This window comes from Oncorhynchus masou, chromosome 15, assembly GCF_036934945.1.
Source record: "Oncorhynchus masou masou isolate Uvic2021 chromosome 15, UVic_Omas_1.1, whole genome shotgun sequence".
NCBI lineage: Eukaryota > Metazoa > Chordata > Actinopteri > Salmoniformes > Salmonidae > Oncorhynchus > Oncorhynchus masou.
Window position 1 is genome coordinate 74,740,826 of NC_088226.1, and position 71,734 is coordinate 74,812,559.

Here is a 71,734-nt window from a genome sequence, read left to right on the forward strand (position 1 = left end):
CTCAGTCTGGACAGTGTTATATAGTTCTCAGTCTGGACAGTGTTGTATAGTTCTCAGTCTGGACAGTGTTATATAGTTCTCAGTCTGGACAGTGTTATATAGTTCTCAGTCTGGACAGTGTTATATAGTTCTCAGTCTGGACAGTGTTATATAGTTCTCAGTCTGGACAGTGTTATATAGTTCTCAGTCTGGACAGTGTTATATAGTTCTCAGTCTGGACAGTGTTATATAGTTCTCAGTCTGGACAGTGTTGTATTGTTCTCAGTCTGGACAGTGTTATATAGTTCTCAGTCTGGACAGTGTTGTATAGTTCTCAGTCTGGACAGTGTTATATAGTTCTCAGTCTTGACAGTGTTATATAGTTCTCAGTCTGGACAGTGTTATATAGTTCTCAGTCTGGACAGTGTTATATAGTTCTCAGTCTGGACAGTGTTGTATTGTTCTCAGTCTGGACAGTGTTATATAGTTCTCAGTCTGGACAGTGTTGTATAGTTCTCAGTCTGGACAGTGTTATATAGTTCTCAGTCTTGACAGTGTTATATAGTTCTCAGTCTGGACATAGTTCTCAGTCTGGACAGTGTTATATAGTTCTCAGTCTTGACAGTGTTATATAGTTCTCAGTCTGGACAGTGTTGTATAGTTCTCAGTCTGGACAGTGTTATATAGTTCTCAGTCTGGACAGGGAAACTATTATTCACAGGGACGGGAAGTGACTATTACTGCGCTGTTCTGTCTGTCTGTCTGTCTGTCTGTCTGTCTGTCTGTCTGTCTGGAGCTGCTCAGTCTCTTATTAAGAACTCTATGGCCCAGCTGTAAGTACAGGGTGGCTATGATGTGACCATAATGTGGTGATGCCCTTCTCTCTCCAGACCATCAGACTTCCCTACAGTAGGCCACCCGGACATCAGTGGCCCTCAGCCCGATCCTAACCCCTAGTAGTGCTCAGCCCTGCGCCCGCTCTTCATCCCCCTATTGTTTGAACTGTGGTTTTTCTTTCCACAACGTTTGGAGTGGATGGCTGGAAAGGTCGGTCAAAGAGAACAGATCTGGTCTGGAGCGGATGGTCAGAGAGAACACAATTATAGCGTTCTTAGCCTGGACACCATCATTAAGAGGGATGGAGAAGGAAAGGACTGTGACCAGAGAAACAGCCAAACTGGTTAGAGGGACAGCCAAAGGGGACAAAACAGATGTCATGGTCACTGGTCAGATCTGACCTGAGAATCTGGCCATCACGGCTCTCAGCTCCAGCCCTTGCTCTCTCAGCCTGTCCCCTTGCCCTCTCAGCCTGTCCCCTTGCCCTCTCAGCCTGTCCCCTTGCCCTCTCAGCCTGTCCCCTTGCCCTCTCAGCCTGTCCCCTTGCTCTCTCAGCCTGTCCCCTTGCCCTCTCAGCCTGTCCCCTTGCCCTCTCAGCCTGTCCCCTTGCCCTCTCAGCCTGTCCCCTTGCCTTCCCAGCCTGTCCCCTTGCCTTCCCAGCCTGTCCCCTTGCCCTCTCAGCCTGTCCCCTTGCCTTCCCAGCCTGTCCCCTTGCCCTCTCAGCCTGTCCCCTTGCCCTCTCAGCCTGTCCCCTTGCCCTCTCAGCCTGTCCCCTTGCCCTCTCAGCCTGTCCCCTTGCCCTCTCAGCCTGTCCCCTTGCCCTCTCAGCCTGTCCCCTTGCCCTCTCAGCCTGTCCCCTTGCCCTCTCAGCCTGTCCCCTTGCCCTCTCAGCCTGTCCCCTTGCCCTCTCAGCCTGTCCCCTTGCCCTCTCAGCCTGTCCCCTTGCCCTCTCAGCCTGTCCCCTTGCCCTCTCAGCCTGTCCCCTTGCCTTCCCAGCCTGTCCCCTTGCCCTCTCAGCCTGTCCCCTTGCCCTCTCAGCCTGTCCCCTTGCCCTCTCAGCCTGTCCCCTTGCCCTCTCAGCCTGTCCCCTTGCCCTCTCAGCCTGTCCCCTTGCCCTCTCAGCCTGTCCCCTTGCCCTCTCAGCCTGTCCCCTTGCCCTCTCAGCCTGTCCCCTTGCCCTCTCAGCCTGTCCCCTTGCCCTCTCAGCCTGTCCCCTTGCCCTCTCAGCCTGTCCCATTGCCCTCTCAGCCTGTCCCCTTGCCCTCTCAGCCTGTCCCCTTGCCCTCTCAGCCTGTCTCCTTGCCCTCTCAGCCTGTCCCCTTGCCCTCTCAGCCTGTCCCCTTGACCTCTCAGCCTGTCCCCTTGCCCTCTCAGCCTGTCCCCTTGCCCTCTCAGCCTGTCCCCTTGCCCTCTCAGCCTGTCCCCTTGCCCTCTCAGCCTGTCCCCTTGCCCTCTCAGCCTGTCCCCTTGCCCTCTCAGCCTGTCCCCTTGCCCTCTCAGCCTGTCCCCTTGCCCTCTCAGCCTGTCCCCTTGCCCTCTCAGCCTGTCCCCTTGCCTTCCTAGCCTGTCCCCTTGCCCTCTCAGCCTGTCCCCTTGCCCTCTCAGCCTGTCCCCTTGCCTTCCTAGCCTGTCCCCTTGCTCTCTCAGCCTGTCCCCTTGCCCTCTCAGCCTGTCCCCTTGCCTTCCTAGCCTGTCCCCTTGCCCTCTGAGCCTGTCCCCTTGCCCTCTCAGCCTGTCCCCTTGCCCTCTCAGCCTGTCCCCTTGCCCTCTCAGCCTGTCCCCTTGCCCTCTCAGCCTGTCCCCTTGCCCTCTCAGCCTGTCCCCTTGCCCTCTCAGCCTGTCCCCTTGCCCTCTCAGCCTGTCCCCTTGCCCTCTCAGCCTGTCCCCTTGCCCTCTCAGCCTGTCCCCTTGCCCTCTCAGCCTGTCCCCTTGCCCTCTCAGCCTGTCCCCTTGCCCTCTCAGCCTGTCCCCTTGCCCTCTCAGCCTGTCCCCTTGCCCTCTCAGCCCGTCCCCTTGCCCTCTCAGCCTGTCCCCTTGCCCTCTCAGCCTGTCCCCTTGCCCTCTCAGCCTGTCCCCTTGCCCTCTCAGCCTGTCCCCTTGCCCTCTCAGCCTGTCCCCTTGCCCTCTCAGCCTGTCCCCTTGCCCTCTCAGCCTGTCCCCTTGCCCTCTCAGCCTGTCCCCTTGCCCTCTCAGCCTGTCCCCTTGCCCTCTCAGCCTGTCCCCTTGCCCTCTCAGCCTGTCCCCTTGACCTCTCAGCCTGTCCCCTTGACCTCTCAGCCTGTCCCCTTGCCCTCTCAGCCTGTCCCCTTGCCCTCTCAGCCTGTCCCCTTGCCCTCTCAGCCTGTCCCCTTGCCCTCTCAGCCTGTCCCCTTGCCCTCTCAGCCTGTCCCCTTGCCCTCTCAGCCTGTCCCCTTGCCCTCTCAGCCTGTCCCCTTGCCCTCTCAGCCTGTCCCCTTGCCCTCTCAGCCTGTCCCCTTGCCCTCTCAGCCTGTCCCCTTGCCCTCTCAGCCTGTCCCCTTGCCTTCCTAGCCTGTCCCCTTGCCCTCTCAGCCTGTCCCCTTGCCCTCTCAGCCTGTCTCCTTGCCTTCCCAGCCTGTCCCCTTGCCCTCTCAGCCTGTCCCCTTGCCCTCTCAGCCTGTCCCCTTGCCCTCTCAGCCTGTCCCCTTGCCCTCTCAGCCTGTCCCCTTGCCCTCTCAGCCTGTCCCCTTGCCCTCTCAGCCTGTCCCCTTGCCCTCTCAGCCTGTCCCCTTGCCCTCTCAGCCTGTCCCCTTGCCCTCTCAGCCTGTCCCCTTGCCCTCTCAGCCTGTCCCCTTGCCCTCTCAGCCTGTCCCCTTGCCTTCCCAGCCTGTCCCCTTGCCCTCTCAGCCTGTCCCCTTGCCCTCTCAGCCTGTCCCCTTGCCCTCTCAGCCTGTCCCCTTGCCCTCTCAGCCTGTCCCCTTGCCCTCTCAGCCTGTCCCCTTGCCCTCTCAGCCTGTCCCCTTGCATTCTCAGCCTGTCCCCTTGCCCTCTCAGCCTGTCCCCTTGCCCTCTCAGCCTGTCCCCATGCCCTCTCAGCCAGTCCCCTTGCCCTCTCAGCCTGTCCCCTTGCCCTCTCAGCCTGTCCCCTTGCCCTCTCAGCCTGTCCCCTTGCCCTCTCAGCCTGTCCCCTTGCCCTCTCAGCCTGTCCCCTTGCCCTCTCAGCCTGTCCCCTTGCCCTCTCAGCCTGTCCCCTTGCCCTCTCAGCCTGTCCCCTTGCCCTCTCAGCCTGTCCCCTTGCCCTCTCAGCCTGTCCCCTTGCCTTCCCAGCCTGTCCCCTTGCCTTCCCAGCCTGTCCCCTTGCCCTCTCAGCCTGTCCCCTTGCCCTCTCAGCCTGTCCCCTTGCCCTCTCAGCCTGTCCCCTTGCCCTCTCAGCCTGTCCCCTTGCCCTCTCAGCCTGTCCCCTTGCCCTCTCAGCCTGTCCCCTTGCCCTCTCAGCCTGTCCCCTTGCCCTCTCAGCCTGTCCCCTTGCCCTCTCAGCCTGTCCCCTTGCCCTCTCAGCCTGTCCCCTTGCCCTCTCAGCCTGTCCCCTTGCCCTCTCAGCCTGTCCCCTTGCCCTCTCAGCCTGTCCCCTTGCCCTCTCAGCCTGTCCCCTTGCCCTCTCAGCCTGTCCCCTTGCCTTCCCAGCCTGTCCCCTTGCCTTCCCAGCCTGTCCCCTTGCCCTCTCAGCCTGTCCCCTTGCCCTCTCAGCCTGTCCCCTTGCCCTCTCAGCCTGTCCCCTTGCCCTCTCAGCCTGTCCCCTTGCCCTCTCAGCCTGTCCCCTTGCCCTCTCAGCCTGTCCCCTTGCCCTCTCAGCCTGTCCCCTTGCCCTCTCAGCCTGTCCCCTTGCCCTCTCAGCCTGTCCCCTTGCCCTCTCAGCCTGTCCCCTTGCCTTCCCAGCCTGTCCCCTTGCCCTCTCAGCCTGTCCCCTTGCCTTCCCAGCCTGTCCCCTTGCCCTCTCAGCCTGTCCCCTTGCCCTCTCAGCCTGTCCCCTTGCCCTCTCAGCCTGTCCCCTTGCCCTCTCAGCCTGTCCCCTTGCCCTCTCAGCCTGTCCCCTTGCCCTCTCAGCCTGTCCCCTTGCCCTCTCAGCCTGTCCCCTTGCCCTCTCAGCCTGTCCCCTTGCCCTCTCAGCCTGTCCCCTTGCCCTCTCAGCCTGTCCCCTTGCCCTCTCAGCCTGTCCCCTTGCCCTCTCAGCCTGTCCCCTTGCCCTCTCAGCCTGTCCCCTTGCCCTCTCAGCCTGTCCCCTTGCCCTCTCAGCCTGTCCCCTTGCCCTCTCAGCCTGTCCCCTTGCCCTCTCAGCCTGTCCCCTTGCCTTCCTAGCCTGTCCCCTTGCCCTCTCAGCCTGTCCCCTTGCCCTCTCAGCCTGTCCCCTTGCTCTCTCAGCCTGTCCCCTTGCCCTCTCAGCCTGTCCCCTTGCCCTCTCAGCCTGTCCCCTTGCCCTCTCAGCCTGTCCCCTTGCCCTCTCAGCCTGTCCCCTTGCCCTCTCAGCCTGTCCCCTTGCCCTCTCAGCCTGTCCCCTTGCCCTCTCAGCCTGTCCCCTTGCCCTCTCAGCCTGTCCCCTTGCCCTCTCAGCCTGTCCCCTTGCCCTCTCAGCCTGTCCCCTTGCCCTCTCAGCCTGTCCCCTTGCCCTCTCAGCCTGTCCCCTTGCCCTCTCAGCCTGTCCCCTTGCCCTCTCAGCCTGTCCCCTTGCCCTCTCAGCCTGTCCCCTTGCCCTCTCAGCCTGTCCCCTTGCCCTCTCAGCCTGTCCCCTTGCCCTCTCAGCCTGTCCCCTTGCCCTCTCAGCCTGTCCCCTTGCCCTCTCAGCCTGTCCCCTTGCCCTCTCAGCCTGTCCCCTTGCCCTCTCAGCCTGTCCCCTTGCCCTCTCAGCCTGTCTCCTTGCCTTCCCAGCCTGTCCCCTTGCCCTCTCAGCCTGTCCCCTTGCCCTCTCAGCCTGTCCCCTTGCCCTCTCAGCCTGTCCCCTTGCCCTCTCAGCCTGTCCCCTTGCCCTCTCAGCCTGTCCCCTTGCCCTCTCAGCCAGTCCCCTTGCCCTCTCAGCCTGTCCCCTTGCCCTCTCAGCCTGTCCCCTTGCCCTCTCAGCCTGTCCCCTTGCCCTCTCAGCCTGTCCCCTTGCCCTCTCAGCCTGTCCCCTTGCCTTCCCAGCCTGTCCCCTTGCCCTCTCAGCCTGTCCCCTTGCCCTCTCAGCCTGTCCCCATGCCCTCTCAGCCAGTCCCCTTGCCCTCTCAGCCTGTCCCCTTGCCCTCTCAGCCTGTCCCCTTGCCCTCTCAGCCTGTCCCCTTGCCCTCTCAGCCTGTCCCCTTGCCCTCTCAGCCTGTCCCCTTGCCCTCTCAGCCTGTCCCCTTGCCCTCTCAGCCTGTCCCCTTGCCCTCTCAGCCTGTCCCCTTGCCCTCTCAGCCTGTCCCCTTGCCCTCTCAGCCTGTCCCCTTGCCCTCTCAGCCTGTCCCCTTGCCCTCTCAGCCTGTCCCCTTGCCTTCCCAGCCTGTCCCCTTGCCGTCCCAGCCTGTCCCCTTGCCCTCTCAGCCTGTCCCCTTGCCCTCTCAGCCTGTCCCCTTGCCCTCTCAGCCTGTCCCCTTGCCCTCTCAGCCTGTCCCCTTGCCCTCTCAGCCTGTCCCCTTGCCCTCTCAGCCTGTCCCCTTGCCCTCTCAGCCTGTCCCCTTGCCCTCTCAGCCTGTCCCCTTGCCCTCTCAGCCTGTCCCCTTGCCCTCTCAGCCTGTCCCCTTGCCCTCTCAGCCTGTCCCCTTGCCCTCTCAGCCTGTCCCCTTGCCCTCTCAGCCTGTCCCCTTGCCCTCTCAGCCTGTCCCCTTGCCCTCTCAGCCTGTCCCCTTGCCTTCCCAGCCTGTCCCCTTGCCCTCTCAGCCTGTCCCCTTGCCCTCTCAGCCTGTCCCCTTGCCCTCTCAGCCTGTCCCCTTGCCCTCTCAGCCTGTCCCCTTGCCCTCTCAGCCTGTCCCCTTGCCCTCTCAGCCTGTCCCCTTGCCCTCTCAGCCTGTCCCCTTGCCCTCTCAGCCTGTCCCCTTGCCCTCTCAGCCTGTCCCCTTGCCCTCTCAGCCTGTCCCCTTGCCTTCCCAGCCTGTCCCCTTGCCCTCTCAGCCTGTCCCCTTGCCTTCCCAGCCTGTCCCCTTGCCCTCTCAGCCTGTCCCCTTGCCCTCTCAGCCTGTCCCCTTGCCCTCTCAGCCTGTCCCCTTGCCCTCTCAGCCTGTCCCCTTGCCCTCTCAGCCTGTCCCCTTGCCCTCTCAGCCTGTCCCCTTGCCCTCTCAGCCTGTCCCCTTGCCCTCTCAGCCTGTCCCCTTGCCCTCTCAGCCTGTCCCCTTGCCCTCTCAGCCTGTCCCGTTGCCCTCTCAGCCAGTCCCCTTGCCCTCTCAGCCTGTCCCCTTGCCTTCCCAGCCTGTCCCCTTGCCCTCTCAGCCTGTCCCCTTGCCCTCTCAGCCTGTCCCCTTGCCCTCTCAGCCTGTCCCCTTGCCCTCTCAGCCTGTCCCCTTGCCTTCCCAGCCTGTCCCCTTGCCCTCTCAGCCTGTCCCCTTGCCCTCTCAGCCTGTCCCCTTGCCCTCTCAGCCTGTCCCCTTGCCCTCTCAGCCTGTCCCCTTGCCTTCCCAGCCTGTCCCCTTGCCCTCTCAGCCTGTCCCCTTGCCTTCCCAGCCTGTCCCCTTGCCCTCTCAGCCTGTCCCCTTGCCCTCTCAGCCTGTCCCCTTGCCCTCTCAGCCTGTCCCCTTGCCCTCTCAGCCTGTCCCCTTGCCCTCTCAGCCTGTCCCCTTGCCCTCTCAGCCTGTCCCCTTGCCCTCTCAGCCTGTCCCCTTGCCCTCTCAGCCTGTCCCCTTGCCCTCTCAGCCAGTCCCCTTGCCCTCTCAGCCTGTCCCCTTGCCTTCCCAGCCTGTCCCCTTGCCCTCTCAGCCTGTCCCCTTGCCCTCTCAGCCTGTCCCCTTGCCCTCTCAGCCTGTCCCCTTGCCCTCTCAGCCTGTCCCCTTGCCTTCCCAGCCTGTCCCCTTGCCCTCTCAGCCTGTCCCCTTGCCCTCTCAGCCTGTCCCCTTGCCTTCCTAGCCTGTCCCCTTGCCCTCTCAGCCTGTCCCCTTGCCCTCTCAGCCTGTCCCCTTGCCCTCTCAGCCAGTCCCCTTGCCTTCTAGCAGCACCTCTGCTGGGCATGCTGAATCATAGAGATGCATGACGTTACTGTTTAATATTAGGGGACAGTGGGGTAGGTTGAGACACTTTTTTATTCAGTATCACTCCATCAAGGGTAAGGATATGGAGTACAGGGTAAGGATATGGAGCACAGGGTAAGGATATGGAGCACAGGGTAAGGATATGGAGCACAGGGTAAGGATATGGAGTACAGGGTAAGGATATGGAGCACAGGGTAAGGATATGGAGCACAGGGTAAGGATATGGAGCACAGGGTAAGGATATGGAGTACAGGGTAAGTATATGGAGTACAGGATAAGGATATGGAGTGCAGGGTAAGGATATGGAGTACAGGGTAAGGATATGGAGGACAGGGTAAGTATATGGAGTACAGGGTAAGGATATGGAGTACAGGGTAAGGATATGGAGTACAGGGTAAGGATATGGAGTGCAGGGTAAGGATATGGAGTACAGGGTAAGTATATGGAGTACAGGGTAAGGATATGGAGCACAGGGTAAGGATATGGAGTACAGGGTAAGTATATGGAGTACAGGGTAAGGATATGGAGTGCAGGGTAAGGATATGGAGTACGTTGAGCTGGTGGACAGGGGAAGGATATGGAGTACAGGGTAAGGATATGGAGTACAGGGTAAGGATATGGAGTGCAGGGTAAGGATATGGAGCGCAGGGTAAGGATATGGAGCGCAGGGTAAGGATATGGAGCGCAGGGTAAGGATATGGAGCGCAGGGTAAGGATACGGAGTGCAGGGTAAGGATACGGAGTGCAGGGTAAGGATACGGAGTGCAGGGTAAGGATACGGAGTGCAGGGTAAGGATACGGAGTGCAGGGTAAGGATATGGAGTACAGGGTAAGGATATGGAGTACGTTGAGCTGGTGGACAGGGTAAGGATATGGAGTACAGGGTAAGGATATGGAGCACAGGGTAAGGATATGGAGTACAGGGTAAGGATACGGAGTGCAGGGTAAGGATACGGAGTGCAGGGTACGGATACGGAGTGCAGGGTAAGGATATGGAGTACAGGGTAAGGATATGGAGTACGTTGAGCTGGTGGACAGGGTAAGGTTATGGAGTACAGGGTAAGGATATGGAGCACAGGGTAAGGATATGGAGTACAGGGTAAGGATATGGAGTACAGGGTAAGGATATGGAGTACAGGGTAAGGATATGGAGTACAGGGTAAGGATATGGAGTACAGGGTAAGGATATGGAGTACAGGGTAAGGATATGGAGCACAGGGTAAGGATATGGAGTACAGTGTAAGGATATGGAGCGCAGGGTAAGGATATGGAGCGCAGGGTAAGTATATGGAGTACAGGGTAAGTATATGGAGTACAGGGTAAGTATATGGAGTACAGGGTAAGGATATGGAGTACAGGGTAAGGATATGGAGTACAGGGTAAGGATATGGAGTACAGGGTAAGGATATGGAGCACAGGGTAAGGATATGGAGCACAGGGTAAGGATATGGAGTACAGGGTAAGGATATGGAGTACGTTGAGCTGGTGGACAGGGTAAGGATATGGAGTACAGGGTAAGTATATGGAGCACAGGGTAAGGATATGGAGCACAGGGTAAGGATATGGAGCGCAGGGTAAGGATATGGAGCGCAGGGTAAGGATATGAAGCGCAGGGTAAGGATATGGAGCGCAGGGTAAGGATATGGAGCGCAGGGTAAGGATATGGAGCGCAGGGTAAGGATATGGAGCGCAGGGTAAGGATATGGAGTACAGGGTAAGGATATGGAGTACAGGGTAAGGATATGGAGCACAGGGTAAGGATATGGAGCACAGGGTAAGGATATGGAGCACAGGGTAAGGATATGGAGCACAGGGTAAGGATATGGAGCACAGGGTAAGGATATGGAGCACAGGGTAAGGATATGGAGCACAGGGTAAGGATATGGAGCACAGGGTAAGGATATGGAGTACAGGGTAAGGATATGGCGTACAGGGTAAGGATACGGAGTACAGGGTAAGTATATGGAGTACAGGGTAAGGATACGGAGTACAGGGTAAGGATATGGAGTACAGGGTAAGTATATGGAGTACAGGGTAAGGATATGGAGTACAGGGTAAGGATATGGAGTACAGGGTAAGTATATGGAGTACAGGGTAAGGATATGGAGTACAGGGTAAGGATATGGAGTACAGGGTAAGGATATGGAGTACAGGGTAAGGATATGGAGTACAGGGTAAGGATATGGAGTACAGGGTAAGGATATGGAGTACAGGGTAAGGATATGGAGTACAGGGTAAGGATATGGAGTACAGGGTAAGGATATGGAGTACAGGGTAAGGATATGGAGTACAGGGTAAGGATATGGAGTACAGGGTAAGGATATGGAGTACAGTGTAAGGATATGGAGTACAGGGTAAGGATATGGAGCACAGGGTAAGGATATGGAGTACGTTGAGCCACAGGACAGGGTAAGTTAAGCCACCTACACATTTCTGTACTGAATTAAATATTACCACTATCTTTTTAAAACCATGTCTATCTTTATTTTGCAAACACAATCCCAATTGCTTTTTGTTTTTTAATTATTATAAGCAGCTATTAACACAGGCTTAACAAACACTTTTTAAAACGTTTTTAACTTAGGCCAGGCCCTGTTGTTAACTCATATCCCAGAGATAATGCCTTTCAATTTGCTCAACTTGCCATTGGCTCAACTGTTGGCTCAACATACCCCATGGCCATTGGCTGAAATGTTTGACTATATTAGCCCACATTTAGATTATATTAGCCCACACAGCTTCAAGGATGAACATTCATGCTAGGATTAGGACCTCATAGTGAAGCTTAAGGAGACCCTAACTGGTTTAGGACCTCATAGTGAAGCTTAAGGAGACCCTAACTGGTTTAGGACCTCATATTGAAGCTTATGGAGTCTCTAACTGGTTTAGGACCTCCTATTGAAGCTTAAGGAGACCCTAACTGGTTTAGGACCTCATAGTGAAGCTTATGGAGTCTCTAGCTGGTTTAGGACCTCATAGTGAAGCTTAAGGAGTCTCTAACTGGTTTAGGACCTCCTATTGAAGCTTAAGGAGACCCTAACTGGTTTAGGACCTCATAGTGAAGCTTAAGGAGTCTCTAACTGGTTTAGGACCTCCTATTGAAGCTTAAGGAGACCCTAACTGGTTTAGGACCTCATAGTGAAGCTTAAGGAGACCCTAACTGGTTTAGGACCTCATAGTGAAGCTTAAGGAGACCCTAACTGGTTTAGGACCTCCTATTGAAGCTTAAGGAGACCCTAACTGGGTTAGGACCTCATATTGAAGCTTATGGAGTCCCTAACTGGTTTAGGACCTCATATTGAAGCTTATGGAGTCTCTAACTGGTTTAGGACCTCATAGTGAAGCTTAAGGAGACCCTAACTGGTTTAGGACCTCATAGTGAAGCTTATGGAGTCTCTAGCTGGTTTAGGACCTCATAGTGAAGCTTAAGGAGTCTCTAACTGGTTTAGGACCTCATAGTGAAGCTTAAGGAGACCCTAACTGGTTTAGGACCTCCTATTGAAGCTTAAGGAGACCCTAACTGGTTTAGGACCTCCTATTGAAGCTTAAGGAGACCCTAACTGGTTTAGGACCTCATAATGACGCTTAAGGAGACCCTAACTGGTTTAGGACCTCATAATGACGCTTATGGAGTCCCTAACTGGTGTGTAGAACCATCTTAAAAGTGTCTACTTTGGTTTAGATACAAGCATCATGAAACCTCTAACAAGCATTTCGCTACAACAAGCATTTTGCCACACCTGCAATAACATCTGCTAAATATGTGTATGTGACCAACACAATTAGATTTGAATACAATCAAATCATTTGACTTGGTGAAAATATATACTATATATATATATATATATATATATATATATATATATATATATATATATATATATATATGTGTATGTGTGTGTATATATATGTATATATATATATATATATATATATATATATATATATGTATGTGTGTGTATGTGTGTGTGTGTGTGGACACCCCTTCAAATGAGTGGATTCGGCTATTTCAGCCACATCCTTTGCTGACAGGTGTATACAATCGAGCACACCGCCATGCAATCTCCATAGACAAACATTGGCAGTAGAATGACTTTACTGAAGAGCTCAGTGACTTTCAACTTGGCATTGTCATAGGAATGCCACCTTTCCAACAAGTCAGTCTGTCCTACTAGAGCTGCCCAGTTCAACTGTAAGTGCTGTTATTGTGAAGTGGAAACGTTCTAGGAGCAACAACGGCTCAGCCACGAACTGGTAGACCACACAAGCTCATAGAACGGGACTGCCGAGTGCTGAAGCGCAGAGCGTCTAAGTTGCGCAGAGCGTCACTGTCTAAGTTGATTCTGTGCTTCCAACTTTGTGGCAACAGTTTGGGGAAGGCCCTTTCCTGTTTCAGCATGACAATTCCCCCGTGCACAAAGCGAGGTCCATACAGAAATGGTTTGTCGAGCAAGATATGGGAGAACTTGACTGGACTGAATAGAGCCCTGATCTCAACCCTATCGAACACCTTTGCGATGAATTGGAACGCCGACTGTGAGCCAGGCCTTATCGCTCAACATCAGAGCATGACCTCACTAATGCTCTTGTGGCTGAATGGAAGCAAAGTTCCAAAATCTAGTGGAACACCTTCCCAGAAGAGTGGAGGCTGTTGCAGTGTTATAATCTCAACCCGGCACAGCCTGAAAAGGACTGCCCCCCCCTCAGAGCCTGGTTCCTCTCTAGGTTTCTTCCTAGGTTCCTGCCTTTCTAGGGAGTTTTTCCTAGCCACCGTGCTTCTAAATCTGCATTGCTTGCTGTTTGGAGGTTGTAGGCTGGGTTTCTGTACAGCACTTTGAGATATCGGTTGATGTAAAAAAAAAAAATACATTTGATTGACATGTTTTAGTTTAAATTTTATTGAAAGGAGGGACCAACTCCAATTTAATGCCTGTGATTTTGGAATGAGATATTTGACGAGCAGTTATCCACATACTTTTGGTCATGTAGTGTTTTTTTGGGGGACCTAAGCTTACCACTATTTCCATGTGGTTTCTTCCTTCCCGGACTCCATGAAATTATGACATCTTCCTAAATATTCAAATTATACATTTTGTGTATGATATCCCAGAAACAAGGGTTGCTCATCTCCCCCCTTTGGCTCAACTTCCCCCCTTTGGCTCAACTTCCCCCCTTTGGCTCAACTTCCCCCCTTTGGCTCAACTTCCCCCTTTTGGCTCAACTTCCCCCTTTTGGCTCAACTTCCCCCTTTTGGCTCAACTTCCCCCTTTTGGCTCAACCTCCCCCTTTTGGCTCAACTTCCCCCTTTTGGCTCAACTTCCCCCTTTTGGCTCAACCTTCCCCCTTTTGGCTCAACCTTCCCCCTTTTGGCTCAACTTCCCCCTTTTGGCTCAACCTTCCCCCACTCTCCCCTGTTGTTTTATTGGAAGCACTGGCTGCCTAGAAGCTTCACATGGCATTGTTACTGTGTGAGAGAATCTCTGAGCCATGTTCTGGTTAGTTGACCTTAGAATCTCAATTTAACACCCTGGTCTCCACAGCTAGCCTAGCTTGGCCTCTGTCTGCTGAGAACCTCTAGCCCTAGAACTAGACCGCTTCACATGGCATTGTTACTGTGTGAGAGAATCTCTGAGCCATGTTCTGGTTAGTTGACCTTAGAATCTCAATTTAACACCCTGGTCTCCACAGCTAGCCTAGCTTGGCCTCTGTCTGCTGAGAACCTCTAGCCCTAGAACTAGACCGCTTCACATGGCATTGTTACTGTGTGAGAGAATCTCTGAGCCATGTTCTGGTTAGTTGACCTTAGAATCTCAATTTAACACCCTGGTCTCCACAGCTAGCCTAGCTTGGCCTCTGTCTGCTGAGAACCTCTAGCCCTAGAACTAGACCGCTTCACATGGCATTGTTACTGTGTGAGAGAATCTCTGAGCCATGTTCTGGTTAGTTGACCTTAGAATCTCAATTTAACACCCTGGTCTCCACAGCTAGCCTAGCTTGGCCTCTGTCTGCTGAGAACCTCTAGTCCTAGAACTAGACCGCTTCACATGGCACTGTCACTGTCTCAGAATCTCGACACGCTTTGTGTCGGGCGGGTGAACTATGACGGGGACTGTACCCTCAGCTGTACCCTCTCTGCCTGCCCCGTTGTAATAACACACCCCATGCCTTCCTGTCCCCTCTTCACTCGGAACTCAAAGGATTCTCAAGTTCCAAAGTTCTGTCAGCCTTGGTCTGTCAACAACAAATGAAAAAGGGAGTTTAACTGGCAGGAGAGAAATACTGAAGGCGGATGTCCAAAGCGTGAGAGCTGCTGCATGCACCCTTCTTGACATTCCAAATGACAGCCTATCCCCTATGGGATCTGGTCAAAATAAGTGCACTATAAAGGGAACAGGGTGCTACTTGAGACACAGACTCCTTCATCCTCTGATCTAAATATACCCATCGTGCAATGTGTTTATAATGTTCCCTTTCATACAACCAGTAATATATTCTATGTCAGAGGGTCAAAACCAGGAAGTGAATGATTTACACTGTAAATTCTGTGTAGTGTAGTCGGCCTTTGTGGGATGAGGAGGTGAACTGATGGTTCATTTTCAGGACTGTGTGCTGGTTCCTCAGGTTTCTTCACATGTTGAGGACAGGAGGTCTGTACGATATGGGTACGGACGGTACGATGTGAGGACGGTCGGTACGATGTGAGGACGGTCGGTACGATGTGAGGACGGTCGGTACGATGTGAGGACGGTCGGTACGATGTGAGGACGGTCGGTACGATGTGAGGACGGTCGGTACGATGTGAGGACGGTCGGTACGATGTGAGGACGGTCGGTACGATGTGAGGACGGTCGGTACGATGTGAGGATGGTCGGTACGATGTGAGGACGGTATCATCAGCTATACTCTGGACACTTTCTGGCCCTCTTTCTCTCCATAGTTGAACACAGCAGCGTCCTTCCTCTTGTCCTGGTCCGATCCAGATCTGAAGACAAATAGCAACATGTTATAATGTACACCTACTATTTATAGTTATGCTGTTCTGGCAAATGTTAAAATATACAAACACCATTAACTGGCAAAACAAAGACATCTGGGACAGAGATAGGTGTTCTGTGATGATCAGCCAGCCTTTCTCTGCTTTCCCACAGACTTCACATGGTTTGGGTAGTGGTGGGTGGTGGTGTGGGTGGTGTGGGTGGTGGTGTGGGTAGTGGTGGGTAGTGGTGTGGGTGGTGGTGTGGGTAGTGTGGGTGGTGGTGTGGGTAGTGGTGGGTAGTGGTGTGGGTGGTGGTGTGGGTAGTGTGGGTAGTGGTGTGGGTGGTGGTGTGGGTAGTGGTGGGTAGTGGTGTGGGTGGTGGTGTGGGTAGTGTGGGTAGTGGTGTGGGTGGTGGTGTGGGTAGTGGTGGGTAGTGGTGTGGGTGGTGGTGTGGGTAGTGGTGGGTGGTGGTGTGGGTGGTGGTGTGGGTAGTGGTGGGTAGTGGTGTGGGTGGTGGTGTGGGTAGTGGTGGGTGGTGGTGTGGGTAGTGTGGGTGGTGGTGTGGGTGGTGGTGTGGGTAGTGGTGTGGGTAGTGTGGGTAGTGGTGTGGGTGGTGGTGTGGGTAGTGTGGGTAGTGGTGTGGGGGGTGGTTTGGGTAGTGGTGTGGGTAGTGGTGGGTAGTGGTGTGGGTAGTGGTGGGTAGTGGTGTGGGTAGTGGTGGGTAGTGGTTTGGGTGGTGGTGGGTAGTGGTGTTGGTAGTGGTGTGGGTAGTGGTGGGTAGTGGTGTGGGTAGTGCTGGGTAGTGGTGGGGGTGGTGGTGGGGGTAGTGGTGGGTGGTGGTGGGTAGTGGTGTGGGTAGTGATGGGTGGTAGGGGTAGTGGTGTGGGTAATGGTGTGGGTAGTGATGGGTAGTGGTGGGTAGTGGTGTGGGTAGTGGTGTGGGTAGTGGTTTGGGTGGTGGTGGGTAGTGGTGTTGGTAGTGGTGTGGGTAGTGGTGTTGGTAGTGGTGTGGGTAGTGGTGGGTAGTGGTGTGGGTAGTGCTGGGTGGTGTGGGTAGTGGTGTGGGTAGTGGTGTGGGTAGTGGTGGGTAGTGGTGTGGGTAGTGGTGTGGGTAGTGGTGTGGGTAGTGGTGGGTAGTGGTGTGGGTAGTGCTGGGTGGTGTGGGTAGTGGTGTGGGTAGTGGTGTGGGTAGTGGTGGGTAGTGGTGTGGGTAGTGGTGTGGGTAGTGGTTTGGGTGGTGTGGGTAGTGGTGTGGGTAGTGTTGTGGGTAGTGGTTGGTGGTGGTGGGTAGTGGTGTGGGTAGTGCTGGGTGGTGTGGGTAGTGGTGTGGGTAGTGGTGTGGGTAGTGGTGGGTAGTGGTGTGGGTAGTGGTTTGGGTGGTGTGGGTAGTGGTTTGGGTAGTGTTGTGGGTAGTGATGGGTAGTGGTGGGTAGTGGTGTGGGTAGTGGTGTGGGTAGTGGTTTGGGTGGTGTGGGTAGTGGTGTGGGTAGTGGTGTGGGTAGTGGTGTGGGTAGTGGTGTGGGTAGTGGTGTGGGTAGTGGTTTGGGTGGTGGTGGGTAGTGGTGTTGGTAGTGGTGTGGGTAGTGGTGGGTGGTGGTGGGTAGTGGTGTGGGTAGTGCTGGGTGGTGTGGGTAGTGGTGTGGGTAGTGGTGGGTAGTGGTGTGGGTAGTGGTGTGGGTAGTGGTGGGTAGTGGTGTGGGTAGTGGTTTGGGTGGTGTGGGTAGTGGTTTGGGTAGTGTTGTGGGTAGTGGTTTGGGTAGTGCTGGGTGGTGTGGGTAGTGGTGTGGGTAGTGTGGGTAGTGGTGGGTAGTGGTGAGGGTAGTGGTTTGGGTGGTGTGGGTAGTGGTGTGGGTAGTGTTGTGGGTAGTGGTTTGGGTAGTCAGTGTCCTAAAGGTGACCTGTATGATAACACTGACCTGAGTGTGCTTCAACTGTTCCTCAGCACACACAGCATTGCTACAGGTCAAACTAGACTAATCCAAACCCCAGGATGAATGCTATCTGTTCTGGAGTAATTATTGTTTCTGTGAACCCCTTTTAATATGACATCTGCTCCTGGCAATGCAGTCTCATCACACAACTCTAGTATGACATCACCAAGCCCTAATTAAAGCTCCCAGTTTACAGCAGCATAACTGAGCACCACAAATTAAAGCTCCCAGTTTACAGCAGCATGACTGAGCACCACAAATTAAAGCTCCCAGTTTACAGCAGCATAACTGAGCACCACAAACTAAAGCTCCCAGTTTACAGCAGCATAACTGAGCACCACAAATTAAAGCTCCCAGTTTACAGCAGCATAACTGAGCACCACAAACTAAAGCTCCCAGTTTACAGCAGCATAACTGAGCACCACAAACTAAAGCTCCCAGTTTACAGCAGCATAACTGAGCACCACAAACTAAAGCTCCCAGTTTACAGCAGCATAACTGAGCACCACAAATTAAGGCTCCCAGTTTACAGCAGCATAACTGAGCACCACAAATTAAAGCTCCCAGTTTACAGCAGCACCACAAACTAAAGAGACCATCTCTATATCCCCTTCGTGCTTCAAAAGTCAGGAAACTATATACTATAAACTATATACTATACTACTATACTATATATATTTACTGTATAGTGATTCTGGTTTTGTTAAAAATAGATTATTTTTTAATTCAATTCAATAGAATTGTATTAATCCCAGAGGGGTATTTAGAGATGCATCTGTGTGTGGTGATAACAATTCAAATATTTATCTAGTTTCACAAAACTGCCCTATTTGAATTGTATCCAATAATCTAGTCCCCTAAAGAACAGAAGATGCCCGGGTTACATAACCATCCTAAAATGAGTCACAGAACTCTAGTGTGCTGGAAGCAGAGAGCCCTTCTCATTTGGACTTTTGGTGGGGTTGTCCGTTGTTGTGAATCTCAGTGATAGGGGTGTCTAACCGCATTGTGTATGATGGGGGTGTCTAACCCCATTGTGTATGATGGGGTGTCTAAATTCAGCCACTGAGGACACAGCGTCCGATATTGTATTATTAATAAATCTGACTTTCTGACCACATACCTGGTTCTAAATCATGGTGATGCAGTGAGTTACAGCAGCAACAGGACCAGCCGTCTTCCTCAACTCTTAGTAACATACATAATTAGCCTACGCTTTACATGTATATTTGAGTCATTTAGTAAGGTGCTCTTATCCAAAGCGACTTAGTGTATTTTAATCTTATAGTGATGCTCTGGAAAGGTTGTGTAATGCCAGTTTAGAAAGTGGTGCTCAGGATCCATCCAATAGTGTACTAAGCCATCCAATAGTGTACTAAGCCATCCAATAGTGTACTACGCCATCCAATAGTGTACTACGCCATCCAATAGTGTACTACGCCATCCAATAGTGTACTAGCCCATCCAATAGTGTACTAAGCCATCCAATAGTGTACTACGCCATCCAATAGTGTACTACGCCATCCAATAGTGTACTACGCCATCCAATAGTGTACTACGCCATCCAATAGTGTACTAAGCCATCCAACAGTGTACTACGCCATCCAATAGTGTACTACGCCATCCAATAGTGTACTACGCCATCCAATAGTGTACTACGCCATCCAATAGTGTACTACGCCATCCAATAGCGTACTAAGCCATCCAATAGTGTACTACGCCATCCAATAGTGTACTAAGCCATCCAATAGTGTACTAAGCCATCCAATAGTGTACTACGCCATCCAATAGTGTACTACGCCATCCAATAGTGTACTACGCCATCCAATAGTGTACTACGCCATCCAATAGCGTACTAAGCCATCCAATAGCGTACTAAGCCATCCAATAGTGTACTACGCCATCCAATAGTGTACTACGCCATCCAATAGTGTACTACGCCATCCAATAGTGTACTACGCCATCCAATAGTGTACTAAGCCATCCAATAGTGTACTAAGCCATCCAATAGTGTACTACGCCATCCAATAGTGTACTACGCCATCCAATAGTGTACTACGACCATCCAATAGTGTACTACGCCATCCAATAGTGTACTACGCCATCCAATAGTGTACTACACCATCCAATAGTGTACTACGCCATCCAATAGTGTACTACGCCATCCAATAGTGTACTACGCCATCCAATAGTGTACTACAGCCATCCAATAGTGTACTACAGCCATCCAATAGTGTACTACGCCATCCAATAGTGTACTACGCCATCCAATAGCGTACTACGCCATCCAATAGTGTACTACGCCATCCAATAGTGTACTACGCCATCCAATAGTGTACTACGCCATCCAATAGTGTACTACGCCATCCAATAGTGTACTACGCCATCCAATAGTGTACTAAGCCATCCAATAGTGTACTACGCCATCCAATAGTGTACTACGCCATCCAATAGTGTACTACAGCCATCCAATAGTGTACTACAGCCATCCAATAGTGTACTACGCCATCCAATAGTGTACTACGCCATCCAATAGTGTACTACTCCATCCAATAGTGTACTACGCCATCCAATAGTGTACTACGACCATCCAATAGTGTACTAAGCCGTCCAATAGTGTACTACGCCATCCAATAGTGTACTACGCCATCCAATAGTGTACTACGCCATCCAATAGTGTACTACGCCATCCAATAGTGTACTAAGCCATCCAATAGTGTACTACGCCATCCAATAGTGTACTATGCCATCCAATAGTGTACTAAGCCATCCAATAGTGTACTACGCCATCCAATAGTGTACTACGCCATCCAATAGTGTACTACGCCATCCAATAGTGTACTACGACCATCCAATAGTGTACTAAGCCATCCAATAGTGTACTACGCCATCCAATAGTGTACTACGCCATCCAATAGTGTACTACGCCATCCAATAGTGTACTACGCCATCCAATAGTGTACTAAGCCATCCAATAGTGTACTAAGCCATCCAATAGTGTACTACGCCATCCAATAGTGTACTACGCCATCCAATAGTGTACTACGCCATCCAATAGTGTACTACGCCATCCAATAGTGTACTAAGCCATCCAATAGTGTACTAAGCCATCCAATAGTGTACTAAGCCATCCATTTTGTTTGATACATTATGAACGTAATTCGTCCAATATGTTACAAATTTGTTGTGCTTAAGATCCCAGACTGCCTCTTTAAAATAGTATGTGAGACAACCACATGTCACAGTTATAGTAAGAAGATTTGTCCTCTTCAATAGAGGTTATCAGTAAAGTCAGTAGGAAATGTGTAAAACAATTTAAATGTTATGTCTACTTCCTCAACTCACTTTAGACATCTTAACAGACAGCAGAGCAGAGACAGGATGGCAACCAGTCCTGACGCCATCAGGATGGACAGCAGCACACCTGCAGGGAGGAAACACCAGCACCACTTCACCACAGCATACACACAACGTGGCCAGTTAGACCATTACATTGGAGAGAGGGTGCTTGAGGGTGCTTGACAACCCACCAGTTAGCTAATGTCACGTCCTAACCATAGAAAGCCTGTATTTTCTATGGTAGAGTAGGTCAGGGAGTGACTAAGGGGGTTAGTCTAGTTTATATTTTCTATGTGGGGTTCTAGGTTTGATTTTCTATGTTGGTGATTGGTATGATTCCCAATGAGAGGCAGCTGGTTATCGTTGTCTCTAATTGGGGATCATACTGAAGTAGTATTTTTCCACCTGTGGGTTATGGGGTGTTTGGAGTTAGTGCACATAGCACCTCAGTAGTCACGGTTTGTTTGTTTTTTGTTTTGTTAAGTTTCACTAATAATTAAGGGTGTGGAACTCATATCGCGCTGCGTCTTGGTCTGACCATTATTACGAACATCGCGACAGCTAAACAGAAGCATGGCATGGTTACTTGTATGTTTTGTTTATTTCATGTGTAACTGTGTTGTTGTATGTGTCAAACTGCTTTGCTTTATCTTGTCCAGGTCGCAGTTGTAATTGAGAACTTGTTCTCAACTAGCCTACCTGGTTAAAAAATAATTTGCTTATGCCAAAATAATGACATCTCTAAGTACAGAGCTTTCATCACATAAAACACGATGTTGTTTAACGTAGCCTAGTTCAAGATCTGTTTGTGCTGTTTTGTCAACTCCTCATTGTCACGCCAAACAGATCTGGGACCAGGCTATGTCTTAATGACATAGTGGCTTGGCCTGAACGACGTGTCAGAGCGACGTGCATCTCATGCATCATCTATGTGTTAGTTACTCATTAGTTAGAATGAGAATGTCAGAAGTCAGCATGAGAAAACACACAATAGAGAGAAACATACACACTCACTCATGCAGACACACACACACACACACAAATAACATACCGAGGCTCATCCAAGCGAGGTCATCTTCTAGGTAATGGTGGAGAAAGGAAAGAGAAGAACAGAAAGAACCTTTAGACCCAGAAGAGCAGTATGAAAACAGACAGAAAGAACCTTTAGACCCAGAAGAGCAGTATGAAAACAGACAGAACCTTTAGACCCAGAAGAGCAGTATGAAAACAGACAGAAAGAACCTTTAGACCCAGAAGAGCAGTATGAAAACAGACAGAACCTTTAGACCCAGAAGAGCAGTATGAAAACAGACTGAAAGAACCTTTAGACCCAGAAGAGCAGTATGAAAACAGACAGAAAGAACCTTTAGACCCAGAAGAGCAGTATGAAAACAGACAGAACCTTTAGACCCAGAAGAGCAGTATGAAAACAGACAGAAAGAACCTTTAGACCCAGAAGAGCAGTATGAAAACAGACAGAACCTTTAGACCCAGAAGAGCAGTATGAAAACAGACAGAAAGAACCTTTAGACCCAGAAGAGCAGTATGAAAACAGACTGAAAGAACCTTTAGACCCAGAAGAGCAGTATGAAAACAGACAGAACCTTTAGACCCAGAAGAGCAGTATGAAAACAGACAGAACCTTTAGACCCAGAAGAGCAGTATGAAAACAGACAGAAAGAACCTTTAGACCCAGAAGAGCAGTATGAAAACAGACAGAAAGAACCTTTAGACCCAGAAGAGCAGTATGAAAACAGACAGAACCTTTAGACCCAGAAGAGCAGTATGAAAACAGACAGAACCTTTAGACCCAGAAGAGCAGTATGAAAACAGACAGAAAGAACCTTTAGACCCAGAAGAGCAGTATGAAAACAGACAGAAAGGACCTTTAGACCCAGAAGAGCAGTATGAAAACAGACAGAACCTTTAGACCCAGAAGAGCAGTATGAAAACAGACTGAAAGAACCTTTAGACCCAGAAGAGCAGTATGAAAACAGACAGAACCTTTAGACCCAGAAGAGCAGTATGAAAACAGACAGAACCTTTAGACCCAGAAGAGCAGTATGAAAACAGACTGAAAGAACCTTTAGACCCAGAAGAGCAGTATGAAAACAGACAGAAAGAACCTTTAGACCCAGAAGAGCAGTATGAAAACAGACAGAACCTTTAGACCCAGAAGAGCAGTATGAAAACAGACAGAAAGAACCTTTAGACCCAGAAGAGCAGTATGAAAACAGACAGAAAGAACCTTTAGACCCAGAAGAGCAGTATGAAAACAGACAGAAAGATCCTTTAAACCCAGAAGAGCAGTATGAAAACAGACAGAAAGATCCTTTAAACCCAGAAGAGCAGTATGAAAACAGACAGAAAGATCCTTTAGACCCAGAAGAGCAGTATGAAAACAGACAGAACCTTTAGACCCAGAAGAGCAGTATGAAAACAGACAGAACCTTTAGACCCAGAAGAGCAGTATGAAAACAGACAGAAAGGACCTTTAGACCCAGAAGAGCAGTATGAAAACAGACAGAAAGATCCTTTAGACCCAGAAGAGCAGTATGAAAACAGACAGAAAGATCCTTTAGACCCAGAAGAGCAGTATGAAAACAGACAGAACCTTTAGACCCAGAAGAGCAGCATGAAAACAGACAAAAATAACCTGACTATATAAGGTCCACAGTTGACAGTGCATGTTAGGGCAAAAACCAATCCATGAGGTCAAAGGAATTGTTCGTAGAGCTCCAAGACAGGATTGTGTTGAGGCACGAATCTGGGGAAGGGTACCAAAAAATATCTGCAGCATCGAAGGTCCCCAAGAACACAGTGGCCTCCATCATTCTTAAATGGAAGAAGTTTAGAACCACTAAGACTTTTCTTAGAGCTGGCCGCCCGGCAAAACTGAGCAAACGGGAGGGAAGGGCATTGGTCAGGGAGGTCACTCTGACTGAGCTCCAGAGTTCCACTGTGGAGATAGAAGAACCTTCCAGAAAGACAAACATCTCTTCAGCACTCCACCAATCAGGCCAAAGGCACCTAAACGACTCTCAGACCATGAGAAACCAGATTCTTTGGTCTGATGAAACCAAGATTTAGCTCTTTGGCCTGTCTGAATACCAAGCGTCATGTCTGGAGGAAACCTGGCACCATCCCTACGGTGAAGCATGGTGGTGGCAGCATCACACCATGGGGGATGTTTCTCAGTGGCAGGGACTAGGAGACGAGTCAGGATTGAGGGAAAGATCCTTGATGAAAACCTGTTCCAGAGCGCTCAGGACCTCAGACTGGGGCGAAGGTTCACCTTCCAACAGTACAATGACCCTAAGCACACAGCCAAGACAATGCAGGAGTGTCTTCAGGACAAGTCTCTGAATATCCTTGAGTGGCCCAGACAGACCCAGGACTTGAAATTGATCAAATATCTCTGGAGAGACCTGAAAGTAGCTGTGCAGCGACACTCCACATTCATCCTGACAGAGTTTGAGAGGATCTGCAGAGAAGAATGGGAGAAACTCCCCAAATACAGATGTGCCAAGCTTGTAGCGTCATTCCCAAGAAGACTCAGACATAATCGTGGAGATGGATGGATATAAATTTCTAGACACAATGAAACGACAGCACATACATTATCCCAACATGGTGGCAATTTGTCACATGACCACAGTGTATGTAATAGGCTTCTTTTGTGTTTTTTCTGTATCTCCAACAGAGATGACACATTTCTGTCAGCATTACATACATTCTGGCAGGACTGTAGTAAATCCTATGGATTATTTTGAATTCCAGTAGTTTATGTTTAGAGTTGTAGGAGCAGGTATGAACATTTCTACATATCTGTGGTTCTCCTCAATTTCTTCCTTTATATTTGTTTCCCCTTTGTCCTTATTAGTTCTGAACTATCGAGTTGAGTTTCAAATTAACCCTTGATATAATTTAGCAATCAACTTATTTGGCGTTGCAGCTACTTTCAGTATGTTTTCAGTGCTCGATGCTTTAGGTTCATCCAGATTCTGGGGAAGCGATTTAATAAGATTTCATAGAATGTAAAGAAATGGGTGTTGGATAACAGTAGTGAGCCATCACAATGTGTGTGCTGAACATTCATGATGCCACGTTGGAGCCAGGACTTAAAGGTGATGTCATTAAACACTGGAGGTAATATGGCGTTGTTCTAAGTAGGGGTGCCACATTAGGTAGTCCAAGACCTCCAGCTTTATAGGGGAAGTGTGACACAATCAGCTTTATAGGAGAAGTGTGACACAATCAGCTTTATAGCGGAAGTGTGACACGGTCAGCTTTATAGGGGAAGTGTGACACAGTCAGCTTTATAGGGGAAGTGTGACACAGTCAGCTTTATAGGGGAAGTGTGACACAGTCAGCTTTATAGGGGAAGTGTGACACAGTCAGCTTTATAGGGGAAGTGTGACACAGTCAGCTTTGTGGGGGAAGTGTGACACAGTCAGCTTTATAGGGGAAGTGTGACAGTCAGCTTTGTGGGGGAAGTGTAAAACAGTCAGCTTTATAGGGGAAGTGTGACACAGTCAGCTTTATAGGGGAAGTGTGACACAGTCAGCTTTATAGGGGAAGTGTGACACAATCAGCTTTATAGGGGAAGTGTGACACAGTCAGCTTTGTGGGGGAAGTGTGACACAGTCAGCTTTATGGGGGAAGTGTTACACAGTCAGCTTTATAGGGGAAGTGTGACACAGTCAGCTTTATAGGGGAAGTGTGACACAATCAGCTTTATAGGGGAAGTGTGACACAGTCAGCTTTGTGGGGGAAGTGTGACACAGTCAGCTTTATAGGGGAAGTGTGACACAGTCAATTTGACTCTTTCCATTCCAAAAAAAGTTAAAGGCCATTTATTTGATAAAAAATGTTGAATGGAATTGAAACGGTCTTGTTATACAGTAAATGCACCAACCTTGGTAATATATTCATTTTGATCATGTTGACCCTACCAAACATTGAAATAGGGAGAGTTCTCGTCTCTGAACATCGGGTTAATTCCTATCTATTAAAGGAGTTGATTTTATAGGCCCTCTCCAAATTGCATGGTATCAATATAGCCAGTATTTCATACGTATGTCTTTGTCAATTTCCACTGAAATCTGCTTTCCAAGCTTAAAAATTCCTAATTCTCCTAATTTACTGTGAATCCTGATATAGCACCATATGTGTCTAACAGTTACAAAATAAATGACAGAGAACGTTTTGGTTCAGATAAATGATTATTGATGCTAAGGGTTCTGAATACAATACCACATGTTGTTCTCCACCAATTTCTATTCCCCAGATTGAGCCACGAGTTCTGATTATTGATGCTAGGGGTTCTAAAGCAAATAAATAACTGGACAGAGGGCATCCATGTCTAGTCCCTCTTGTTAACTGCAATAGATCAGAGATTTGTTAATTTGGTTTTATAGCCACTTTGGGGGGATTTATACAATAGCTCAATCCAGGAAATAAATACAAGACCAAAACCAAACCTTTTTAAGACAGCCATCAAATATGCCTATTCCACTCTATGGAATTTTTTTTCAATATCTAATGATACTACCACTTTTGGAACGTTCCAGTTCCTGGTATGATGGATTATATCTTTAACAAATTGGCGTAGATTGTCTGAAGACATCCTGAAGACATCCTAAAAATGTGATTCACATTTAAAAACATATATCTATATATTTTTATTTTGCATTTTTTGTTTACAAAAATATTTCTTCACATTTACAAACAGTCCATTTATATTTTCCAGCGGGTTTGTACATTTGGATTAGTTTTTTTCCTCGCCTGAGTAGCCTCGTTTCACTGCCAAAAATACAATGAAACCATCTAGTGTTCAGTGAAATAACAACACAATGCCAAATACAGGAAGCCTAGTCAAATAATTAACATCCAATCACATTAACCATTACTCTCACGCGGGAATTCCACTCACAGCCAAACGTAGCTGCTGTTCATGTTGGTATCTGTACTGATGGGGCAAAAGCCATGACAGGGAGACATAGTGGAGTGGTAACGTGTGTGCAAGCAGTTGCACCCGATGCCACTTGGGTACACTGCAGCATCCACCGAGAGGCTCTTGTTGCCAAGGGAATGTCTGACAGCTTGAAAGTTTTGGACTCTACAGTGAAAATGGTTAACTTTGTTAAAGCAAGGCCCCTGAACTCTCGTGTATTTTCTGCACTATGCAATGATACGGGCAGCAACCATGTAGCGCTTTTACAACATACAGAAGTGCGCTGGTTATCAAAGGGCAAAGTATTGACACGTTTTTTTAAATTGAGAGACAAGCTTAAAGTTTTCTTTGCTGAACATAATTTTCACTTGTCTGACCGCTTGCAAAATGACGAGTTTCTCACAGGACTGACCTATCTGGGCAATCACCTGAATGATCTGAATCTAGGATTACAGGGACTCTCCGCAACTACAGTATATTCAATGTGAAGGACAAAATTGAGGCTATGATTAAGAAGTTGGAGCTCTTCTCTGTCTGCATTAACAAGAACAACACAGGTCTTTCCATCATTGTATGATTTTTTGTGTGCAAATCAACTCAAGCTAAGACAATGTCAAATTGTGATATAGTGAAGCACCTGAGTTGGGTGCACAATTACGCAGGTACTTACCCGAAACGGATGACACAAACTTTATTCGTTATCCCTTTCCTGCCCTGCCTCCAGTACACTTACCGATATCTGAACAAGAGAACCTCATCAAAATTGCAACAAGTGGTTCTGTGAACATTTTATGTAATCAGAAGCCACTGCCAGATTTCTGGATTGGGCTGCACTCAGAGTATCCTGCCTTGGTAAATCGCGCTGTTAAGACACCGATGCCCTTTGCAACCACGTACCTATGTGAGAGTGGATTCTCGGCCCTCACAAGCTTAAAAACGAAATAGAGTCACAGACTGTGTGTGGAAAATGATTTAACCTGTCTGGGAACAGGTTAAATTCTCGTTAATCCAGCCACAGTGTCTGATTTCAAAAAGGCTTTACAGCGAAAGCTCCACAAACGACTATGTGAGGTCATCACCAAGTCACAAAAAAACTGAGCCATTTTTCCAGCCAAAGAGAGGAGTCACAAAAAGCAGAAATATAGATAAAATTAATCACTAACCTTTGATGATCTTCACCAGATGACAAGTTGCACAATACATGTATGTTTTGTTCGATAAACTGCATATTTATATCTAAAAATCTCATTTTACATTGGCGTGTTATGTTCAGTAGTTCCAAAACATGCTGTGATTTTGCAGAGAGCCACATCAATTTACAGAAATACTCATAATAAACATTGATGATGGATACAACTATTATACATGGAACTTTAGATAAACTTCTCCTTAATGCAACCGCTGTGTCAGATTTAAAAACAATTTTTACGGAAAAAGCATACCAGCCAAAGAGATATCCGCCATGTTGTGGAGTCAACAGAAGTCAGAAATAGCATTATAAATATTAACTTCCCTTTGATGATCTTCATCAGAAGGCACTCCCAGGAATCCCAGTTCCACAATAAATGTTTGATTTGTTCGACGACAACTCACTCATTCTAATGTTTAATAAATGTATCGTATAGTGTGTGTGTGTGTGGCAGGCTTACAATGACGGCAAAAAAAGGGAGAAGAGTGCACTGAGTGTGTACACTGACACTGGTGCTAGGGGGGTAAACTGACCCTGGTGCTAGAGGGGGTACGCTGACCCTGGTGCTAGAGGGGGGGTATGCTGACCCTGGTGCTAGGGCGGTACACTGACCCTGGTGCTAGAGGGGGGGTACGCTGATCCTGGAGCTAGGGGGTACGCTGACCCCGGTGAAGGGGTTGGTACGCTGACCCTGGTGCTAGAGGGGGTACGCTGAGCCTGTTGCTAGATGGGGGGGATACACTGACCCTGGTGCTAGAGGGCGTACGCTGACCCTGGTACTGGAGGGGGGTACGCTGACCCTGGTGCTAGAGGGGGTACGCTGACCCTGGTACTAGAGGGGGGTACGCTGACCCTGGTGCTAGGGGGGTACACTGACCCTGGTGCTAGGGGGTACGCTGACCCTGGTGCTAGGGGGGTACACTGACCCTGGTACTAGAGGGGGGGTACACTGACCCTGGTGCTAGGGGGGGTACGCTGACCCTGGTGCTAGAGGGGGGGGGTATGCTGACCCTGGTGCTAGAGGGGGGTACACTGACCCTGGTACTAGAGGGGGGCAGTACGCTGACCCAGGTGCTAGAAGGGGTACGCTGACCCTGGTGCTAGAGGGGTACGGTGACCCTGGTGCTAGAGGGGGTACGGTGACCCTGGTGCTAGAGGGGGTACGCTGACCCTGGTGCTAGGGGGTACGCTGACTCTGGTACTAGAGGGGGGTAAAATGACCCTGGTGCTAGATGGAGGTATGCTGACCCTGGTGCTAGAGGGGTGCACTGACCCTGGTGCTAGAGGGGGTACGCTGACCCTGGTGCTAGAGGGGGAGGGGTACTATGACCCTGGTACTAGAGGGGGGGCACGCTGACCCTGGTGCTAGAGGGGGTACGCTGACCCTGGAACTAGAGGAGTGGGGGTAAAATGACCCTGGTGCTAGATGGGGGGTATGCTGACCCTGGTGCTAGAGGGGGTACGCTGACCCTGGTGCTAGAGGGGGGGGGAGGTAAAATGACCCTGGTGCTAGATGGAGGTATGCTGACCCTGGTGCTAGAGGGGGTACACTGACCCTGGTGCTAGAGGGGGTACGCTGACCCTGGTGCTAGATGGGCGTATGCTGACCCTGGTGTTAGAGGGGTACGCTGACCCTGGTGCTAGAGGGGGTACGCTGACCCTGGTGCTAGAGGGGAGGGGGTACTATGACCCTGGTACTAGAGGGGGGGGGGGGTACGCTGACCCTGGTGCTAGAGGGTACGCTGACCCTGGAACTAGAGGAGTGGGGGTAAAATGACCCTGGTGCTAGATGGGGGGTATGCTGACCCTGGTGCTAGAGGGGTACGCTGACCCTGGTGCTAGAGGGGGAGGTAAAATGACCCTGGTGCTAGATGGAGGTATGCTGACCCTGGTGCTAGAGGGGTACACTGACCCTGGTGCTAGAGGGGGTACGCTGACCCTGGTGCTAGATGGGCGTATGCTGACCCTGGTGCTAGAGGGGGTACGCTGACCCTGGTGCTAGAGGGGTACGCTGACCCTGGTGCTAGAGGGGGTACGCTGACCCTGGTGCTAGATGGGGGTATGCTGACCCTGGTGCTAGAGGGGGTACACTGACCCTGGTGCTAGAGGGGGGGGGGTAAAATGACCCTGGTGCTAGATGGAGGTATGCTGACCCTGGTGCTAGAGGGGGTACATTGACCCTGGTGCTAGAGGGGGTACGCTGACCCTGGTGCTAGAGGGGGGGTATGCTGACCCTGGTGCTAGGGCGGTACACTGACCCTGGTGCTAGAGGGGGTACGCTGATCCTAGAGCTAGGGGGGTACGCTGACCCCGGTGAAGGGGTTGGTGCGCTGACCCTGGTGCTAGAGGGGGTACGCTGAGCCTGTTGCTAGATGGGGGGATACACTGACCCTGGTGCTAGAGGGCGTACGCTGACCCTGGTACTGGAGGGGGTACGCTGACCCTGGTGCTAGAGGGGTACGCTGACCCTGGTACTAGAGGGGGTACGCTGACCCTGGTGCTAGGGGGTACACTGACCCTGGTGCTAGGGGGTACGCTGACCCTGGTGCTAGGGGGTACACTGACCCTGGTACTAGAGGGGGGGGGGGTACACTGACCCTGGTGCTAGGGGGTACGCTGACCCTGGTGCTAGAGGGGGGGGGGGTATGCTGACCCTGGTGCTAGAGGGGGTACGGTGACCCTGGTGCTAGAGGGGGCACGCTGACCCTGGTGCTAGGGGGGTACGCTGACTCTGGTACTAGAGGGGGGGGGTAAAATGACCCTGGTGCTAGATGGAGGTATGCTGACCCTGGTGCTAGAGGGGGTGCACTGACCCTGGTGCTAGAGGGGGTACGCTGACCCTGGTGCTAGAGGGGGAGGGGGTACTATGACCCTGGTACTAGAGGGGGGGGGTACGCTGACCCTGGTGCTAGAGGGGTACGCTGACCCTGGAACTAGAGGAGTGGGGGTAAAATGACCCTGGTGCTAGATGGGGGGAATGCTGACCCTGGTGCTAGAGGGGGTACGCTGACCCTGGTGCTAGAGGGGGAGGTAAAATGACCCTGGTGCTAGATGGAGGTATGCTGACCCTGGTGCTAGAGGGGGTACACTGACCCTGGTGCTAGAGGGGGTACGCTGACCCTGGTGCTAGATGGGCGTATGCTGACCCTGGTGCTAGAGGGGGTACGCTGACCCTGGTGCTAGAGGGGGTACGCTGACCCTGGTGCTAGAGGGGGTACGCTGACCCTGGAACTAGAGGAGTGGGGGTAAAATGACCCTGGTGCTAGATGGGGGGTATGCTGACCCTGGTGCTAGAGGGGGTACGCTGACCCTGGTGCTAGAGGGGGGGGGGAGGTAAAATGACCCTGGTGCTAGATGGAGGTATGCTGACCCTGGTGCTAGAGGGGGTACACTGACCCTGGTGCTAGAGGGGGTACGCTGACCCTGGTGCTAGATGGGCGTATGCTGACCCTGGTGCTAGAGGGGGTACGCTGACCCTGGTGCTAGAGGGGGTACGCTGACCCTGGTGCTAGAGGGGGTACGCTGACCCTGGTGCTAGATGGGGGTATGCTGACCCTGGTGCTAGAGGGGGTACACTGACCCTGGTGCTAGAGGGGGGGGGTAAAATGACCCTGGTGCTAGATGGAGGTATGCTGACCCTGGTGCTAGAGGGCGTACGCTGACCCTGGTGCTAGATGGGGGTATGCTGACCCTGGTGCTAGAGGGGGTACACTGACCCTGGTGCTAGAGGGGGTACGCTGACCCTGGTGCTAGATGGGCGTATGCTGACCCTGGTGCTAGAGGGGGTACGCTGACCCTGGTGCTAGATGGGGGTATGCTGACCCTGGTGCTAGAGGGGGTACGCTGACCCTGGTGCTAGGGGGGTAAGCTGACTCTGGTTACTAGAGGGGGGGTATGCTGACCCTGGTGCTAGATGGGGGTATGCTGACCCTGGTGCTAGAGGGGGTACACTGACCCTGGTGCTAGGGGGTACGCTGACCCTGGTGCTAGAGGGGTACGCTGACCCTGGAACTAGAGGAGTGGGGGTAAAATGACCCTGGTGCTAGATGGGGGGTATGCTGACCCTGGTGCTAGAGGGGGTACGCTGACCCTGGTGCTAGAGGGGGGGGGGGTAAAATGACCCTGGTGCTAGATGGAGGTATGCTGACCCTGGTGCTAGAGGGGGTACGCTGACCCTGGTGCTAGATGGGCGTATGCTGACCCTGGTGCTAGAGGGGGTACGCTGACCCTGGTGCTAGAGGGGGGGTAAAATGACCCTGGTGCTAGATGGAGGTATGCTGACCCTGGTGCTAGAGGGGTACACTGACCCTGGTGCTAGAGGGGGTACGCTGACCCTGGTGCTAGATGGGGGTATGCTGACCCTGGTGCTAGAGGGGGTACACTGACCCTGGTGCTAGAGGGGGTACGGTGACCCTGGTGCTAGAGGGGGTACGCTGACCCTGGTGCTAGAGGGGGGTAAAATGACCCTGGTGCTAGATGGAGGTATGCTGACCCTGGTGCTAGAGGGGGTACACTGACCCTGGTGCTAGAGGGGGTACGCTGACCCTGGTGCTAGATGGGGGTATGCTGACCCTGGTGCTAGAGGGGGTACACTGACCCTGGTGCTAGAGGGGGTACGGTGACCCTGGTGCTAGAGGGGGTACGGTGACCCTGGTGCTAGAGGGGGTACGCTGACCCTGGTGCTAGGGGGGGTACACTGACCCTGGTACTAGAGGGGGGTACGCTGACCCTGGTACTAGAGGGGGTGCGCTGACCCTGGTACTAGAGGGGGTACGCTGACCCTGGTACTAGAGGGGGTACACTGACCCTGGTACTAGAGGGGGGTACGCTGACCCTGGTACTAGGGGGTACACTGAACCTGGGACTAGAGGGGGGTACTATGACGCTGGTGCTAGAGGGGGGGTATGCTGACCCTGGGACTAGAGGGGGTACTATGACGCTGGTGCTAGAGGGGGGGTACGCTGACCCTGGTGCTAGAGGGGGGTACGGTGACCCTGGTGCTAGAGGGGTACGCTGACCCTGGTACTAGAGGGGGGTACGCTGACCCTGGTACTAGAGGGGGTGCGCTGACCCTGGTACTAGAGGGGGAGGGGGTACTATGACCCTGGTGCTAGAGGGGGTACGCTGACCCTGGTGCTAGAGGGGGTACGCTGACCCTGGTGCTAGATGGGGGTATGCTGACCCTGGTGCTAGAGGGGGTACACTGACCCTGGTGCTAGAGGGGGTACGCTGACCCTGGTACTAGGGGGTACACTGAACCTGGGACTAGAGGGGGGGTACTATGATGCTGGTGCTAGAGGGGGGTATGCTGACCCTGGGACTAGGGGGGGTATGCTGACCCTGGGACTAGAGGGGGGGGGTATGCTGACCCTGGGACTAGAGGGGGGGGGGTATGCTGACCCTGGTACTAGAGGGGAAGGGGGTACTATGACCCTGGTACTAGAGGGGGTACGCTGACCCTGGTGCTAGAGGGGGTACGCTGACCCTGGTGCTAGAGGGGGTACGCTGACCCTGGTGCTAGAGGGGGTACACTGACCCTGGTGCTAGAGGGGGTACACTGACCCTGGTGCTAGAGGGGGTACGCTGACCCTGGTGCTAGAGGGGGTATGCAGCTGGAGGTAGAATGTTTGAAGGGGTATGGGACTATAATACTGGTCTAGAACATTCCACTGGGAATTCATCATTACCAGGACATTTCCCAATTTGCAGATTATTGATGGCCTCCAACAATTAATTATGTAAATTGTCTATATCCTCCTTTCAACTCCTTTAACTTTTTTTTCTCTCGTTTATACAGTTTGTGATACCTTTCAGAAGGATCCACCATTATGTTACCATCTGGGGTTTTAATAGTGTGGATGGTACCTTCCTCTTCCTCTTTTTTTAATTTGCTGAGCAAGCATTTTCCCTGCTCTTTCACCCTGCTCAACATATTCTTGTTTGGATTTCAATGCAGCAATCTCTGCTGGGTCAGGTTTTCAGTCAGGGTGTCAACATTTCATTCTCTGCTGGGTCAGGTTTTCAGTCAGGGTTGCAACATTTCAATCTCTGCTGGGTCAGGTCTTCAGTCAGGGTGTCAACATTTCATTCTCTACTGGGTCAGGTTTTCAGTCAGGGTGTCAACATTTCATTCTCTGCTGGGTCAGGTCTTCAGTCAGGGTGTCAACATTTCAATCTCTGCTGGGTCAGGTCTTCAGTCAGGGTGTCAACATTTCAATCTCTGCTGGGTCAGGTCTTCAGTCAGGGAGTCAACATTTCAAGCTCTGCAAATCAGGGGTTTATTGTGTTATAGTCGAGCTTCAAAGTGTTCAACTGTTGAAGGGAGTCAACATTTCAACCTCTGCTGGGTCAGGTTGTCCATCAGGGAGTCAACATTTCAATCTCTGCTGGGTCAGGTTGTCCATCAGGGAGTCAACATTTCAATCTCTGCTGGGTGAGGTTGTCCATCAGGGAGTCAACATTTCATTCTCTGCTGGGTCAGGTCTTCAGTCAGGGTGTCAACATTTCAATCTCTGCTGGGTCAGGTCTTCAGTCAGGGTGTCAACATTTCAATCTCTGCTGGGTCAGGTTTTCAGTCAGGGTTGCAACATTTCATTCTCTACTGGGTCAGGTCTTCAGTCAGGGTGTCAACATTTCAATCTCTGCTGGGTCAGGTCTTCAGTCAGGGAGTCAACATTTCATTCTCTGCTGGGTCAGGTTTTCAGTCAGGGTGTCAACATTTCAATCTCTGCTGGGTCAGGTCTTCAGTCAGGGTGTCAACATTTCAATCTCTGCTGGGTCAGGTTTTCAGTCAGGGTGTCAACATTTCATTCTCTGCTGGGTCAGGTCTTCAGTCAGGGAGTCAACATTTCAATCTCTGCTGGGTCAGGTCTTCAGTCAGGGTGTCAACATTTCAATCTCTGCTGGGTCAGGTCTTCAGTCAGGGAGTCAACATTTCATTCTCTGCTGGGTCAGGTCTTCAGTCAGGGTTGCAACATTTCATTCTCTGCTGGGTCAGGTCTTCAGTCAGGGTTGCAACATTTCAATCTCTGCTGGGTCAGGTCTTCAGTCAGGGTGTCAACATTTCAATCTCTGCTGGGTCAGGTTTTCAGTCAGGGAGTCAACATTTCAAGCTCTGCAAATCAGGGGTTTATTGTGTTATAGTCGAGCTTCAAAGTGTTCAACTGTTGAAGGGAGTCAACATTTCAACCTCTGCTGGGTCAGGTTGTCCATCAGGGAGTCAACATTTCAATCTCTGCTGGGTCAGGTTGTCCATCAGGGAGTCAACATTTCAATCTCTGCTGGGTGAGGTTGTCCATCAGGGAGTCAACATTTCATTCTCTGCTGGGTCAGGTTTTCAGTCAGGGTGTCAACATTTCATTCTCTGCTGGGTCAGGTCTTCAGTCAGGGTTGCAACATTTCAATCTCTGCTGGGTCAGGTCTTCAGTCAGGGTGTCAACATTTCATTCTCTACTGGGTCAGGTCTTCAGTCAGGGTGTCAACATTTCATTCTCTGCTGGGTCAGGTTTTCAGTCAGGGTGTCAACATTTCATTCTCTGCTGGGTCAGGTCTTCAGTCAGGGTGTCAACATTTCATTCTCTGCTGGGTCAGGTCTTCAGTCAGGGTTGCAACATTTCATTCTCTGCTGGGTCAGGTTTTCAGTCAGGGTGTCAACATTTCAATCTCTGCTGGGTCAGGTTTTCAGTCAGGGTGTCAACATTTCAATCTCTGCTGGGTCAGGTCTTCAGTCAGGGTTGCAACATTTCAATCTCTGCTGGGTCAGGTCTTCAGTCAGGGTGTCAACATTTCATTCTCTACTGGGTCAGGTCTTCAGTCAGGGTGTCAACATTTCATTCTCTGCTGGGTCAGGTTTTCAGTCAGGGTGTCAACATTTCATTCTCTGCTGGGTCAGGTCTTCAGTCAGGGTGTCAACATTTCAATCTCTGCTGGGTCAGGTTTTCAGTCAGGGAGTCAACATTTCAAGCTCTGCAAATCAGGGGTTTATTGTGTTATAGTCGAGCTTCAAAGTGTTCAACTGTTGAAGGGAGTCAACATTTCAACCTCTGCTGGGTCAGGTTGTCCATCAGGGAGTCAACATTTCAATCTCTGCTGGGTCAGGTTGTCCATCAGGGAGTCAACATTTCAATCTCTGCTGGGTGAGGTTGTCCATCAGGGAGTCAACATTTCAATCTCTGCTGGGTCAGGTTGTCCATCAGGGAATCAACATTTCAATCTCTGCTGGGTCAGGTTGTCCATCAGGGAGTCAACATTTCAATCTCTGCTGGGTCAGGTTGTCCATCAGGGAGTCAACATTTCAACCTCTGCTGGGTCAGGGAGTCCATCAGGGAGTCAACATTTCAATCTCTGCTGGGTCAGGTTGTCCATCAGGGAGTCAACATTTCAATCTCTGCTGGGTCAGGTTGTCCATCAGGGAGTCAACATTTCAATCTCTGCTGGGTCAGGTTGTCCATCAGGGAGTCAACATTTCAATCTCTGCTGGGTCAGGTTGTCCATCAGGGAGTCAACATTTCAATCTCTGCTGGGTCAGGTTGTCCATCAGGGAGTCAACATTTCAACCTCTGCTGGGTCAGGTTGTCCATCAGGGAGTCAACATTTCAATCTCTGCTGGGTCAGGTTGTCCATCAGGGAGTCAACATTTCAACCTCTGCTGGGTCAGGTTGTCCATCAGGGAGTCAACATTTCAATCTCTGCTGGGTCAGGTTGTCCATCAGGGAGTCAACATTTCAATCTCTGCTGGGTCAGGTTGTCCATCAGGGAGTCAACATTTCAATCTCTGCTGGGTCAGGTTGTCCATCAGGGAGTCAACATTTCAATCTCTGCTGGGTCAGGTTGTCCATCAGGGAGTCAACATTTCAACCTCTGCTGGGTCAGGTTGTCCATCAGGGAGTCAACATTTCAATCTCTGCTGGGTCAGGTTGTCCATCCGGGACTCAACATTTCAATCTCTGCTGGGTCAGGTTGTCCATCAGGGAGTCAACTGGCTTGTCTAAAGTTCAACGTATCCCTACAACTGGCTTGTCTAAAGTTCAACGTATCCCTACAACTGGCTTGTCTACAGTTCAACGTATCCTTACAACTGGCTTGTCTAAAGTTCAACGCATCCCTACAACTGGCTTGTCTACAGTTCAACGTATCCCTACAACTGGCTTGTCTAAAGTTCAACGTATCCCTACAACTGGCTTGTCTACAGTTCAACGTATCCTTACAACTGGCTTGTCTAAAGTTCAACGCATCCCTACAACTGGCTTGTCTACAGTTCAACGTATCTTTACAACTGGCTTGTCTCCAGTTCAATGTATCCTTACAACTGGCTTGTCTGCAGTTCAACGTATCCCTACAACTGGCTTGTCTAAAGTTCAACGTATCCCTACAGCTGGCTTGTCTAAAGTTCAACGTATCCCTACAACTGGCTTGTCTACAGTTCAAAGTATCCTTACAACTGGCTTGTCTACAGTTCAACGTATCCCTACAACTGGCTTGTCTACAGTTCAACGTATCCCTACAACTGGCTTGTCTACAGTTCAACGTATCCCTACAACTGGCTTGCCTAAAGTTCAACGTATCCTTACAACTGGCTTGTCTACAGTTCAACGTATCCCTACAACTGGCTTGTCTACAGTTCAACGTATCTTTACAACTGGCTTGTCTCCAGTTCAATGTATCCTTACAACTGGCTTGTCTGCAGTTCAACGTATCCCTACAACTGGCTTGTCTAAAGTTCAACGTATCCCTACAACTGGCTTGTCTAAAGTTCAACGTATCCCTACAACTGGCTTGTCTACAGTTCAAAGTATCCTTACAACTGGCTTGTCTACAGTTCAACGTATCCCTACAACTGGCTTGTCTACAGTTCAACGTATCCCTACAACTGGCTTGTCTACAGTTCAACGTATCCCTACAACTGGCTTGCCTAAAGTTCAACGTATCCTTACAACTGGCTTGTCTACAGTTCAACGTATCCCTACAACTGGCTTGCCTAAAGTTCAACGCATCTTTACAACTGGCTTGTCTAAAGTTCAACGTATCCCTACAACTGGCTTGTCTAAAGTTCAACGTATCCCTACAACTGGCTTGTCTACAGTTCAACGTATCCTTACAACTGGCTTGTCTACAGTTCAACGTATCCTTACAACTGGCTTGCCTAAAGTTCAACGTATCCCTACAACTGGCTTGTCTAAAGTTCAACGTATCCCTACAACTGGCTTGTCTACAGTTCAACGTATCCTTACAACTGGCTTGCCTAAAGTTCAATGTATCCCTACAACTGGCTTGTCTAAAGTTCAACGTATCCCTACAACTGGCTTGCCTAAAGTTCAACGTATCCCTACAACTGGCTTGTCTAAAGTTCAACGTATCCCTACAACTGGCTTGTCTAAAGTTCAACGTATCCCTACAACTGGCCCTCATTGGCTTAAAACGTATCCTTACAACTGGCCCTCATTGGTTTAAAACTTATCCTTACAGCTGGCCCTCATTGGTTTAAAACTTATCCTTACAGCTGGCCCTCATTGGTTTAAAACTTATCCTTACAACTGACCCTCATTGGTTTAAAACTTATCCTTACAGCTGACCCTCATTGGTTTAAAACTTATCCTTACAACTGGCCCTCATTGGTTTAAAACTTATCCTTACAACTGGCCCTCATTGGTTTAAAACTTATCCTTACAACTGGCCCTCATTGGTTTAAAACTTATCCTTACAACTGGCCCTCATTGGTTTAAAACTTATCCTTACAACTGGCCCTCATTGGTTTAAAACTTATCCTTACAACTGGCCCTCATTGGTTTAAAACTTATCCTTACAGCTGACCCTCATTGGTTTAAAACGTATCCTTACAACTGACCCTCATTGGTTTAAAACGTATCCTTACAACTGACCCTCATTGGTTTAAAACTTATCCTTACAACTTCTTGAAGACTTCCTGTGTACTCTATTAACTTCCCCTAAGGAGAGATGACAAAATCTCCAACCGGTCATACCTTCCCCCCTCATAGAACAGTGTCATCGTCATAATAAAAATTCAACTCTGAAAATATGTGTATTTATTGAACCTTTATTTAACGAGGCAAGTCAGTTAAGAACAAATTCTTATTTACAATGACAACAGCCAAACCTCAGCCAAACCTGGACGACGCCAGACCAATTGTGCGCCGCCCTATGGGACTCCTGATCATGGACAGTTGTGATACAGCCCAGGATTGAACTCAGGTCTGTAGTGACACCTCTAGCACTGCAATGCAGTGACTGCTGTGCCACTCAAAGAACCCCAATCATCAGGAAATGTCTCTGGTTTTTAATGTGTTGAGATTCCACTCTGTTGCTTGTGTCTAGTCTGGTATCAGAGATGAGCTATCAACACTTAGAAAAAAGGGTTCCAAAAGGGTTCTTCGACTGTCTCCTAGGAAAAGCATTTTTTTGGTTCCAGGTAGAACTCTTTTGAGTTCCATGTAGAACCCTTTTGAGTTCCATGTAGAACCCTTTTGAGTTCCAGGTAGAACCCTTTTGAGTTCCATGTAGAACCCTTTTGAGTTCATGTAGAACCCTTTTGAGTTCCATGTAGAACCCTTTTGAGTTCCATGTAGAACCCTTTTGAGTTCCATGTAGAACCCTTTTGAGTTCCATGTAGAACCCTTTTGAGTTCCATGTAGAACCCTCTGTCATCCTACGGGGACAGCTGAATAACTCTTAGGTTCTCTTATGTTCACATTGTGCTTCCTTTAAAAATGACATCTAAAAATGGATTACATTAGTATTCCCCCCCCCTACAGATCTACACAACCTTCTCCATATTTTCAAAGTTAAAGAAAGTTATAGAACATTTTTCAAGATAAAAAAATAAATATATTTTTTTTGTCTTGATTGCATGTCTTCACACCCAGAGTTAATACATGGTTTAAGCATTGGCAGCCATTACAGCTGGGAATAATTCGGAATAACATACTACCAACTTTGCACAGCTCAAGGCAACATACAGAGTCTTCAGAGAGTATTGACACCCCTTGATTTATTCCACATGTTGTTGTGTTACAGCCTGAATTCACAATGGATTATATCGATTTTTTTATTCTCAAAATTGATTGAAAATGAAATACAGAAATATCTAATTTATATAAGTACTCACACCACTGAGTCAATACTTTGTAGAAGCACCTTTAGCAGTGATTACAACTGTGAGTCTTTCTGGGTAAGTCTCTGAGAGTGATTACAGCTGTGAGTCTTTCTGGGTAAGTCTCTGAGAGTGATTACAGCTGTGAGTCTTTCTGAATAAGTCTCTAAGAGTGATTACAGCTGTGAGTCTTTCTGGGTAAGTCTCTAAGAGTGATTACAGCTGTGAGTCTTTCTGGGTAAGTCTCTAAGAGTGATTACAGCTGTGAGTATTTCTGGGCAAGTCTCTAAGAGCTGTGAGTCTTTCTGGGTAAGTCTCTAAGAGCTGTGAGTCTTTCTGGGTAAGTCTCTATGAGCTTTGCACACCTGGATTGTACAATATTTGCACATTATTATTTAAAAAATTATTCAAGCTCTGTCAACTTGGTTGGTGATCATTGCTAGACAGCCATTTTCAAGTCTTGCCATAGATTTTCAATCCGATTTAAATCAAAACTGTAACTAGGTCACTCAGGAACATTCAATGTTTTCTTGGTAAGCAACCAATGTAGATTTTGCCTTGATTTGTAGGTTGTTGTCCTGCTGAAAGGTGTATTTGTCTCCCAGTGTCTATTGGAAAGCAGACTGAACCAGGTTTTACTCTGGGATTTTGCCTGTGCTTATAGCTGTATTCCCTTTATTTTTATCCTAAGAAAAGCTCTAGTCCTTGCTGATGACAAGCATACCCATAACATGATGCAGCCACCACCATCTCGAAAAGATGAAGAGTTGTACTCAGTGATGTGCTGGATTTGCCCCAAACATAACCCTTTGTATTCTGGACAAAAAGTTATTTTTTTGCCACATGTTTAGCTGTATTACTTCAGTGCCTTGTTGCAAAGTCACTTTAACTCGACCTCCATGTACATATTACCTCAATTACCTCGACTAACCGGTTCCCCCGCACATTGACTCTGTACCGGTACCCCCAGTATATAGCCTCCACATTGACTCTGTACAGGTACCCCCAGTATATAGCCTCCACATTGACTCTGTACCAGTACCCCCTGTATATAGCCTCCACATTGACTCTGTACCAGTACCCCCTGTATATAGGCTCCACATTGACTCTGTACCAGTACCCCCTGTATATAGGCTCCACATTGACTCTGTACCAGTACCCCCTGTATATAGCCTCCACATTGACTCTGTACCGGTACCCCTGTATATAGCCTCCACATTGACTCTGTACCAGTACCCCCTGTATATAGGCTCCACATTGACTCTGTACCAGTACCCCCTGTATATAGGCTCCACATTGACTCTGTACCAGTACCCCCTGTATATAGCCTCCACATTGACTCTGTACCGGTACCCCTGTATATAGCCTCCACATTGACTCTGTACCAGTACCCCCTGTATATAGCCTCCACATTGACTCCGTACCAGTACCCCCTGTATATAGCCTCCACATTGACTCTGTACCGGTACCCCTGTATATAGCCTCCACATTGACTCTGTACCAGTACCCCCTGTATATAGCCTCCACATTGACTCTGTACCAGTACCCCCTGTATATAGCCTCCACATTGACTCTGTACCAGTACCCCCTGTATATAGCCTCCACATTGACTCTATACCGGTACTCCCTGTATATAGTCTCCACATTGACTCTCTACCAGTACCCCCTGTATATAGTCTCCACATTGACTCTATACCAGTGCCCCCTGTATATAGTCTCCACATTGACTCTGTACCAGTACCCCCTGTATATAGTCTCCACATTGACTCTGTACCAGTACCCCCTGTATATAGCCTCCACATTGACTCTCTACCAGTACCCCCTGTATATAGTCTCCACATTGACTCTATACCAGTGCCCCCTGTATATAGCCTCCACATTGACTCTGTACCAGTACCCCCTGTATATAGTCTCCACATTGACTCTGTACCAGTACCCCCTGTATATAGCCTCCACATTGACTCTGTACCGGTACCCCCTGTATATAGTCTCCACATTGACTCTGTACCAGTACCCCCTGTATATAGTCTCCACATTGACTCTGTACCGGTACCCCCTGTATATAGTCTCCACATTGACTCTGTACCAGTACCCCCTGTATATAGCCTCCACATTGACTCTGTACCGGTACCCCCTGTATATAGCCTCCACATTGACTCTGTACCAGTACCCCCTGTATATAGTCTCCACTTTGACTCTATACCGGTACCCCCTGTATATAACCTCCACATTGACTCTGTACCGGTACCCCCTGTATATAGTCTCCACATTGACTCTGTACCGGTGCCCCCTGTATATAGTCTCCACATTGACTCTGTACCAGTACCCCCTGTATATAGTCTCCACATTGACTCTGTACCAGTACCCCCTGTATATCGCCTCCACATTGACTCTGTACCGGTACCCCCTGTATATAGCCTCCACATTGACTCTGTACTGGTACCCCCTGTATATAGTCTCCACATTGACTCTGTACCGGTGCCCCCTGTATATAGCCTCCACATTGACTCTGTACCGGTGCCCCCTGTATATAGTCTCCACATTGACTCTGTACCGGTACCCCCTGTATATAGTCTCCACATTGACTCTGTACCGGTACCCCCTGTATATAGCCTCCACATTGACTCTGTACCGGTGCCCCCTGTATATAGTCTCCACATTGACTCTGTACCAGTACCCCCTGTATATAACCTCCACATTGACTCTGTACCGGTACCCCCTGTATATAGACTCCACATTGACTCTGTACCAGTACCCCCTGTATATAATCTCCACATTGACTCTGTACCAGTACCCCCTGTATATAGTCTCCACATTGACTCTATACCAGTGCCCCCTGTATATAGCCTCCACATTGACTCTGTACCAGTACCCCCTGTATATAGTCTCCACATTGACTCTATACCAGTGCCCCCTGTATATAGCCTCCACATTGACTCTGTACCAGTACCCCCTGTATATAGTCTCCACATTGACTCTGTACCAGTACCCCCTGTATATAGCCTCCACATTGACTCTGTACCAGTACCCCCTGTATATAGGCTCCACATTGACTCTGTACCAGTACCCCCTGTATATAGTCTCCACATTGACTCTGTACCAGTACCCCCTGTATATAGTCTCCACATTGACTCTGTACCGGTACCCCCTGTATATAGTCTCCACATTGACTCTGTACCAGTACCCCCTGTATATAGCCTCCACATTGACTCTGTACCGGTACCCCCTGTATATAGCCTCCACATTGACTCTGTACCAGTACCCCCTGTATATAGTCTCCACTTTGACTCTATACCGGTACCCCCTGTATATAACCTCCACATTGACTCTGTACCGGTACCCCCTGTATATAGTCTCCACATTGACTCTGTACCGGTGCCCCCTGTATATAGTCTCCACATTGACTCTGTACCAGTACCCCCTGTATATAGCCTCCACATTGACTCTGTACCAGTACCCCCTGTATATCGCCTCCACATTGACTCTGTACCGGTGCCCCCTGTATATAGCCTCCACATTGACTCTGTACCAGTACCCCCTGTATATAGCCTCCACATTGACTCTGTACTGGTACCCCCTGTATATAGTCTCCACATTGACTCTGTACCGGTGCCCCCTGTATATAGCCTCCACATTGACTCTGTACCGGTGCCCCCTGTATATAGTCTCCACATTGACTCTGTACCGGTACCCCCTGTATATAGTCTCCACATTGACTCTGTACCGGTACCCCCTGTATATAGCCTCCACATTGACTCTGTACCGGTGCCCCCTGTATATAGTCTCCACATTGACTCTGTACCAGTACCCCCTGTATATAACCTCCACATTGACTCTGTACCGGTACCCCCTGTATATAGACTCCACATTGACTCTGTACCAGTACCCCCTGTATATAATCTCCACATTGACTCTGTACCAGTACCCCCTGTATATAGTCTCCACATTGACTCTATACCAGTGCCCCCTGTATATAGCCTCCACATTGACTCTGTACCAGTACCCCCTGTATATAGTCTCCACATTGACTCTATACCAGTGCCCCCTGTATATAGCCTCCACATTGACTCTGTACCAGTACCCCCTGTATATAGTCTCCACATTGACTCTGTACCAGTACCCCCTGTATATAGTCTCCACATTGACTCTATACCAGTGCCCCCTGTATATAGCCTCCACATTGACTCTGTACCAGTACCCCCTGTATATAGTCTCCACATTGACTCTATACCAGTGCCCCCTGTATATAGCCTCCACATTGACTCTGTACCAGTACCCCCTGTATATAGTCTCCACATTGACTCTGTACCAGTACCCCCTGTATATAGCCTCCACATTGACTCTGTACCAGTACCCCCTGTATATAGGCTCCACATTGACTCTGTACCAGTACCCCCTGTATATAGTCTCCACATTGACTCTGTACCAGTACCCCCTGTATATAGTCTCCACATTGACTCTGTACCGGTACCCCCTGTATATAGTCTCCACATTGACTCTGTACCAGTACCCCCTGTATATAGCCTCCACATTGACTCTGTACCGGTACCCCCTGTATATAGCCTCCACATTGACTCTGTACCAGTACCCCCTGTATATAGTCTCCACTTTGACTCTATACCGGTACCCCCTGTATATAACCTCCACATTGACTCTGTACCGGTACCCCCTGTATATAGTCTCCACATTGACTCTGTACCGGTGCCCCCTGTATATAGTCTCCACATTGACTCTGTACCAGTACCCCCTGTATATAGTCTCCACATTGACTCTGTACCAGTACCCCCTGTATATCGCCTCCACATTGACTCTGTACCGGTACCCCCTGTATATAGCCTCCACATTGACTCTGTACTGGTACCCCCTGTATATAGTCTCCACATTGACTCTGTACCGGTGCCCCCTGTATATAGCCTCCACATTGACTCTGTACCGGTGCCCCCTGTATATAGTCTCCACATTGACTCTGTACCGGTACCCCCTGTATATAGTCTCCACATTGACTCTGTACCGGTACCCCCTGTATATAGCCTCCACATTGACTCTGTACCGGTGCCCCCTGTATATAGTCTCCACATTGACTCTGTACCAGTACCCCCTGTATATAACCTCCACATTGACTCTGTACCGGTACCCCCTGTATATAGACTCCACATTGACTCTGTACCAGTACCCCCTGTATATAATCTCCACATTGACTCTGTACCAGTACCCCCTGTATATAGCCTCCACATTGACTCTGTACCGGTACCCCCTGTATATAGTCTCCACATTGACTCTGTACCAGTACCCCCTGTATATAGCCTCCACATTGACTCTGTACCAGTACCCCCTGTATATAGCCTCCACATTGACTCTGTACCGGTACCCCCTGTATATAGTCTCCACATTGACTCTGTACCAGTACCCCCTGTATATAGCCTCCACATTCACTCTGTACCAGTACCCCCTGTATATAGCCTCCACATTGACTCTGTACCAGTACCCCCTGTATATAGCCTCCACATTGACTCTGTACTGGTACCCCCTGTATATAGCCTCCACATTGACTCTGTACCAGTACCCCCTGTATATAGCCTCCACATTGACTCTGTACCAGTACCCCTGTATATAGCCTCCACATTGACTCTGTACTGGTACCCCCTGTATATAGCCTCCACATTGACTCTGTACCAGTACCCCCTGTATATAGCCTCCACATTGACTCTGTACCAGTACCCCCTGTATATAGCCTCCACATTGACTCTGTACCAGTACCCCCTGTATATAGCCTCCACATTGACTCTGTACCAGTACCCCCTGTATATAGCCTCCACATTGACTCTGTACCGGTACCCCCTGTATATAGCCTCCACATTGACTCTGTACCGGTACCCCCTGTATATAGCCTCCACATTGACTCTGTACCAGTACCCCCTGTATATAGCCTCCACATTGACTCTGTACCGGTACCCCCTGTATATAGTCTCCACATTGACTCTGTACCGGTACCCCCTGTATATAGCCTCCACATTGACTCTGTACTGGTACCCCCTGTATATAGTCTCCACATTGACTCTGTACCAGTACCCCCTGTATATAGCCTCCACATTGACTCTGTACCAGTACCCCCTGTATATAGTCTCCATATTGACTCTATACCAGTACCCCCTGTATATAGCCTCCACATTGACTCTGTACCAGTACCCCCTGTATATAGCCTCCACATTGACTCTGTACCAGTACCCCCTGTATATAGTCTCCATATTGACTCTATACCAGTACCCCCTGTATATAGCCTCCACATTGACTCTGTACCGGTACCCCCTGTATATAGCCTCCACATTGACTCTGTACCGGTACCCCCTGTATATAGCCTCCACATTGACTCTGTACCGGTACCCCCTGTATATAGTCTCCACATTGACTCTGTACTGGTACCCCCTGTATATAGCCTCCACATTGACTCTGTACCGGTACCCCCTGTATATAGCCTCCACATTGACTCTGTACCGGTACCCCCTGTATATAGTCTCCACATTGACTCTGTACCGGTACCCCCTGTATATAGCCTCCACATTGACTCTGTACCAGTACCCCCTGTATATAGCCTCCACATTGACTCTGTACCAGTACCCCCTGTATATAGTCTCCATATTGACTCTATACCAGTACCCCCTGTATATAGCCTCCACATTGACTCTGTACCGGTACCCCCTGTATATAGCCTCCACATTGACTCTGTACCGGTACCCCCTGTATATAGCCTCCACATTGACTCTGTCCTGGTACCCCCTGTATATAGCCTCCACATTGACTCTGTACCGGTACCCCCTGTATATAGTCTCCACATTGACTCTGTACCGGTACCCCCTGTATATAGTCTCCACATTGACTCTGTACCAGTACCCCCTGTATATAGTCTCCACATTGACTCTGTACCAGTACCCCCTGTATATCGCCTCGCTATAGTTTTTTTACTGCTGCTGTTTAACGATTTATTACTTTTATTTTCTATTTTTTACTTAACATGTTTTTTCCCCCCTTAACTTCTTAAAGCATTAGATTTGATTTGAAACAGGATGTATGTCTTGGAATATTTTTGTTCTGTACAGGCTTCCTTCATTTCACTCTGTCAATTAGGTTAGTATTGTGGAGTAACTACAATGTTGTTGATCCATCCTTTTTCTCCTATCACAGCCATTAAACTGCGTACCTGTTTTAAAATCAACATTGGTCTCATTGTGAAATCCTTCAGCTCTGAGTTAAATAAACATTTTATTTGTCCCATTTTATTTATTTTATTTCACTTTTATTGAACCAGGTAAGCTAGTTGAGAACAAGTTGTCATTTATAACTACGTCCTGGCCAAGATAGATGTGCCAAATACAACAGGTATACAACCTTATCGTGAAATGTGAAATGCTTACTTACAAGCTCTTAACCAACAATGCAGTTCAAGAAAATATTTACTGAATAAAGTTTTAAAAAATAATCAAAAGTGACACAATAACATAACAATAATGAGGCTATATACAGGGGGTACCGGTACAGAGTCAATGTGGAGGCTGTATACAGGGGGTACCGGTACAGAGTCAATGTGGAGGCTATATACAGGGGGTACCGTACAGAGTCAATGTGGAGGCTATAAACAGGGGGTACCGGTACAGAGTCAATGTGGAGGCTATATACAGGGGGTACCGGTACAGAGTCAATGTGGAGGCTGTATACAGGGGGTACCGGTACAGAGTCAATGTGGAGGCTATATACTGGGGTACCGGTACAGAGTCAATGTGGAAGCTATATACAGGGGGTACCGGTACAGAGTCAATGTGGAGGCTATATACAGGGGGTACCGGTACAGAGTGAATGTGGAGACTATATACAGGGGGTACCGGTACAGAGTGAATATGGAGGCTATATACAGGGGGTACTGGTACAGAGTGAATGTGGAGACTATATACAGGGGGTACCGGTACAGAGTCAATGTGGAGGCTATATACAGGGGGTACCGGTACAGAGTGAATGTGGAGACTATATACAGGGGGTACCGGTACAGAGTGAATGTGGAGGCTATATACAGGGGGTACCGGTACAGAGTCAATGTGGAGGCTATATACAGGGGATACCGGTACAGAGTCAATGTGGAGGCTATATACAGGGGGTACCGGTACAGAGTCAATGTGGAGACTATATACAGGGGGTACCGGTACAGAGTGAATGTGCGGGGTACAGGTTAGTAATGAGACTATATACAGGGGGTACAGGTTAGTAATGAGGCTATATACAGGGGGTACAGGTTAGTAATGAGGCTATATACAGGGGGTACAGGTTAGTAATGAGGCTATATACAGGGGGTACCGGTACAGAGTGAATGTGCGGGGGTACAGGTTATTCGAGGTCATTTGTACATGTAGGTAGGGGTGAAGTGAATATGCATAGATGGTAATCAGCGAGTAGCAGCAGTGTAAAAACAAGGGGGGGTCAATGTAAATAGTCTGGTGGCCATTTTATTAATTGTTCAGCAGTCTTATGGCTTGGGGGTAGAAGCTGTTAAGGAGCCTCTTGGTCCTAGACTTGGCGCTCCGGTACTGCTTGATGTGCGGTAGTCTATGACTTGGGTAACCGGAGTCTTTGACAATTTTTTGGGCCTTCCTCTGACACCAGCTAGTATGGGATTTTCTTTATTTTTACTATTTTATACATTGTAGAATAATAGTGAAGACAACAAAATTATAAAATAAGACTAAGAATAATTTTAGATTCTTCAAAGTAGCCACCCTTTGCCTTGATGACAGCTTTGCACACTCTTGGCATTCTCTCAACCAGCTTCATGAGGTAGTCATTCAAAAATCATGTTAACCACTATTATTGAACACAGAGTGAGTCCATGCAATTTCGACCCCATCTCTTGCCAGCAGCATACCACCCTGCAGTCTTGCTTCTTGAAGCTAAGCAGGGTTGGTCCTGGTCAGTCCCTGGCTGGGAGACCAGATGCTGCTGGATGTGGTGTAGGAGGGCCAGTAGGAGGCACTCTTTCCTCTGGTCTAAAATAAATATATCCCAATTCCCCTGGGAAGTGATTGCCCTGTGTAGGGTGCTGTCTTTTGGATGGGACGTTAAACGGGGTGTCCTGTCTCTATAGATCCCATGGCACTTATTGTATGAGTTGGGGTGTTAACCCCGGTGTCCTGGCTAAATTCACAATCTGACCATCATGGTCACCTAATTATCCCCGGCTCATTTATCCCTGTAACTATTCCCCAGGTTGTTGCTGTGCATTATGCAATTTGTTAAGCACATCTTTACTCCTGAACTTATGTAGGCTTGCCATAACAAAAGGGGTTGAATACTTATTGACTCAAGACATTTCAGCTTAAAAAAAATGTGGGATACAAAAATTATAATTACAAACAAAATTCCACTTTGCCGTTATGTGGTATTGTGTGTAGATCGGTAAAACAAATGCAGGCTGTAACACTACAAAATGTGGAAAAACTAAAGGGGTGTGAATATATTCTTAGAGGTTTGGCATGCTGCCCAAACAGTTGTGGTTGGTAGAATCATATTCAAATTTATTCACACCTGTGATTTCTGCCAAATGTGTCTCCACCAAATATGGGGTGTGATGACATACACAATCAATACGTCCTCATTTTGTATTTCTTAGTCATTTTGAACATTTTCTATCATTTTTATTTCACTTTCAAAAATGTGGAGTAGGTTGTGTAGGTGAAAAAAATCACTTTAATCCCGTTTTAGATTTTAAGGAAACATTTTTTTTGAAGACAGCACAAAGGTTGTGTCAATTTTCACTCGTGACTGTAGATTGAGCTGAGGGTGTGGCTGATGGTGGTTACACTCGTTATAGATTCAGGGTCTAAAGGTTACACATCTGGCTGGACTCTAGTCCTCCCACTCCATAGGCTGGAGCCATGGGATTGGCTGATTGGGTTTCTTAGGCACGGCAGCAGGGGCAGAAGCGAAGCCTGTTTGCTGTGCTGTGGAGCCTCTCTGCCCTGTCCCCCCCAAGGCCTTGACAATGGCCTGGTCCAGCTCCAGGGCCTCATCTGTGGCTGATCTCCCCCGGAGGAGCTGTCTGATGGTGAACAGAGCCAGGTCAGACTTACAGCCCAGGTAGCTGCGCAGGTTGAGCTCTGGGAACAGAGTTTCTCTGAGAGCCTGGACCAGCTGGGTGTCTGTATGGGTAGGGGATCTCCCTCTGCTCAGCTGGCGAGACACATCCTGCTCCAAGGAGACGTAACACAGCATGTCCTCGCTCAGACCTGACTTCCACACAGGTTGCCTGTTCTGTTGGTTCTTCCAGGGAGATGGGAATAATCTGGCAGCTCCTGCCCCCCCGGATGGCACCTTATTGGGCTTCGACCGCTGCTGCTGGAGGCTGTTCTGGGTCTGAGACCTGGTGTTCTGGTAGTGCTTGGACCCAATATGGCTCTGGGTCCAGCCTTTCTGGTAGTTTTTGAGGTCATTCCACTTCTTGCCCGGTGCTCTGGGCTTCTTGGGCAACAGCTTGTTAAGCCCATCCTGGTCTACCAGGTCTGCCAGATCTCCATCTAACAGCTGGTTGAGCCCATCCTGGTCTGCCAGATCTGCCAGATCTCCATCTAACAGCTGGTTGAGCCCATCCTGGTCTGCCAGATCTGCCAGATCTCCATCTAACAGCTGGTTGAGCCCATCCTGGTCTGCCAGATCTGCCAGGTCTCCATCTAACAGCTGGTTGATGACCTGCCTCCTCAGGAACTGAGAGGTGACCGTCTGAGTAGCACCCTGTAGTCCTCTGCCTGAATCAGATGCAGAGCCAAGTACAATAGAGTTTAAGTCCCAGGGGACATGTCCTACACGGTGTGGCGTTGGCCTGGTGCATGCATCGGCATCGCCAATTGGGAGACATTGAAAGTAAGATTCAGATTCCCCTTCTGAAGGCAGACGCCCCCCCCCCCCAGGCAAGCTAGAGGAAGAGGACATGCAGCACTGCCATGCCAAAGAGGAGCCATACTCAAGAGAGTCCTGCTATTATAAAGAAGCGTACACAGCCCTTGGAAATAGAAAGTGAATTTGAGGACATGAGAACAACATGCAGATTCCTGTCATACTGGCAAGACCACAGCAGAGCATGGTATGTCATACAGACTGGATTATGGTATGTGGATCTATAGTGTGTGGTGAACCGCCACTGAAGAGAGGGCTGTCAAGTCACATTTATGAGCGAAGGGAGAGCATCTCATTTCATCCCATTCTGAAGCGTTTCCTTTCTACTGACATGAAGCCCCGTCTTTTAAAAGCTCGTTGATGAGGATCACGGCAGAGAGAACGTCAGGAATAAAGTGGAGAATAATAAAGGAGCAACTTGAAAAGCATCAAAGAGGACAGAGAAGCACCAAGCAGACACCCAGACACCCAGAAACCAGGTGATAGCAGACGAGCTACAGACAGTTTGACAGCCCTGGTCTCTACCCCACAGATCTCATCCACCCACACCGACCCTAATCCAGCACCAACCCCAGTTAATCCCTCCCTAATCTAACACCAACCCCAGGTCATCCCTCCCTAATCTAACACCAACCCCAGGTCATCCCACCCTAATCTAACACCAACCCCAGGTCATCCCTCCCTAATCTAACACCAACCCCAGTTAATCCCACCCTAATCTAACACCAACCCCAGGTCATCCCTCCCTAATCTAACACCAACCCCAGGTCATCCCACCCTAATCTAACACCAACCCCAGGTCATCCCACCCTAATCTAACACCAACCCCAGTTAATCCCTCCCTAATCTAACACCAACCCCAGTTAATCCCTCCCTAATCTAACACCAACCCTAGTTCATCCCACCCTAATTTAACACCAACCCTAGTTCATCCCACCCTAATTTAACACCAACCCCAGGTCATCCCTCCCTAATCTAACACCAACCCCAGGTCATCCCTCCCTAATCTAACACCAACCCCAGTTAATCCCTCCCTAATCTAACACCAACCCCAGTTAATCCCACCCTAATCTAACACCAACCCCAGTTAATCCCTCCCTAATCTAACACCAACCCCAGTTAATCCCTCCCTAATCTAACACCAACCCTAGTTCATCCCACCCTAATCTAACACCAACCCCAGTTAATCCCTCCCTAATTTAACACCAACCCCAGGTCATCCCTCCCTAATCTAACACCGACCCCAGTTAATCCCTCCCTAATCTAACACCAACCCTAGTTCATCCCACCCTAATCTAACACCAACCCCAGTTAATCCCTCCCTAATTTAACACCAACCCTAGTTCATCCCTCCCTAATCTAACACCGACCCCAGTTAATCCCTCCCTAATTTAACACCAACCCCAGGTCATCCCTCCCTAATCTAACACCAACCCCAGTTCATCCATTAAAGCAAAAACAATAGGTAGTTGATACCAGATGACCTTGACAGCCCTCGACCACACAGAAATCAACCCCCAGCCCCAGGCTCCACCCCAATCTCAAGCCCCCCAGCCACAGGGCCCACCCCAATCTCAAGCCCCCCAGCCACAGGGCCCACCCCAATCTCAAGCCCCCAGCCACAGGGCCCACCGCAGTCGACCCCAGCCAACCCTTTTAAAGCTGCTTTTTAAAGTGCTGCAGAAAAAGAAGCTTTGCCATTCATCATTCAAGCTGACTTTAATCATCATGCTCCAATAATAGATCTAACCCATTGGGCCAGTTTCCCGGACACAGATTAAGCCTAGCCCTGGACCAAAATTACTTTTCAATAGAGATTCTTAAGTCCATCGAGAATGCTTATTAGTCCAGGACTAGGCTTAATCTGTGTCCTGGAAACCAGCCCATAGAGTATTAATAGTACTGTGGTAGTACTGTAGTGGTAATGTGGTAGTACAATAGTATCACTGTGGTAGTACGGTAGTAGTACTGTGGTAGTGCTGTGGAGGCACTGTAGTAGTAATATTCTAGTACTGTAGCAGTACTGTGATAGTACTGTTCTAGTATTGTATTAGTACTTTGGTAATGCTGTGGTAGTACTGTGGTAGTACTGTGGTAGGACTGTACTAGTACTGTGGTAGTACTGTAGTAGTACTGTTCTAGTACTGTAGTAGTACTGTGATAGTACTGTACTAATACTGTGATAGTACTGTACTAGTACTGCGGTAGTACTGTAGTAGTACTGTGATTGCGGTAGTACTGTAGTAGTACTGTGGTAGTGCTGTTGTAGTACTGTACCAGCACTGTGGTAGTACTGTTCTAGTACTGTTCTAGTACTGTAGTAGTACTGTAGTAGTACTGTTCTAGTACTGTGGTAGTACTGTGGTATGGCTGTGGTAGTGCTGTGGTAGTACTGTGGTATGGCTGTGGTAGTGCTGTGGTAGTACTGTGGTATGGCTGTGGTAGTGCTGTGGTAGTACTGTGGTAGTACTGTGGTAGTACTGTGGTATGGTTGTGGTAGTGCTGTGGTAGTACTGTTCTAGTACTGTGGTAGTACTGTGGTATGGCTGTGGTAGTGCTGTGGTAGTACTGTGGTATGGCTGTGGTAGTGCTGTGGTAGTACTGTGGTATGGCTGTGGTAGTGCTGTGGTAGTACTGTGGTATGGCTGTGGTAGTGCTGTGGTAGTACTGTGGTAATACTGTGGTAGTACTGTGGTATGGCTGTGGTAGTGCTGTGGTAGTACTGTTCTAGTACTGTGGTAGTACTGTGGTATGGCTGTGGTAGTGCTGTGGTAGTGCTGTGGTAGTACTGTGGTAGTACTGTGGTAGTACTGTGGGGTAGTACTGTTCTAGTACTGTAGTAGTACTGTTCTAGTACTGTGGTATGGCTGTGGTATGGCTGTGGTAGTGCTGTGGTAGTACTGTGGTATGGCTTTGGTACTACTGTGGTAGTGCTGTGGTAGTGCTGTGGTAGTGCTGTGGTATGGCTGTGGTATGGCTGTGGTAGTACTGTGGTATGGCTGTGGTAGTGCTGTGGTAGTACTGTGGTAGTACTGTGGGGTAGTACTGTAGTAGTGCTGGGGTAATAATGTGGTAGGAGTGTAGCACCATACTCACCCCCCTGGAAAGAGCAGAGCACAACTCTGTTGTCCGTGTACTGTGGTTTCCTGTAGTTGCTGTTCATGGCCACTGGGGCCGACTCCTGTTGGTGGGAGGAGTAGATGGCCGTTGCTAGGGCCAGAAACTAAGGGTACAACAAAACAAAACATCTCAGTCACACAGCGATGTTTCAGACAGAGACAGGGCCAGAAACTAAGGGTACAACAAAACAAAACATCTCAGTCACACAGCGATGTTTCAGACAGAGACAGGGCCAGAAACTAAGGGTACAACAAAACAAAACATCTCAGTCACACAGCGATGTTTCAGACAGAGACAGGGCCAGAAACTAAGGGTACAACAAAACAAAACATCTCAGTCACACAGCGATGTTTCAGACAGAGACAGGGCCAGAAACTAAGGGTACAACAAAACAAAACATCTCAGTCACACAGCGATGTTTCAAACAGAGACAGGGCCAGAAACTAAGGGTACAACAAAACAAAACATCTCAGTCACACAGCGATGTTTCAGACAGAGACAGGGCCAGAAACTAAGGGTAACTAAGAGACATTTGGTTTATTGTGGTTTCAGATACAGTTATAAATCCATATATGTAATTGTTTTATGTTGCAGGGATAGTCCATACAATGAACACGCGTGACTGACATCAAACCAAGGCCCTTACTAGCAGAAATCTGCAGTAAGGGCATTAAGATGCTTTTGATGTAACTCTGACCCTGATGTTAAAACCCTCAGTGGAGGAGACTAGATAGGCCGGCTCCAGTGAGAATCTAAACCGGTCTGAGTGAGATGGACGAACCTGTTTGAGTGAGATGGACTAACCTGTTTGAGTGAGATGGACTAACCTGTTTGAGTGAGATGGACTTACCTGTTTGAGTGAGATGGACTAACCTGTTTGAGTGAGATGGACTAACCTGTTTGAGTGAGATGGACTAACCTGTTTGAGTGAGATGGACTAACCTGTTTGAGTGAGATGGACTTACCTGTTTGAGTGAGATGGACTAACCTGTTTGAGTGAGATGGACTAACCTGTTTGAGTGAGATGGACTAACCTGTTTGAGTGAGATGGACTAACCTGTTTGAGTGAGATGGACTAACCTGTTTGAGTGAGATGGACTAACCTGTTTGAGTGAGATGGACTAACCTGTTTGAGTGAGATGGACTAACCTGTTTGAGTGAGATGGACTAACCTGTTTGAGTGAGATGGACTAACCTGTTTGAGTGAGATGGACTAACCTGTTTAAGTGAGATGGACTAACCTGTTTGAGTGAGCTGGACTAACCTGTTTGAGTGAGATGGACTAACCTGTCTGATTGAGCTGGACTAACCTGTTTGAGTGAGATGGTGACAGGGTTTTTGAACACAGTCCAAAGCACGCTGGGATAGCAGGGGGGAGTGGTCAACGAGCCATCATAACGGTAGTATTCATCCAAGTGTACAGGCAGCAGACTGCGGATGTTGAAGGCTGGGACCTGCACCCTCTGATCTACATGTTCCAATAGAAAATAATTAAATGGAATATAATGGAATGGAATAGGGTGGAATGGAATAGGATGGAATGGGATATGATGGAATAGGATGGAATGGAATAGGATGGAATGGAATAGGATGGAATGGAATAGGATGGAATAGGATGGAATGGAATAGGATGGAATGGAATAGGGTGGAATGGGATAGGATGGAATGGAATAGGATGGAATAGGGGGGAATGGAATGGAATGGAATAGGATGGAATAGAATTGAATAGGGTGGAATGGAATGGAATATGATGGGATGGAATAGGATGGAATGGAATAGGATGGAATATAATTGAATGGAATATGATGGAATAGGATGGAATGGAATAGGATGGAATGAAATAGGATGGAATGGAATATAATGGAATGGAATATAATGGAATGGAATGGAATAGGGTGGAGTGGAATGGAATATGATGAATAGGAGGGAATGGAATAGGATGGAATAGGGGGAATGGAATGGAATAGGATGGAATGGAATAGGATGGGATGGAATAGGATGGAATATAATGGAATAGGATGGAATGGAATGGAATGGAATAGGGTGGAATGGAATAGGATGGAATGGATTAGGATGGAATGGATTAGGGTGGAATGGAATAGAATTGAATAGGATGGAATAGAATTGAATAGGATGGAATGGAATTGAATAGGATGGAATGGAATAGGATGGAATATAATTGAATGGAATAGAATGGAATGGAATAGGATGGAATGGAATAGGATGGAATGGAATAGGATGGAATATAATTGAATGTAATGGAAAAGGATGGAATATAATAGAATTGAATGGAATAAAACAGAATGGAATAGAATATAATGGAACTAATGTAGTCTAAAACGCACCTTTGTATTTAATACCATTGATGTACTTGAGGAACTGAGCGAACGCTGGGTTGAATTCCCCGACCTGCAGCAGAGGCACAGTTAGTTAGTGATGCTCACTAATAGACAGCCCCAAATCACTCCCTGTCCCTCCAACTGGCACTATCCCCTTGATGTTTTGCAGACTTGTAAGGTGTAAGAATCCAATAATTATGACCAAGGGGAAAGGGTAAGGAGCAATTTTGGGACTGTCTGAGAGTCTGTAGTGAGCCTCTCCTCTCCTCTCCTCTCCTCTCTTCTCCTCTCCTCTCCTCTCCTCTCTTCTCCTCTCCTCTCCTCTCCTCTCCTCTCCTCTTATCTCATCTCATCTCCACTTTTCTCTTCTCCTCTCTTCTCTTCTTCTCTCCTCTTCGCTTCGCTCCTCTCCTCTCTTCTCCTCATCTCCCCTCCCCTCCTCCTGCTACTCTCCTCTCTCCTCCTCATCTTCTCTTCTCCTTTCGTCCCTCCTCTCCTCCACTTACCTCCCCTCTCCTTGATGCCCCTACCTCTACCTCTACCCTACTCACCTCTATCAGAACTCCCAGTACAGCCAGGCCATCTGACTTGTCTGCTGCCACAGAGATGTTGGGGTACTTGTCTGAGTTGAAGAGCACCATATGCATCTGAGGAGAGACATTGGGAGAGATAAGTCAGGATACCCTGTAACTACAAACACTTATGTTACCATCAGTCACAGGGTAATGTAATTATATATACCCTAACTCTATCTAGTCTAGTTTATCAGGGTAATGTCAGTAGGTATAAATCGATGAACCTAGCCTGGCATGCAGGTGATGGCCCATATACATCTGCACTATATACAAAGCATTCAGAAAGCATTCAGACCCCTTGACTTTTTCCACATTTTGATACGTTGCAGCCTGATTCTAAAATGTATTAAATTGTTAGTTTCCCTTATAAATCTACACACAAAACCCCATAATTAAAAAAGCAAAAATAGTTTTTTTTTAAATGTATATAAAAAAAAAATCATACAAATTATATATATCACATTTACATATGTTTTCAGACCCTTTACTCAGTACTTTGTTGAAGCTCCTTTGGCAGCGATTACAGCCTTCTTGGGTATGATGCTACAAGCTTGGCACTCCTGTATTTGGGGAGTTTCTCCCATTCTTCTCTGCAGATCCTCTTCAACGCTGTGCGTCGCTGCACAGCTATTTTTGGGTCTCTCCAGAGATGTTCGATCTGGTTCAAGTCTGGGCTCAGGCTGGGCCACTCAAGGACATTCAGAGACTTGTCCTGAAGACACTCCTGCATTGTCTTGGCTGTGTGCTTAGGGTTGTTTTGCTGTTGGAAGGTGAACCTTCGCCCCAGTCTGAGGTCTTGAGCGTTCTGTAGCAGGTTTTCATCAAGGATCTCTCTGTACTTTGCTCTGTTCATCTTTCTCTCGATCTTGACTAGTCTCCCAGTCCCTGCTGCTGAGAAACATCCCCCATGGTGTGATGCTTCCACCACCATGCTTCACCGTAGGGATGGTGCCAGATTTCCTCCAGATGTGACACTTGGCATTCAGACCAAAGAGTTCAAACTTGGTTTCATCAGACCAGAGAATCTTGTTTCTCATGGTCTGAGAATCTTTAGGAGTTTTTTGGCAAACTCCAAGCGGGCTGTCATGTGCCTTTTACTGAGGAAGGGCTTCCGTCTGGCCACTCTACCATAAAGGCCTGATTGGTGGAGTGCTGTAGAGATGGTTGTCCTTCTGGAAGGCTCTCCCATTTCCACAGAGAAACTCTGGAGCTCTGTCAGAGTGACCATCGGGTTCTTGGTCACCTCCCTGGCCAAGGCTTTTGTCCCCTGATTGCTCAGTTTGGCTGGGTGGCCAGCTCTAGGAAGAGTCTTGGTGGTTCCAAACACTGTGTTCTTGTGGACTTTCAATGCTGCAGAAATGGATCGGAAATGCAACTGCTTCTGGATGCAATGTCAGCACAAGAACTGTTTGTAGACTGTTCGTAGGGAGCTTCATGAAATGGGTTTCCATGGCCGAGCAGCCGCACACAAGCCTAAGATCACTATGTGCAATGCCGGTGTACATTTTGCCGCCATTGGTCTCTGGAGCAGTGGAAAGCCTTCCCAGAAGAGTAGGGGATGTTATAGCAGCAAAGGGGGGACCAACTCCATATTAATGCCCTTGATTTTAGAATGAGATGTTTAACGAGCAGGTGTCCACATACTGTTGGTCATGTAGTGAATCTTCTCCTTCCTCACTATAAATAGTCTTGGAGAGAACTATCCATCTTCTACTTCTCAACTAGTACCTCTTCCTTGCAGACCATCATCATAGTCTTGGAGAGAACTATCCATCTTCTCCTTCTCAACTAGTACCTCTTCCCTGCAGACCATCATCATAGTCTTGGAGAGGAACCGTTCAGGTTAAGGTTAAGGTTAGGGACAGTTTGGTTCAGGTTAGGGACAGTGAGGTTAAGGTTCAGGTTGGAGCATCAGCATTTGTAGGTTCGATTACAGGCTCAATATGGCCAGAAACAAAGATTATTTTTCTGAAACACGTCAGTCTATTCTTGTTCTGAAAAATGAAGGCTGTTCCATGAAAGAAACTACCAATAAACTGAAGATCTCGTACTACTCTCTTCACAGAGCAGAGCAAACTGTCTCTAACCAGAATAGAAAGAGGAGTGGGAGGCCCCCGTGCACGACTGAGCAAGAGGACAAGTACATTAGAGTGTCTAGTTTGAGAAACAGAGACACCTCACAAGTCCTCAACTGGCAGATATTCCATTCAAAACCAGCCGTTTCCAGCTAGAATAGTCATTTACAACATTAACACTGTTATTTTAATTCACACAAAATTGTATTTTCTTTCAAAAACAAGGACATTTATAAGTGACCCCAAACTTTTGAACGGTAGTGTAGGTAGGGGTAAGTCCAGTCAGTCTGTGTGGGTAGAGTCCAGTCAGTCTTTGTGGGTAGAGTCCAGTCAGTCAGTCTTTGTGGGTAGAGTCCAGTCAGTCAGTCTTTGTGGGTAGAGTCCAGTCAGCCAGCGTGCGGGTAGAGGCCAGTCAGAGTGCGGGTAGAGTCCAGTCAGTCAGCGTGCGGGTAGAGTCCAGTCAGTCAGCGTGCGGGTAGAGTCCAGTCAGTCAGCGTGCGGGTAGAGTCCAGTCAGTCAGCGTGCGGGTAGAGTCCAGTCAGTCAGCGTGCGGGTAGAGTCCAGTCAGTCAGCGTGCGGGTAGAGTCCAGTCAGTCAGCGTGCGGGTAGAGTCCAGTCAGTCAGCTTGCGGGTAGAGTCCACTCAGCGTGCGGGTAGAGTCCAGTCAGTCAACGTGCGGGTAGAGTCCAGTCAGTCAGCGTGCGGGTAGAGTCCAGTCAGCCAGCGTGCGGGTAGAGTCCAGTCAGAGTGCGGGTAGAGTCCAGTTAGTCAGCGTGCGGGTAGAGTCCAGTCAGCGTGCGGGTAGAGTCCAGTCAGTCAGCGTGCGGGTAGAGTCCAGTTAGTCAGCGTGCGGGTAGAGTCCAGTCAGCGTGCGGGTAGAGTCCAGTCAGTCAGCGTGCGGGTAGAGTCCAGTCAGTCAGCGTGCGGGTAGAGTCCAGTCAGTCAGCGTGCGGGTAGAGTCCAGTCAGTCAGCGTGCGGGTAGAGTCCAGTCAGCCAGCGTGCGGGTAGAGTCCAGTCAGTCAACGTGCGGGTAGAGTCCAGTCAGCCAGCGTGCGGGTAGAGTCCAGTCAGTCAGCGAGCGGGTAGAGTCCAGTTAGTCAGCGTGCGGGTAGAGTCCAGTCAGCGTGCGGGTAGAGTCCAGTCAGCGTGCGGGTAGAGTCCAGTCAGTCAGCGTGCGGGTAGAGTCCAGTCAGTCAGCGTGCGGGTAGAGTCCAGTCAGTCAGCGTGCGGGTAGAGTCCAGTCAGTCAGCGTGCGGGTAGAGTCCAGTCAGTCAGCGTGCGGGTAGAGTCCAGTCAGCCAGCGTGCGGGTAGAGTCCAGTCAGCCAGCGTGCGGGTAGAGTCCAGTCAGTCAGCGTGCGGGTAGAGTCCAGTCAGTCAGCGTGCGGGTAGAGTCCAGTCAGTCAGTGTGCGGGTAGAGTCCAGTCAGCCAGCGTGCGGGTAGAGTCCAGTCAGCCAGCGTGCGGGTAGAGTCCAGTCAGCGTGCGGGTAGAGTCCAGTCAGTCAGCGTGCGGGTAGAGTCCAGTCAGTCAGCGTGCGGGTAGAGTCCAGTCAGTCAGCGTGCGGGTAGAGTCCAGTCAGCGTGCGGGTAGAGTCCAGTCAGTCAGCGTGCGGGTAGAGTCCAGTCAGCCAGCGTGCGGGTAGAGTCCAGTCAGAGTGCGGGTAGAGTCCAGTCAGCGTGCGGGTAGAGTCCAGTCAGCGTGCGGGTAGAGTCCAGTCAGTAGAAATAGTCTGGGTAGCCATCTGACGAACTGTTCAGCATTTGGCTTGGGGGTAGAAGCTGTTCAGGAGCGTTTTGGTTCCAAAAGGTTGAGAATACCTCTCGATTTTTGTAGCTTTCCTAACTATGTGACACAATATGCTAATTCACGAACAGTAGTTAACGTGATGTCATGAGGAACCACCAGATCTGTAGTTACTCATCTGATTCACATTTGGAGGTCCTACCTCCATTCCCTTATTTCTAATTACATTGCATTTAGACATGACAATGAAAAGCAAACATTTTAAAAATACTGCACAGTGAACCCGCCCATTGCAAGTCTCTCATTTTCCACCAAAGATTAACTGAATCATAAAAGAGTTCTACATTCTGTCATTCATGGTTCTCATCTACAGACATTCTGTCATTCATGGTTCTCATCTACAGACATTCTGTCTTTCATGGTTCTCATCTACAGACATTCTGTCATTCATGGTTCTCATCTACAGACATTCTGTCATTCATGGTTCTCATCTACAGACATACTGTCATTCATGGTTCTCATCTACAGACATTCTGTCATTCATGGTTCTCATATAAAGACATTCTGTCATTCATGGTTCTCATCTACAGACATACTGTCATTCATGGTTCTCATCTACAGACATACTGTCATTCATGGTTCTCATCTACAGACATTCTGTCATTCATGGTTCTCATCTATAGACTAGAAAGAATGGATGAAGGTTCTCTGTCTTGTATCGTCTAGCTCTGTGGATCATCTTCTAATGGTTCTCTGTCATAAAACCACAGAGCTAGACGATACACCTTCTAATGGTTCTCTGTCTTGAACCACAGAGCTAGATGATACATCTTCTAATGGTTCTCTATCTTGACCCACAGAGCTAGATGATACATCTTCTAATGGTTCTCTGTCTTGGACCACAGACCTCGACGATACATCTTCTAATGGTTCTCTGTCTTGAACCACAGAGCTAGATGATACATCTTCTAATGGTTCTCTATCTTGAACCACAGAGCTAGATGATACATTTTCTAATGGTTCTCTGTCTTGAACCACAGAGCTAGATGATACATCTTCTGGTGGTTCTCTGTCTTGAACCACAGAGCTAGAAGATACACCTTCTAATGGTTCTCTGTCTTGAACCACAGAGCTAGAAGATACACCTTCTAATGGTTCTCTGTCTTGAATCACAGAGCTAGAAGATACATCTTCTAATGCATATTGATTCTCCCCGTTTACTGTTTATTTAAATTGTAATGTTCTGAGAGTCTAAAACCAGAACGGAGCACAGATTCCTTCACTGGAATCTAGATATAGATAGTGATGATGTCATCCAAACCACACAGACCAGACTCAAACTGAGTGTTCAATTATACTATAAAATGGAAGATGCACAATAAGCTGGTTTTCTAACTGTTGAATGGGGAAAGGGTGTGTTCCTCAAAATGCACAGCTGACTACCACTTGGGCCACTTGATGTTGAGAGAAATAGGACAGAGATTTACAGACAGACAGGCGGTCAGCTCTCTGAAACTCCCTCAGCTGTAGTCTGGACAGAAGGCCAGCGTGAGTGTGTGTGTGTGTGTGTGTGTGTGTGTGTTTGTGTGTGTCTTGTTGTGAGGGTGTGTGTGTGTGTGTTGACCCTGTGTTAAGTATATTATGGGAAGACTTCAAAGGGCTGTCCTGTGTGTGTGTGTGTGTGTGTGTGTGTGTGTGTGTGTGTGTGTGTGTGTGTGTGTGTGTGTGTGTGTGTGTGTGTGTGTGTGTGTGTGTGTGTGTGTGTGTGTGTGTGTGTGTGTGTGTGTGTGTGTGTGTGTGTGTGTGTGTGTGTGTTGACCCTGTGTTAAGTATATTATGGGAAGACTTCAAAGGGCTGGCCAGGGTTTGTCCAGTGTGTGTGTGTGTGTGTGTGTGTGTGTGTGTTGTGAGTGGTGGTGTTAATGGCTCCAGTCTCTGTACCAACTAAATGTCAGCAGCTGAAGTCACTGGCATTCACATAATTAATCTGAGCCATCAAACTTCTATAATTTATCCAGAACGCTGAAGGCCACCTGCTGGTCAACTTTCCAAAGTTCCCCCGCTCCTCTGCAAACTCCACTGGCTTCCAGTCGAAGCCCACATCCACTTCCAGACCATGGTACATGCCTACGGAGCAGCAAGAGGCACGGCCCTTCCCTACCTGCAGGCTATGCTCAAACCCTACACCCCAACCAGAGCCCTCCGTTCTGCCACCTCTGGTCTCTTGAACCAGAGGTGGCTCCCTCTCAGCCCAGTCCAGGCTCTCATCTACCCTGCCACCCCAATGGTGGAACCATCTTCCCCCTGAAGCTAGGACAGCAGAGTCCCTGTCCATCTTCCCCCTGAAGCTAGGACAGCAGAGTCTCTGCCCATCTTCCCCCTGAAGCTAGGACAGCAGAGTCCCTGCCCATCTTCCCCCTGAAGCTAGGACAGCAGAGTCCCTGCCCATCTTCCCCCTGAAGCTAGGACAGCAGAGTCCCTGCCCATCTTCCCCCTGAAGCGAGGACAGCAGAGTCCCTGCCCATCTTCCCCCTGAAGCGAGGAAAGCAGAGGCCCTGTCCATCTTCCCCCTGAAGCTTGGACAGCAGAGTCCCTGCCCATCTTCCCCCTGAAGCTAGGACAGCAGAGTCCCTGCCCATCTTCCCCCTGAAGCTAGGACAGCAGAGTCCCTGCCCATCTTCCCCCTGAAGCGAGGACAGCAGAGTCCCTGTCCATCTTCCCCCTGAAGCGAGGACAGCAGAGTCCCTGCCCATCTTCCCCCTGAAGCTAGGACAGCAGAGTCCCTGCCCATCTTCCCCCTGAAGCTAGGACAGCAGAGTCCCTGCCCATCTTCCCCCTGAAGCGAGGACAGCAGAGTCCCTGCCCATCTTCCCCCTGAAGCGAGGACAGCAGAGTCCCTGCCCATCTTCTGAAAACATCTGAAACCTCTTCAACGTGTATCTTAAATAAGATCTCAAACAGTCTTATCCCCTGTGGGTCACTACCCCAGCTGTAGATCTGTCCCAGCTGTAGGTCTCTGTCCCAGCTGTAGGTCTCTGTCCCAGCTGTAGGTCTCTGTCCCAGCTGTAGGTCTCTACCCCAGCTGTAGGTCTCTGTCCCAGCTGTAGGTCTCTGTCCCAGCTGTAGGTCTCTGTCCCAGCTGTAGGTCTCTACCGCAGCTGTGGGTCTCTAACCCAGCTGTAGGTCTGTCCCAGCTGTAGATCTCTAACCTAGCTGTAGGTCTCTAACCCAGCTGTAGGTCTGTCCCAGCTGTAGATCTCTACCCCAGCTGTGGGTCTCTACACCAGCTGTAGGTCTCTACCCCAGCTGTCGGTCTACCCCAGCTGTCGGTCTACCCCAGCTGTAGGTCTCTAACGCAGCTGTAGGTCTGTCCCCCAGCTGTAGGTCTGTCCCAGCTGTAGGTCTGTCCCAGCTGTAGATCTCTAACCTAGCTGTAGATCTCTACCCCAGCTGTAGGTCTCTACCCCAGCTGTAGGTCTCTGTCCCAGCTGTAGGTCTCTGTCCCAGCTGTAGGTCTCTACCCCAGCTGTAGGTCTCTATCCCAGCTGTAGGTCTCTACCCCAGCTGTAGGTCTCTACCCCAGCTGTAGGTCTGTCCCAGCTGTAGGTCTGTCCCAGCTGTAGGTCTGTCCCAGCTGTAGATCTCTATCCCAGCTGTAGATCTCTACCCCAGCTGTAGATCTCTACCCCAGCTGTAGGTCTGTCCCAGCTGTAGGTCTCTACCCCAGCTGTAGGTCTCTACCCCAGCTGGAGGTCTGACCCAGCTGTAGGTCTGTCCCAGCTGCAGATCTCTACCCCAGCTGTAGATGTCTACCCCATTTGTAGGTCTGCCTCGGCTGCAGGTCTGTCCCAGCTGTAGGTCTGTCCCAGCTGTCGGTCTGTCCCAGCTGTCGGTCTGTCCCAGCAGTAGGTCTGTCCCAGCTGTAGGTCTCTACCCCAGCTGTAGGTCTGTCCCGGCTGTAGGTCTGTCCCAGCTGTAGGTCTGTCCCAGCTGTCGGTCTATCCCAGCTGTCGGTCTGTCCCAGCTGTAGATCTCTACCAGCTGTAGATCTCTACACCAGCTGTAGATCTCTACCCCAGCTGTAAATCTCTACCCCAGCTGTAGGTCTGTCCCAGCTGTAGGTCTCTACCCCAGCTGTAGGTCTGTCCCAGCTGTAGGTCTACCCCAGCTGTAGGTCTCTAACGCAGCTGTAGGTCTGTCCCCCAGCTGTAGATCTCTAACCTAGCTGTAGATCTCTACCCCAGCTGTAGGTCTCTACCCCAGCTGTAGGTCTCTGTCCCAGCTGTAGGTCTGTCCCAGCTGTAGGTCTCTACCCCAGCTGTAGGTCTCTACCCCAGCTGGAGGTCTGACCCAGCTGTAGGTCTGTCCCAGCTGCAGATCTCTACCAGCTGTAGATCTCTACCCCAGCTGTAGATCTCTACCCCAGCTGTAGGTCTGTCCCGGCTGTAGGTCTGTCCCAGCTGTAGGTCTGTCCCAGCTGTCGGTCTGTCCCAGCTGTCGGTCTGTCCCAGCAGTAGGTCTGTCCCAGCTGTAGGTCTCTACCCCAGCTGTATGTCTCTACCCCAGCTGTAGGTCTCTACCCCAGCTGTATGTCTCTACCCCAGCTGTAAGTCTCTACCCCAGCTGTAGGTCGCTACCCCAGCTGTAGGTCTGTCCCGGCTGTCGGTCTGTCCCAGCTGTAGGTCTGTCCCAGCTGTCGGTCTGTCCCAGCTGTAGGTCTCTACCCCAGCTGTAGGTCTCTACCCCAGCTGTAGGTCTCTACCCCAGCTGTAGGTCTCTTCCCCAGCTGTAGGTCTCTGTCCCAGCTGTAGGGCTCTACCCCAGCTGTAGGTCTCTGTCCCAGCTGTAGGTCTCTACCCCAGCTGTAGGTCTGTCCCAGCTGTAGGTATCTACCCCAGCTCTAGGTCTGTCCCAACTGTAGGTCTCTACCCCAGCTGTAGGTCTGTCCCAGCTGTAGGTATCTACCCCAGCTCTAGGTCTGTCCCAACTGTAGGTCTCTACCCCAGCTGTAGGTCTGTCCCAGCTGTAGGTATCTACCCCAGCTCTAGGTCTGTCCCAACTGTAGGTCTCTACCCCAGCTGTAGGTCTGTCCCAGCTGTAGGTATCTAGCCCAGCTGTAGGTCTCTGTCCCAGCTGTAGGGCTCTACCCCAGCTGTAGGTCTGTCCCAGCTGTAGGTCTCTACCCCAGCTGTAGGTCTCTGTGTAACAGTGTGTTAGTGTGTAACAGTGTGTTAGTCTGTAACAGTGTGTTAGTGTGTAACAGTGTGTTAGCGTGTAACAGTGTGTTAGGTTACCTCGGCAGCAAACTGTCTGCCGTTGACGGTGTGTTCTGATCCGACAGGCAGGTGTTCTGAGCCCCAGTGGAAGTGGAGTTGAGCAGCAGTGTAACGGTGAGGCAGGCTGGACAGATACATCCTCCTGGGTAGGGACAGCTGAACTGGAGAGAGAGAGAGAAATTACATCTCTTTAGAGATGTACTCTAGAGACAGCTGAACTGGAGAGAGATGTAGTAATGTTTACTGTTAATTTTTATTGTTTATTTCACTTTATATATTACCTACCTCACTTGAGAGAGAGAGAGAGAGAGAGAGAGAGAGAGAGAGAGAGAGAGAGAGAGAGAGAGAGAGAGAGAGAGAGAACCACAACCTGTACAATGCACCATAGACCTGAGGCAGCTACGCCAGAGGCAGAGATGTAAACATGCCGAGAACAATAACACATTTTTCAGCAGCATATCTCATCCAAGTATAAAGTGACTTTTTAAAAGTCAGAGTCAGCTGTAGATGTCTGAATCCCTGACTAAAGATGCAGAGCAACCTGTTCTCTGCTGTCAAACGTTTGTCTGATAATTAGCTTGGTGAAGGATGATGTTGATGTAACAATGTCTCCGGCTGTGTTGGTCGTCAGGACAACAAGACATCGCATTACACTGACCGTCAGTGACATCGGAGTAGTTTAAAGGCTAATCGGCCTAATCATAAATGCCACCCTATTTACTATATAGGTATGGAATAGCACTATGCAGGCATGGAATGGCACTATGTAGGCATGTAATGGCACTATGTAGGCATGGAATAACACTATGTAGGCATGGAACAACACTATGTAGGCATGGAACGGCACTATGTAGGCATGGAATGGCACTATGTAGGCATGGAATATGACTATGTAGGCATGGAATGGCACTATGTAGGCATGGAATAACACTATGTAGGCATGGAACGGCACTATGTAGGCATGGAATGGCACTATGTATGCATGGAATGGCACTATATAGCCATGGGATGGCACTATGTAGGCATGGAATGGCACTATGTAGGCATGGAATAGGACTATGTAGGCATGGAATATCACTATGTAGGCATGGAATAGCACTATGTAGCCATGTGATGGCACTATGTAGGAGGTAGGGTCATTAGAGATATTTATTGCCTACCTCCTCATGCCTCTTGCACACACTGTTTATAGACTTTCTTTTTTCTAATGTGTCATTGACTTGTTTATTGTGTTATTGGCTTGTTTATTGTTTACTCCATGTGCAACTCTGTGTTGTTGTTTGTGTCACATTGCTTTGCTTTATCCTGGCCAGGTTGCAGTTGTAAATTACAACTTGTTCTCAACTGGCCAACCTGGTTAAATAAAGGTGTTCTCAACTGGCCTACCTGGTTAAATAAAGGTGTTCTCAACTAGCCTACCTGGTTAAATAAAGGTGTTCTCAACTAGCCTACCTGGTTAAATAAAGGTGTTCTGAACTGGCCTACCTGGTTAAATAAAGGTGTTCTCAACTAGCCTACCTGGTTAAATAAAGGTGTTCTCAACTAGCCTACCTGGTTAAATAAAGGTGTTCTCAACTGGCCTACCTGGTTAAATAAAGGTGTTCTCAACTAGCCTATCTGGTTAAATAAAGGTGTTCTCAACTAGCCTACCTGGTTAATTAAAGGTGTTCTGAACTAGCCTACCTGGTTAAATAAAGGTGTTCTCAACTAGCCTACCTGGTTAAATAAAGGTGTTCTCAACTAGCCTACCTGGTTAAATAAAGGTGTTCTCAACTGGCCTACCTGGTTAAATAAAGGTGTTCTCAACTAGCCTATCTGGTTAAATAAAGGTGTTCTCAACTAGCCTACCTGGTTAAATAAAGGTGTTCTGAACTAGCCTACCTGGTTAAATAAAGGTGTTCTCAACTAGCCTACCTGGTTAAATAAAGGTGTTCTCAACTAGCCTACCTGGTTAAATAAAGGTGTTCTCAACTGGCCAACCTGGTTAAATAAAGGTGTTCTCAACTAGCCTATCTGGTTAAATAAAGGTGTTCTCAACTAGCCTACCTGGTTAAATAAAGGTGTTCTGAACTAGCCTACCTGGTTAAATAAAGGTGTTCTCAACTAGCCTACCTGGTTAAATAAAGGTGTTCTCAACTAGCCTACCTGGTTAAATAAAGGTGTTCTGAACTGGCCTACCTGGTTAAATAAAAGTGTTCTCAACTAGCCTACCTGGTTAAATAAAGGTGTTCTCAACTAGCCTACCTGGTTAAATAAAGGTGTTCTCAACTAGCCTACCTGGTTAAATAAAGGTGTTCTCAACTAGCCTACCTGGTTAAATAAAGGTGTTCTCATCTGGCCAACCTGGTTAAATAAAGGTGTTCTCAACTAGCCTACCTGGTTAAATAAAGGTGTTCTCAACTAGCCTACCTGGTTAAATAAAGGTGTTCTCAACTAGCCTACCTGGTTAAATAAAGGTGTTCTCAACTGGCCTACCTGGTTAAATAAAGGTGTTCTCAACTGGCCAACCTGGTTAAATAAAGGTGAAATAAAATAAAATAAAAATAAATATCTCCACTGTATAGGAGATAAGGTGTCATTATATATCCCATTTAGCAGACGCTTTTGTCCAAAGCGACTTACAAGTCGGCTGGGGCCACTACTTTTACATATGGGTGGCCCCAGCGGGAATCGAACCCACGACGCTTGGCGTTGCAAGCGCCATGCTCTACCGACTGAGCCACACAGGACTCATTAGAGAAATATAGGATATAGGGTGTCATTAGAGATACAGCTCCAGTATATAGGAGATAGGGTGTCATTAGAGATACAGCTCCAGTATATAGGAGATAGGGTGTCATTAGAGATACAGCTCCAGTATATAGGAGATAGGGTGTCATTAGAGATACAGCTCCACTATATAGGAGATAGGGTGTCATTAGAGATACAGCTCCACTATATAGCAGATAGGGTGTCATTAGAGATACAGCTCCAGTATATAGGAGATAGGGTGTCATTAGAGATACAGCTCCAGTATATAGGAGATAGGGTGTCATTAGAGATACAGCTCCAGTATATAGGAGATAGGGTGTCATTAGAGATATATAGGAGATAGGGTGTCATTAGAGATATATAGGAGATAGGGTGTCATTAGAGATATATAGGAGATAGGGTGTCATTAAAGATATATAGGAGATAGGGTGTCATTAGAGATATATAGGAGATAGGGTGTCATTAAAGATATATAGGAGATAGGGTGTCATTAGAGATATATAGGAGATAGGGTGTCATTAGAGATATATAGGAGATAGGGTGTCATTAGAGAAATATAGGAGATAGGGTGTCATTAGAGATATATAGGAGATAGGGTGTCATTAGAGATACAGCTCCACTCTGTATGAGATAGGGTGTCATTAGAGATATATAGGAGATAGGGTGTCATTAGAGATATATAGGAGATAGGGTGTCATTAAAGATATATAGGAGATAGGGTGTCATTAGAGATATATAGGAGATAGGGTGTCATTAGAGATATATAGGATATAGGGTGTCATTAGAGATATATAGGAGATAGGGTGTCATTAGAGATATATAGGAGATAGGGTGTCATTAGAGATATATAGGAGATAGGGTGTCATTAGAGATATATAGGAGATAGGGTGTCATTAGAGAAATATAGGAGATAGGGTGTCATTAGAGATATATAGGAGATAGGGTGTCATTAGAGATACAGCTCCACTCTGTATGAGATAGGGTGTCATTAGAGATATATAGGAGATAGGGTGTCATTAGAGATATATAGGAGATAGGGTGTCATTAGAGATATATAGGAGATAGGGTGTCATTAGAGATATATAGGATATAGGGTGTCATTAGAGATATATAGGAGATAAGGTGTCATTAGAGATATATAGGAGATAGGGTGTCATTAGAGATATATAGGAGATAGGGTGTCATTAGAGATATATAGGAGATAGGGTGTCATTAGAGATATATAGGAGATAGGGTGTCATTAGAGATATATAGGATATAGGGTGTCATTAGAGATATATAGGAGATAAGGTGTCATTAGAGATATATAGGAGATAAGGTGTCATTAGATATATATAGGAGATAGGGTGTCATTAGAGATATATAGGAGATAGGGTGTCATTAGAGATATATAGGAGATAGGGTGTCATTAGAGATACAGCTCTATTCTGCACTCATCGTCATTCGGCTGCAGAACGCTGGACCAGACACTGTTTAACCACCTGTCATCAACCAATAAGTTGCCTGGACCAGAGAGGTGATTATGCTAGCATGTCTAATAGGGGTTTCTATGCTGTTGGCTAAACAGCAATGTCAGTGTGAGTGGTCAGTATGTTTGAGACTTGCTGACACTGCTTTCGCCATCCCGGCATCCCATAATGATATGGGTCCTGACAGTGGCAGGTATCTGCGTCATCCAGCCTTGTGATCACTAAACAGCCGTGGGGTTTAACGAACATACAATGCAAGTTGCCTCTGTAAAATAAAGAATTGTGTTATATTTTCAGAAGGCTGTTTTAAGACAAGAGTTATTCTATCTAAGAGCATGTTTACAAAGATTTCAAAAATAACATTGGGGATTGTTGTCATGTGATTATGTTAGATTACTGTGGCCGATCCAGTCAGAGGATAATCCATCATTTTCCTCAAACTGACCCAGAAATGAGGTCTCTAAGAAGAAGAGAGTGTTTTAAATATATTACCAATGTCAGGTATGCTCGTTCAATGTCATATGTGTGCTACTTCGTGGGTATGGCACACATATGACATGGTTCTGGCACCAGGATCAGCCTGCTCAGTCGCAGCAGGACCCACGACATGCAAGACATCTAACGCCTGTAAAGATCATCTTCCACGCTTTACTCACTGGAGTGTCCATTGTTCCCGAGGGTCAGCTGCTCATTGGCTGAGAGGTTGTAGTTCTGGAGCTCGATTGGACGTAGTGTTGGGTCAAACCTCAGCAGCTGGGTCTGGATGTCTATGGGTGACTGGAATGTTCCTCCACAGAATGGGTAGTGCTTGGACCAGTGGTGCTCACCGTCGGGACCTAAATGACATATAACTATAGTATATAATACGATATAACACAGTGAAACAATATAAAACAGAACCCCACAGAATAAGTAGTGCTTGGACGAGTGGTGCTCCCCATCTCGTCCTAGAGAAGGTAACAGTTCAATTTGACCAATTTAAATCAATACAACTTCATTTGTCCCTTAAGGCAATTCCCTCCCTACATGATGCAAACTGTTTCATCAGATGACATCACAACCCAGGAGGTATCTCAGGTGCTATCACAGCCCAGCAGGTATCTCAGGTGCCATCACAGCCCAGCAGGTATCTCAGGTGCCATCACAGCCCAGGAGGTATCTCAGGTGCCATCACAACCCAGGAGGTATCTCAGGTGCCATCACAGCCCAGCAGGTATCTCAGGTGCCATCACAGCCCAGCAGGTATCTCAGGTGCCATCACAGCCCAGGAGGTATCTCAGGTGCCATCACAGCCCAGCAGGTATCTCAGGTGCCATCACAGCCCAGGAGGTATCTCAGGTGCTATCACAGCCCAGGAGGTATCTCAGGTGCTATCACAGCCCAGGAGGTATCTCAGGTGCCATCACAGCCCAGCAGGTATCTCAGGTGCCATCACAGCCCAGGAGGTATCTCAGGTGCTATCACAGCCCAGGAGGTATCTCAGGTGCTATCACAGCCCAGCAGGTATCTCAGGTGCCATCACAGCCCAGCAGGTATCTCAGGTGCTATCACAGCCCAGGAGGTATCTCAGGTGCCATCACAGCCCAGGAGGTATCTCAGGTGCCATCACAGCCCAGCAGGTATCTCAGGTGCCATCACAGTCCAGGAGGTATCTCAGGTGCCATCACAGCCCACGAGGTATCTCAGGTGACATCACAGCCCAGGAGGTATCTCAGGTGCCATCACAGTCCAGGAGGTATCTCAGGTGCCATCACAGCCCAGCAGGTATCTCAGGTGCCATCACAGTCCAGGAGGTATCTCAGGTGCCATCACAGCCCAGCAGGTATCTCAGGTGACATCACAGCCCAGCAGGTATCTCAGGTGCCATCACAGTCCAGGAGGTATCTCAGGTGCCATCACAGCCCAGGAGGTATCTCAGGTGCCATCACAGTCCAGGAGGTATCTCAGGTGCCATCACAGCCCAGCAGGTATCTCAGGTGCCATCACAGTCCAGGAGGT

The 71,734-nt window shown here is 48.9% G+C and overlaps 1 protein-coding gene and 1 long non-coding RNA gene across 2 annotated transcripts in view; both read right to left on the minus strand.

Moving 5' to 3' along the window:
- Positions 1–13,354: 13,354 nt before the first annotated feature.
- Positions 13,355–21,277, minus strand: LOC135555179 (uncharacterized). Its single transcript, XR_010457852.1, has 3 exons — positions 21,259–21,277; positions 20,214–20,292; positions 13,355–14,943 (listed from the first exon to the last, which is right to left on the minus strand). It is a non-coding gene; the product is annotated as an uncharacterized LOC135555179 (long non-coding RNA).
- A 27,891-nt stretch (positions 21,278–49,168) lies between these two features.
- The window catches only part of ca12 (carbonic anhydrase XII), a 56,190-nt gene continuing 33,624 nt past the window's right edge, over positions 49,169–71,734 (minus strand). The window contains exons 3-10 of the mRNA XM_064987524.1: positions 70,393–70,572; positions 65,535–65,677; positions 56,398–56,493; positions 55,853–55,916; positions 54,818–54,975; positions 53,484–53,610; positions 50,071–50,239; positions 49,169–49,779 (exon numbers count right to left, since the gene is read on the minus strand). Coding sequence (XP_064843596.1) covers positions 49,344–49,779; positions 50,071–50,239; positions 53,484–53,610; positions 54,818–54,975; positions 55,853–55,916; positions 56,398–56,493; positions 65,535–65,677; positions 70,393–70,572 — 1,373 coding nt within the window. The 3' untranslated portion in view covers positions 49,169–49,343. The remainder of the gene's footprint in view (positions 49,780–50,070; positions 50,240–53,483; positions 53,611–54,817; positions 54,976–55,852; positions 55,917–56,397; positions 56,494–65,534; positions 65,678–70,392; positions 70,573–71,734) is intronic.